This window comes from Pseudonaja textilis, chromosome 13 (genome assembly GCF_049901715.1).
Source record: "Pseudonaja textilis isolate UNSWEBS1 chromosome 13, rPseTex1.2, whole genome shotgun sequence".
In the NCBI taxonomy this organism is placed as follows: Eukaryota; Metazoa; Chordata; class Lepidosauria; order Squamata; family Elapidae; genus Pseudonaja; species Pseudonaja textilis.
The window spans coordinates 3055280-3127368 of record NC_142002.1 but is presented as its reverse complement, the minus strand read 5'-3'; the positions used below and the strand labels follow the sequence as shown (position 1 = coordinate 3127368).

General features: G+C 43.6%; 1 protein-coding gene across 5 annotated transcripts; it reads right to left on the bottom strand.

Moving 5' to 3' along the window:
• Positions 1-18739: 18739 nt before the first annotated feature.
• On the bottom strand, positions 18740-59793 carry FAM169B (Protein). Of its 5 annotated transcripts, none has more exons than XM_026709401.2 (9): positions 59574-59793; positions 48735-48868; positions 43172-43271; positions 36138-36223; positions 35146-35320; positions 31706-31888; positions 27442-27573; positions 24742-24809; positions 18740-23854 (listed from the first exon to the last, which is right to left on the bottom strand). In XM_026709401.2, the coding sequence occupies exons 1-9, from the start codon at positions 59614-59616 to the stop codon at positions 23645-23647; spliced, it is 1131 nt and encodes a 376-aa protein (XP_026565186.2). In that variant the 5' UTR covers positions 59617-59793; the 3' UTR covers positions 18740-23644. The 5 variants fall into 5 exon arrangements, with proteins under 5 accessions (XP_026565186.2, XP_087797999.1, XP_087798000.1 ...); XM_087941873.1 differs by having other exon boundaries at positions 59580-59792; XM_087941875.1 differs by having other exon boundaries at positions 23723-23854; positions 24729-24809.
• Positions 59794-72089: the final 12296 nt, after the last annotated feature.

Here is a 72089-nt window from a genome sequence, read left to right as displayed (position 1 = left end):
AAGGAGTGAGTAGGCGGGGAGGGTTCCCGCGGGCCATGTGGGTGGCACAGCCTTGTGTTTCTGCGCAGCCTGGATTAATTGCTTTGGGAGGGTGCTCTGGGGGTGAGGTTTCTCTGCAGCCCACCAAAAAATTTTCATGGCCCACCAATGGGCCAGAGCCCACTGGTTGGTGACCACTAGTATAGATAATAAGTAGTTTATAAGAAACAGAATGTAACTGTCATTTAATACTTTTTACGAGATATTTAAACACTATCAAAATGTATTAGAGAAAAAGATGATTAGTTTTACTATAGAACGTTTATTCGTATGATTTTTTTACCTTTTACTTTTGTATATTTGTATATTTTAAACTTTTGTGTTCAATAAAGTATTTAAAAAAAAAATCAAAAAAGTATCTTTGGGACAATCATGATCTGGATGACTGAGAATCTCCATAGTTATTTGGCAATGTTTGTTAATTACAGTTCTTTAAAAAAAAAATCGCAATTCTAAATTATCCAAACCAAGATTTTGGTAGCAAAATCTATGATGGTGTTGTGGATCGCCGGCAGCAGGTGTGGACGGCTGAGGTCTCGGAGAGCGAGGACTCAGATGAGGGGCCTGCGTGTGATGCAGGGATGGGGCCAAGACCATCAGGGAGTGGAGTGCTGCCTTCGGAGGTCGTGGAGGCTGGCAGCAGTGATGACGAGTCCCCTGAGGAGTCTATGCCCAGGGTGTGTGAGCGCAGGGCTGCTCGAAAGACAGAGCAGCTGCAGCAGCACGGGTGACTCAGGAGTAAGGCTGCAAGGTAACGGCCCCTCCCTCAAGAAATAAAAGCCAGCTGAGAAACTGCAGTTCTTTGCAGAAAGCAAAGAAGTTTGATACTCGAGCCTGGCGGATGTTAGAATGTCTGAGTTGGTATTTGGAGATTCTGATTTATTGTTTAGGAACTTTATCTGTTGTTCTTGGCAGCCTTGCAAAAACTTGGCCAGGCTCTTCCTTATCGAAGCTAATTAGTTGGAAACAGCTTTTTATCTGTGAAGAAACAGGGTTCGTAAATGAAACAGTAAAAGGATGCGCTGGTACCTTTGTCTTGTGGTTTCTCTCTTGGAACCAGGTTTGGGTCAGAACAAATGGTCAGAAGAATGCAAGACCTCTCTTGTAAAGTACAGGTAGTCCTCAACTTACAACAGTTCATGTTTTGACCGTTCAAAGTTACAACAGCACTGAAAAAGCGATTTTTCATTTTTCACCCTTATGACCATCGCAGCATTGATCAAAATTCAGATCCTTGGCAACTGACTCGTATTTACGACAGTTGCAGAGTCCTGGGGTCACATGATCCCCTTTTGTGACCTTAGGACAAGCAAAGTCAAGGGGGAAGCCGGATTCATTTAACAACCATGTTACTAATTTAAGAACTGCAATGATTCACTTAATAAACGTGGCAAAAAAAAATAATAAAATGGGGCAAAACTCAACAGACGTTTCACTTAGCAACATATATTTTAGGCTCAGTTGTGGTCGTAAATAACTCAAGTGCTACCTGCACTTCAGGTCCCTTAACAAAATGAGGGTCAGCTATTAGATCAATACCACCTAATTTATACTTTTATATTCTGGTTTTGTTTTTCCCAATATGTAAAACTGAACATTTCTTAACTGAAATTTGAAATTACAAATTACAGATTGGAAGATCCAACATCTGTTTGAGGAAGACTGTCCATCATAAGAAATGTATTCATTCATTCATTCATTCAGTGAATCAATATCGAATCATCTCAGCCAATCGAGTCAGGTCGGCATACAATTCTAAAACTATAAAATAGTTAAATCAATTATAAACTGTACAACAATTAAAACATCCGGAGAATAAACCCACCCAGCAGCTAACCAACTAGCAAAACATGCCGAGAAGTAGGACTCTTCGCACATTTAACGTATGCAGCCAAGTTTTCCAATCCTTATAAAACAACAACAACCCAGCCCGATTGGGGCTGTTTGCATCTCTCGAGGGCCCCGGTGCCTTTGCCCCATTGCAAATTAAGTTTCAAAAAGAAGGGGAAAAAGGAAGGCTGGACATCGGAGAAACCCTGCCACGGAGAGCGATATTCCACGCAAAGCGAGTTCCGTGTCAGGAGTAGGTGGTTAAGTTTTAAAGAAATTGAGCTAAGCACACAGGAAAAAGGATCTGCCACCGGGTCAAACTGGGTGCCATGCGTATATATAGATTTTTTTTCATTAAAGGAGTGCCGATTTAGAGGCCCCAGTTATTACTTCCAGTGACTTGAGGCCCTGAGGGGCAGCGAGAGAATGGAAAAGAGCACAGCAAAGGCTGCTCTCGGAGCCGATGCTCAGTGAATCCGAAAGGTCATATCATGTTTTCTGGCAATTGACTCAATGGGTTTGGATACGACAACATAAGGTCGGGCTGTTTCCACTCAGCACATGTTTACTGGGATTTCTGCCTTCCAGTTGTTTTCACATTGACCTTATTACCCTGCTTCACTGATGAAGTTGGCACGGAGTCTACTTTTGGCAAGCCGTCGCGGTCGCGCGTGTGGAGGAAGGGGCTTGGGGCGGGGGCTGCTTAAGACTCATTCATGCAGGGAGCGCCAAGAGGCCGTGCAAACAAGCTGGAACCTGGCTGAGCCTCGTCCCATCTTCAGGAGCCGCGTTTTCCTTCGTCTTGCCCGCTCAAGTTTTTTGGGGCTGGAGCTTTGCTGCTGGACACGGTCCAATTCCCTACTTGGGATGCTCCTGGTCTCCTTCTCGTGGTTAATTGATTTCACAGGCAATTGCTGGATGAACAAACTCTTGGTCAGGAAACAGAACACCGTAAGAATGATGGAACTCTATTAGTGTACGATACGATAAGAGAATCCGGTAAGGTTGTCAGTGAATCCTTTCTCTCCTCTTAAACAGGATCAAGGCCAGGTTATTTAGAGTGGGGATTTCATTCCATTCCATTATTATTAATGTATTGATTGATTTGATGTTTTTTGCTTGCCTTTATAAGATTTGTAAATAGTTCAAGGCAACAAACGTACAGGAGTACAGAGATAGCAACCGAGATGATTAGAGGACTGGAGGCCCAAACATATGAAGAACAGTTGCAGGAACTGGGTAGGTCTAGTCTAGTGAAAAGAAGGACCAAGGGTGACAGGATAGCAGTCTTTCCAATATCTCAGGGGCTGCCCCAAAGAAGAGGGAGTCAAGCTATTTTCCAAAGCACCAGAAGGCAGGACAAGCAGCAGCGGATGGAAACTATTCAAGGAGAGAAGCAACCTGGAACTAAGGAGAAACTTCCTCATAGTGAGAACCAGCGGAACTACTTGCTACCAGAAGTTGTGGGTGCTTCATCACTGGAGGCTTTAAAGAAGAGACGGGAGAGTCACTTGTCAGAAATGGTACATAAGTCTCTTGCTTGAGTAGGGGATTGTACTAGAACACTTCAAAGTCCTTTCCAGTTCTATGATTCTGTTATTCATACCTAACACGACTTCCTCCTCCTATTTTTCTTACGGCAACCCTGTGTGGTGGGCTGGGCTGAGAGACAGGGAATTTTCCACAATCACCCAGCTGACTTTCATGCCTAAGGCGGCATTAGAACTCAGAGTCTCCTGGTGGTTGGCAGAAAAATCACCCTGCTGGTTTTCAGGGATGGGGTAGGATCAGAACTCAGGGCCTACTGATTCTTAAGCCAGTAACTTAATCATTAGGCTAAACCAGGGGTAACCAACCAGTGGGCCGGGGACCACTGGTGGTCCGTGAGAAAATTTTGGTGGCCCGCAGAGAAATGTCCCCCCCCCCCAAAGCACTCCCCTCAAAGCAATTAATCCAGGCTGTGTGGGAACACAAGGCTGCGTCGCCCACATGGCCCACCCACCCTTTGGCCGAGCGCAAACCCTGAGTAGAGCCATGCGAGCTGGAACTGGAAGGTAAGACCAACAGCGGGGAAGGAAATGCACCCCGGGGTGGCTTGATGATGTTGGTGGGAAAGTCGGTCCCATATTCCAGAGCTGCAGTAGTCACAGGACTGGCCCTTTGGTCATCTCAGAGCAGTCCCTGGCAGGCCGGAGCACCGAAGCGGAGGAGCAGCTGCTCCGGGATGACCGAAGGGCCAGTCCTGGGACTCCTGCAGCTCTGGAATATGGGACCGACTTTCCCACCACCGTCAGCAAGCCGCCGTCAGTCAAAATTCATATTAGTGGTCTGCATGATTTAAAATTACGAGTTTGGTGGTCCCTGAGGTGTAAAAGGTTGGTGACCCCTGGGCTAAACCATTGAGTTTATTCAGTTTAAATATGGCCTTTGTTGCACAACTTCCACACTCCCGTTCAAAATAATGTGAAGATAGAATCAAATGGATTTCGTGTCGGGGAAAGGTAACAGGTATCGTGTGAATCTATTTCGAATAGATTTCTGAATCTGTTCCCCTGGTTAATTGTCCCCCTAATTAATGAGGACAAAATTAACCAGCGGAACAGCTATCCTTCAGAAGTTGTGGGCTCTCCATCCCTGGAGATTTTTTTTTTTTTAAGAAGAGACCAGATAGCCGATTTATCTGGAATGTTATAAAAGTCTCCTGCTTGAGCAGAGGGTTGGTCTAGAAGATCTCTGAGGTCCCTCCCCGCTATATTCCGATTGAATTGCTCCATCGTCCTCTCTGTTCTGGGCATGGCGAGGCATCTGAGGCTTTTCACAGCACGATGAAACGACCCGTGCCATCTGGACTTCCTCAGCCAAATCATGTGCCCGCAGCATCTGCGCGCTTCCACATGACCGAAGGCTAGGCTCGTACTTTCCGTTGGCATGACCTGGTGTCAGGGGATGGAGACAATTGGATAATGAATAAGCCGGGCTGAGGCCTTAGCGAGAGAATAACATTTGCTCTGATTACACTGACTCTGGGGTGACCTCTACAGCTGTGCCCCGTTTTGAAGTGCAAGGGAAGGAATTTCCAGTTCAGAAAATCCCGAGTAGCATCACGGAGGCCGGCCAAGATTGGTTCTCTTTCCTCTGGAGAAGTTGATTGGAACAGGCCTCAGGAAATGCTCCACAAGGACCTTCAAGGCACGATGGTCTTTCTAACGGAGGCAGGAGTCAGGTCAGAGCCTTGAGCATGCCGATATCAGAGGCGAAAGGCTGAACCCTCGACTCTCAACAGAGGGATACAATCAAGATCAAGGGAGATACTAATACCACTCTATAAAACCTGAGTAAGACCACACCTAGAGTACTGCATCCAGTTTTGGTCACCATACTGTAAAAAAAGATGTTGAGACTCTAGAGTTTCTGCTTGAGCGGGGGTTGGACTAGAAGATCTCCAAGGTCCCTTCCAACTCCGTTCTTTTGTATCACTTTTGCTTTATTTTATCGCCTATCTTGCTACGTGCTGGCTGTTGACTGAAATGAAGTAAGCTCTTTTTCCCTTGAATTAAAAAAAAGGCAATTTCCCTTACTGATCACTTCAGTTAGAAAGGCAAAAGGACTTGGCACAAATCCAACCCTACACCGCTGCTTGAAAGGCTGCACCGCTGAGCCAAAATGAAATCCTGTGTGCCCGTCAACTGGCAGAATGAAGAGGAGATTTTCAGTGGCAGCCGTCCTACTGCATTCTCCCTCCCTCCTAGACATGGCACTGGAGCGGGAGCCTCATTCGGGCTTTCTGCCAAAACGTCTCAGTTCCACAAAACTTCCGTGACGGGAAGCAGAAGGGGAGAAAAATGAACGTGTTGTTGAAGAACAGCTGGGCCAAACTTACTTAGTTTGGGCCAAACTTACTAGCGTGGGCCAAACTTACTTAGCGTGGGCCAAACTTACTTAGCAAACTTTTAGGGCCAAACTTACCTAGGTATGGGCCAAACTTAATTAGCGTGGGCCAAACTTACTTTAGCTGGCCAAACTTACTTGCAATAAACTTACTTAGCTTGGGCCAAACTTACTTAGCGTGGGCCAAACTTACTTAGTTTGGGCCAAACTTACTTAGTTTGGGCCAAACTTACCTAGCGTGGGCCAAACTTACTTAGCGTGGGCCAAACTTACTTAGCGTGGGCCAAACTTACTTAGCGTGGGCCAAACTTACTTAGCGTGGGCCAAACTTACTTAGCTTGGGCCAAACTTACTGAAGGAATAAACTTACTTAGCTGAAACTTACTTAGCGGGCAAACTTACTTAGCGTGGCCAAACTTACTTAGCTTGCAAACTTACTAGCTATGGGCCAAACTTACTTAGCGTGGCAATAAACTTACTTAGCGTGGCCAAACTTACTTAGCGTGGGCCAAACTTACATTTAGCGGGGGCCAAACTTACTTAGCGAATAAACTTACTTAGCGTGGCCAAACTTACATAGCGTGGCCAAACTTACTTAGCGTGGGCCAAACTTACTTAGCGTGAAACTTACTGCAAACTTACTTAGCGTACAAACTTACTAGGCCAAACTTACTTGGCAAACTTACTTAGCGTGGCCAAACTTACTTATGGCCAAACTTACTTAGCGTAACAAGGCAAACTTAAGCTGCAAACTTACTTAGCTGGGCCAAACTTATAAGCGTAATAAACTTACTAGCGTCAAACTTACTTAAGGTAATAAACTTAGCTGGGCCAAACTTACTTAGCGTGCAAACTTACTTAGCGTGCAAACTTACTTAGCGTAAAACTTACTTAGCGTGGGCCAAACTTACCTAGCGTGGGCCAAACTTACCTAGTTGGGCCAAACTTACTAGAATAAACTTATACTTGAAGCAACATTTAGCGTGGGCCAAACTTACTTAGCTGGCCAAAACTTAGCGAAACTTACTAGCGTGCAAACTTACTGGCCAAACTTACTTAGGTAAACTTACTTAGCGTGGCCAAACTTACTTAGCGTGGCCAAACTTACTTTGGCAAACTTACTTGGGCCAAACTTACTTAGCGTGGCCAAACTTACTTAGCGAATAAACTTACTTACTGGGCCAAACTTACTTAGCTTGGGCCAAACTTACTTAGCGTGGCCAAACTTACTTGCGGCAAACTTACTTTAGGCCAAACTTCTTGACTGGCAAAACTTACTTAGCGTGGGCCAAACTTACTTAGCTGGGCCAAACTTTGCGTGGGCAAACTTACTTAGCGTGGGCCAAACTTACTTAGCGTGGGCCAAACTTACTTAGCGACTTACTTAGGTGGGCCAAACTTACTTAAGCGTGGCCAAAACTTACTTAGCGTGGGCCAAACTTACTTAGCGTGGGCCAAACTTACTAGTGAAACTTTAGCGTGGGCCAAACTTACTTAGGAAACTTTAGCTAATCAAACTTAGCTGTGGGCCAAACTTACTTAGCGTAAACTGACTTAGCGTGGGCCAAACTTACTTAGCGTGGGCCAAACTTACCTAGCTTGGGCCAAACTTACCTAGCGTGGGCCAAACTTACTTAGTGTGGGCCAAACTTACTTAGCGTGGGCCAAACTTACTTAGCGTGGCCAAAACTTGGCCAAACTTACTTAGCGTAAACTTACCTAGCTTGGGCCAAACTTACCTAGCGTGCCAAACTTACTTAGCGTGGCCAAACTTACTTTTAGGCCAAACTTACTTTGGGCCAAACTTACTTAGCGAATGGCAAACTTCTTTAGCGTAGGCCAAACTTACTTAGCGTGGGCTAAACTTACTTAGTTTGGGCCAAACTTACTTAGAATGATAATGGGGAGACTCTTAAATCTCCCAGGGCGTGGTTTTCCAAAAGGCAATTGGACTTTCTTAAGTGTTTTTTTTTCTTTGAAAAGGTTTTGCTTCTCATCCAAGAAGCTTCTTCAGTTCTTAGGATGACTTAGTTTGTTGTGGAAACAAGAATATGAAAATGTGGAAGGAGCAGGACTGAAGTTGAAAGGGTATCGAGTTGTCCTTCCACATTTTCATGCCAAATCATAGGAAGAATTGGTCTGGGGTTCTTCAAGAAGCAACCTTCCAAACATCACTTCACTGCAAGGATTGATTGATTGATTGATTGATTGATTATATGCCATCAAATTGGTTTCAACTTGTAGTGACCATAAAAATTTTCTCCATGAACCAGTCCCTAGGCTGGTCTTTCCAGATTCCCAGCAATATATCCACCATCACTGTAACTTGAGTCCCTTCACCATGCTGGTTATTTGATGGCACTGGTCCTCTCCCGTCCCCTCCCTCCTCTCCTCTTTTCGTCTCCTCCCCTCCCTCCCCTTCCCTCCCTTCTCCCCTCCCTCTCGTCTTTTCATCTCCTCTCCTCCCTCCCCTTCCTTCATCTCTCTTCCTCTCCTCCTCTCTCTCCCTCCCTTCTCCCCTCCCTCTCGTCTTTTCATCTCCTCTTCTCCTTCCCCTTCCTTCATCTCTCTTGCTCTCCTCCCCTCTCTTCCTCCCTTCTCCCCTCCCTCTCGTCTTTTCATCTCCTCTCCTCTCCTCCCCTTCCTTCATCTCTCTTGCTCTCCTCCCTCTCTCCTCCCTTCTCCCCTCCCTCTCGTCTTTTCATCTCCTCTTCTCCTTCCCTTCCTTCATCTCTCTTCCTCTCCTCCCCTCTCTCCTCCCTTCTCCCCTCCCTCTCGTCTTTTCATCTCCTCTTCTCCTCCCCTTCCTTCATCTCTCTTCCTCTCCTCCCCTCTCTCCTCCCCTCATTTTGTCTCCTCTCCTCCCTCTGCTTCCCTTCCCTCCTCTTCCCTCCCTTCTCCCCTCTCCTCTGGCCTGGAATTATAGCTGGTAACATCTCAGGTGCTTCAAGAAATATCGCCATTCAAATAACAAAAATACTAATGAAAGAATCCCCTTGTACACATTTGACAGAAAAGTTGGAGGCATTTTACTAAATTGGGATTTCTCACGGGAAGGGAAAGCGCTTATGGTTCGCAAGCATTCATTTCACTCCGTAAACAGCTTAACGCTGTTCAGTTTTGACATCACTGCTGATTTCCTCTATCGATTTCAAACGCCGTCTCTGCATTAATCCAATTTCATGCTCAGAAAGTGAGCAGAGCACCTGAGAACGTTCCTCTGAACCCTTGCAATATTATTAATTATTGCCTCACGTTGTGTCTTATGGCATGGAACAAGAAGATTTCTAAGCATAAATAGCTTGTCTTGGAGGAAGGGGCTAATTTCTACAGCTAAGTTCCCCACAGATCTCCAAAGGATCTGTTTCCCCCCAGGATCCCTGAATTCAGTGGGAAGACTTCAATGATCTCAACACACAACCTCTTCGGAAGCAAATGGTGGTTTGTTTGCTCCTGAATTGCGATAGGCTGTTTTCCCCTTTCACGCCATTTTAATTGACTTTACACCTTCTCAAGCTCAATTCAAGGGCTATGTTCCTTCCTGCTTCTAATGCTCTACCATCATCCCAGTGCCAAAGAAGCCCTCCATCAAGGAACTGAATGACTACAGACCAGTTGCTCTAACATCTGTAGTTATGAAAATCTTTGAAAGGCTTGTGCTGTCCCGCCTGAAAACCATCACGGATCCGCTGTTAGAACCCATGCAGTTTGCATACCGAGCAAACAGATCAACAGATGATGCTGTTAACATGGCTCTGCACTACATCCTACAACACCTTGAATCTCCAAATACCTACGCAAGGGTCCTCCTTCTAGACTTCAGTTCAGCATTCAATACCATCATTCCAGACACTCTTCTAAGTAAATTAAACCAACTAGAGGTACCTGAAGACACTTGTAAGTGGATCATAAGCTTCCTAACAGACAGGAAGCAGCAGGTGAAGCTAGGCAGAATCACATCCGATACCTGTACAATCAGCACAGGGGGCTGCCCACTTTCTCCTTAAACTTGCCTGCTAAATTGCCATTTTTTCTTTTTCCGGCCATCAGCTGTTCTGCTGTGCCGGGAGATTTAGATTAGCTAGGAAGCAGGAAATGGTTGGATTTCTTGCTTTCTAGCTAGACTTTAGATCTTCAGCTCTGCTTTTAAGTACAGCCGAACCTCCCTTAGGACTGAAGGTTGCTTGCAAAAAAATTCAGTGCAGACTCACGGCAAACAAATTTGAGAGACTGAGCTAGCCGATGGCAGATAAGTAGATCGCTGAAGGATTCTGTGAGCAACTCAGTCTGCCTGCTTTGCCTGATTTTGGGTAAAAGTTGCTCTTTTTTATATAAAAAAATCAATATTTATGTACATATTTATAATATTTACACACAAGCCATGCCCAGCCAGTCACATGACCACCAAGCCACACCTACAAATTAGGCCATGCCCACAGAACCAGTTCGTGGTCCCTGGGATTTAACATTATGAGTTTGGTGGTCCCTGAGGTCCAAAAGGTTGGCGACCCCTGCTTTAAAAGACGGCCATGGTTTCCACAAGAAAGCCAGCTTTCTTCGTGGGACTCGGCGCAATCTTCTGTGAGTCAGTGAATCACTTTTATAGGTACCTGTCAGTTCTCCTGTTGCTTTCGTAATCAGATGTCACCCCAAAGGCACCCGTTGCAATTAAGAGATGAGATATGGAGGTGGGGGGAGGGGGAGGAAAATGCCACAACCCCTCACTCGTCATTGTAGGGCCTCGTTCTGCGATCGCCACTTAAGCCTTCCCGTTCTTCCAGGAACATGACATTTGCTAAAGACAAAACCTCCTTCGCAATTCTCCGCAGTCCCATCTAGAGTGTCACCACGAAAGCTCAACAAAAGGCCATATTTATCCCCGGGGATGCTGCACTATAATAATATGACATTTTGTCACAAATTAATTTCAAGCCGTGGTAATATCCTTGACTTGAAAGAGGAGGTTCATTTGGAAAGGTGATTCGGAGGACTAAAGTAACTTATCACCGTGCTAGTCTGAGCCAACCTACTTGCCATTTGGCCGACGGTTAACAATGGGATGAACCTCTACGGAGATTCTCGTCATCCAGGACATGGTTGTGCCAAAGATGCTTTTTCAAGAGGCACCTGGACTTTCTGTCTTTTTCTTTGAAGACGTTTCGCTTCTCATCCAAGAAGCTTCTTCAGCTCTGTTGTAAGTCAAGGACTACCTGTGCATGTCTATGGAGCTTCTCCATCATCCAGGTGATGGTTGTCCCAACCATGCTTTTTCAAGAGTCACCTGCACTTTTTGATTTTTTTCTTTGAAGATTCTTCCCTTCTCATCCAAGAAGCTTCTCCAGAGCTGAAGAAGCTTCTTGGGTGAGAAGCGAAACGTCTTCAAAGAAAAAAACGGGAAGTCCAGTTGCCTCTTGACAAAGCACCTTTGGGACAATGGAAGGAACACTTTCCCCATAGTTTTCCTGTAGAAAACAATCTTTTACGACAGATTGGTTGAACAGAAACCCAAGATCCTGCTTTGATAGAACGTGGGTGAAATGTTCCTTTGATTCCAAATGTCTCCACAGGTGGAAAATGATGTCCATTCAACGTGGCTGGAACTGAGGCCCTAGAGAGAGAGAGATCAATTCTCCAATCCTGCCTACAGCCTCTTCAAACTGCTGATCGCATGAAGGGCATCTAACACACGCATACGCACTAGCTTCCAGGGTACACAACTTCCCCGAATGTTCTTGGAAGCCCATTTGTGGATTCCCTCTACAGCTGGTGTGATTCCAAAGTCAACCAAGAATTGCGGATTCCGTGATGCTCTCTGAGCTTGGTTGCTTCCTTGCAGACATTTCATTACCCAGCTAAGTAACTTCTTCATGACTTGAAAATGTTAGCTAACCAGATAACGAAGCATCTGCAAGCAAACAGCCAAGCTCAGCGTAGCAAGGAGTCCACAATTCAATCCCCATCTACACAGACTCTCCTTTACTCAACCAGAATTTGGTGCATTGCATATCCGTTGTTTCCCACAGGTTGAAGTACCCCAAATACGTCCAAAAGGAACCCACTATTCAGAAAGAGCTTCTCTGCATTAGTCTCCTTCGTGTAATGATCCCCCACCCCAACAAAACACAACACAACACCAAGTGTGTACATTGAATTTCCTTTTGGCTGAATTCCTTTGGTGGCCTTCACAGGTATCTGTAAAGAATGAACAAGCCTATTTCTAGGGCAACCAAAACACCCTCGCAACAAGAAATTAATTGCCAAGAATGGTTAATATGACAGGAGACTACATAAAACCCTATTATATTTCTTTGTGATTCTATTCAGTAGTGTATACTATTGCAGCATCCAAAGGCCACAGCAATCTCCCGGGGTAAATTGCTACATTAGTTTGACATTTCTGGCTCCAATTAACCTTACATTTGAGCTATTTTCCGAGATATTTTTTTTTCTTCCTTCATCTGAATTTGCGAGGTTAGATGTTCACCCTCCCCGATAGTGTTACAATTGTTGATATACATGCTCATGGATAAGCAACAAAGATCTTTCTCTACTCACCCCAGGTAAATGTGCTAAATCTTGTATAAAATGGAATCGGAGCTATCAGATTAAGCACCCGCAGAGGCGGGGACGGAAACATCAGCCTTGCTTTTCGACCTGCACTTACAACGCCATTGTAACATGGGAGGCAACTCAACCTGGGAAAGACTTGCACGAATTGGGCATGTCTAGTCTAATGAAAAGAAGGAGTAAGGGGTTACGCCATAGCAGTTTTCCAATACTTGGGGGAGCTGCCCCAAAGAAGAGGGGGTCAACCTATTCTCCAAAACACTTGAAGTCAGCAGAAGAAGCAATGGGTGGAAACTAACCAAGGAGAGAAGCTGTCTGGAATTAAGGAGAAACTGCCTAAGAATGAGTACAATTAACCAGTAGAAAAAGCTTCCTTTCAGAAGTTGTGCATGCTCCATCACTGGAGGCGAATAGAATAGAATAGAATAGAATAGAATAGAATAGAATAGAATAGAATAGAATAGAATGGAATGGAATGGAATGGAATGGAATGGAATGGAATGGAATGGAATGGAATAGAATAAGGAATGGATAGAATGGAATAGAGAAAGAAGGAAGGAGAATAGAATAGAATAGAATAGAATAGAATAGGATAGAATGGAATGGAATGGAATGGAATGGAATGGAATGGAATGGAAGAATGGAATAGAATAAGGAATGGGATAGAATGGAATGAGAAAGAAGGAAGGAGAATAGAATAGAATAGAATAGAATAGAATAGAATAGAATAGAATGGAATGGAATGGAATGGAATGGAATGGAATGGAATGGAATGGAATGAATGGAATGGAATAGAATAAGAATGGATAGAATGGAATAGAGAAAGAAGGAAGGAGAATAGAATAGAATAGAATAGAATAGAATAGAATAGAATAGAATAGAATAGAATAGAATAGAATAGAATAGATGGAATGGAATGGAATGGAACGGAACGGAACGGAACGGAACGGAACGGAACGGAATAGAATAAGGAATGGGATAGAATGGAATAGAGAAAGAAGGAAGGAGAATAGAATAGAATAGAATAGAATAGAATAGAATAGAATAGAATAGAATGGAATGGAATGGAATGGAATGGAATGAATGGAATGGGAATGGAATGGAATTCTTATTGGCCAAGCGTGATTGGAAATACAAGGAATTTGTCGGTGCAAATGCTCAGTATACGTAAAAGAAAAGATAGATTCATCAACAGTCAAGAAGAGACTGGACAGCCAGCTGTCTGAAATGGTATAGGTAGGGTCTCTGCTCAGCTTGAGCAGGGGATTGGACTAGAAGACCTCCAAGGCCCCTTCCAGTTGTTATTGTTTAATTTTTTGCAATTGCAGCTAAATCTATTTGACTACGCACATTGCCTCTCAAAGCAGCCATCACAGACTTTGTTCCCTGCCAAACTCCTACGTAATATCCTAATCTATTATCTCCTGCTTAATGTTGTTAACTCTTCTATTTTCCATAAAGGCATTTCGATCTATGTTATTGGATACGAATGGCTGCTGCTGAAAACACTTTGTAGCATCCTAGGCAATTTATGTAGGAATTAGTCTTACAACACAGAACATTGCATGCCCACTAAAGCAGGAATGACAGATGGGGAGAAAAAACTGTCAATTTCAATTTCTCTCTATGTCTTCATTTGGTAAGTATTTTAAGTTGAACGTTGCTGTCATTTCAAATGTGTGCATTATATTTAAACACTGATATACATTCCAATGTCTGCATTTTTGTGCAATTTTTGCCTACGGGCCCTGTTTTTCCAGACAAACCTCCCAAATATAAATGCATTTCTTAAAACATATTTTGAATTGATGTCTGCATTTTTATAAGAGATTTATTATAAATCATGGAGAAAATTATTGGCAAACCTCCTTATTAAATCCACAGAACATTTATTTATTTATTGAAAACATTTATGTAGCTATTGTATTGAACTCTTGGCAGTCACCAATCCAAAATTAAGACGGTATCAATAACAAAACAAAATAATATACTGTATATCTGTATATCTATTAAAACCACTTGAATCTGGGTGCAAGGAATATCTAGATGTTTGACGTTCATACGTCACGTTTACATTATGGTTGCATGATTTTTTTTGACCCAATATGGCGGTGGTGGTCTTCAGCAGGTTCTGACCAGTTCTTTCTTTCTCTCTTTCATTCTTTCCTTTATATCCCTTCTTTCGTTTTCCTCCCCCTCTCTCTTTTCTGTCTTTCTTTTTCTTTTCTCTTTCTTTCTTTTTCTTTTTTCTTTATTTCTCTCTCTTTCTTTTTCTTTCTTCCCAATCTAGCCTAGAGTGCTGGGTGTTGAATAAAACTTCTGGTGCTACTGGTATATAAGTCTATTTCTATTTGCTTTGACAGTTGCATTGTCCTGAGATCATGTGATCACCGTTTGCAGCCTCCCCAGCTGGTTTCCAACAAGCAAAGCAAATAGAAAAGACAGATTCACTTAGTGACTGCCGTAATTCATTTAACAACCGTGGCAAAACCATCATAAAATCTGGAACTCATTTAACAACCGGCAAACTTAGCAATGGAAATTCTGGGGTTATAAACTGAGGATTACCTGTACCCTCAATTCATTGCCTTCTCAGTTCTTTCTCACTGTAGACTTAGAACTCAGAACAATATTGTCATTTTCAATATACACTAATCGGCAAACATTAAAATGAAATTTTGTTGTACACAGCTCTCAAAGGGTTACCACCTCCAATATATACATGAGCATGACAAAATAAAAAAATGAATAAATATGCAAGAGGCCACATACCCACATATATACCCACGCTCTATACCCGTGCTTCACTATAAAACTATGTGGTTGGACTTAAGTTTTTGGGGAGGAAAATAAGAAAAAAAATTCTGCCTCTGCCTACCAGCATCCATTGGTATTCATCTGGCTAGCATCCTGTCAGTGTGTGAGAGAGTTGAGGGCTGTTTGGAAACTGAAACAGTATTTGCTGTGTGAGCAAGGAGACAGCAAGGAGCCCGGGCGTGGCTTAGCTCAACTGTTCTGTACTAAAGCTTCTTGCTGCTGCTGGGAAACTAAAACTGAAACTCCTCTGCTTGTGTTTTGCATTTGGAAGAGATTTTTTTCAGGTGGGGACGGGCAGTAGAACTCCTTAGCATCAGAATGTGTTAATAATAATAGACAAAATACTAAATGCTCTGATGGTCATTTCGAAAAATCCTTTCTTAGTGAGCACCTAGAAGCCAAGAGGAACATACGTGCCAAATTTCCAGTTTGTAGGCTCTACGGTTATGGAGATTTTGTGATGATGCGTGAGTGGTATTTCGCTTTTATATCGAGAGATGACACTATTATTGGGGAAAAGCCAGATTATTGCCATCTCAGGGTCTGAACGTGCTTCTGCCAGTTCTAAATCTATCTCTTTGCCCTTTGCCTGGCATTTTGCAAAGATACAACCAGAGGAAATGCCAAGGAGACACGAGAATATATACGGCAACAGAGAAAGCTGAACGTCCTCACACAGAATAGCTCTCAAGATACATTTCATTCCCCCACAACATCCAGGCATTAATTTTATACAGTGGTGTCTCGATACGTATTGTTAATTGGTCCTGGGAGGTGCAAAGAGTACCAAATAATTCCCCCCCTCCCCCATAATGAATACTGGTAGTCCTCGACGTACGACCACAACTCAGCCCAAAATTTATGTCACTAAGTGAGACTTTTTTTTTGTTAAAGAGAGTTTTGCCCCATTTCACGACTTTTCTGGCCACATTTGTTAAGCGAATCGCTGCCATTGTTAAATTAGTAACTTGGTTGTTAAGTGAGTCTGGCTTCCCCATTGACTTTCCTTGTCAGAAGGTCATAAAAGAGAATGTGATGACCCGGAGTGTAACACAAACGTAACAAAATCCAAAATGTAAATAAATGTCCTTTAATGCCTCCAACTTGGCCCCAGTGTTCAATAATTCTCAGGTGGAGATAAAACATACTCAAAAATAGTCTTCAAAAGAAAGCAATACAGTTCGAACTTAATGAGCAGATAGAGGTGAAATAAAAAACTAAAACAAACTACAATGAAGGAATTTCCACAATGGACCAGGATAAGTAATTACCAACTTCAAGGAGATAACAAGGATAGTCTGTTGGAAAGACGCCAACCAAGATAACTTCAGCCCAAAATAAAACACGCTTTGCGTCAGCCTTCAAGGTTTTCTCCCTTTGCTTTGCATCTTTCGGCTGTCATAAGTAACGGGGGGCGGGGGGGGAGGGGGGATATGGTTATGGGAAGTGAGCTGGAGGTGTTACAAACCAGAACTGTATAAACTGGGGTGGGATACATTCTTGCTTAGGTTTCTATCCTGTGCTATGCGCAGCTGCAAACCTTTATCAAAATATGTCAAGGTCAACGGACAGAGGCCTCATCACCACCTGGAGATGCCCACATGATGATATACTCAACTTTTAATTGGATGAGCCAATTGAACTATTGGGGGTGGGAACGTTGCCATTACTTTGTATATGTGATTTACGTGCCCGTTTTCCTCCGATTCAGAATTCTTTTGTTGCTACCACTTGATTTCCAGTAAAAGATATCTTTTCTCTGATTAATGGAGTCTAAGTATTCCTCCTCCTCCTCCTCCTGCTCCTGCTCCTGCTCCTCCTCTTCTTCTTCTTCCCAGTAAAAGATATATTTTCTCTGATTAATGGAGCCTAAGTATTTCTTTCTTGGATTTTGACTGGAGCACCAGCTGACATTATTCTGAATCTGATAAAATGGGTGAGTAAATCACATATACAAAGTAAAGAAGCTTTTGCAGTTCGCTGGGCTCTGTTAACCTGGAGACATTTCTTAAAGGGGGCAAAACACCCATTTGTGGTGTGGACGGATCATAAAAATTTGGAGGCTTTGAAAATGCCCCGGAAGCTGTCTCCCAAGCGAGTTCGCTGGGCGCAGTACTTCAAGCGCTTTTATTTTTCACTGAATTACATTCCAGGGGGCAAGAAATTCATGGCGGATGCTTTATCTAGATTACCTCAATATAACAGTGCTCGCCAAGAAGTGGTCCAGCCTATTGTCCCAACCAAACAGTTGGCAGCTCCAGTGGTTACCAGAGCCCAGAAAAAGGAGGAGGTTGATTTATCAAATTATTTGACTGCACAATTAAGAGACGCTCTAAAACTTGATGATTGGTTCCTTGCTCACTCAAATAACTGTACGGTTTGAGATGGATTCGCGTGGGTGGGGGCCAAATTATATGTGCCAGCGAAGTTGAGAAACCAAATATTACAGCAAGCTCATGACTCTAAAGCTGCTGGACATGTTGGATTCGTGAAAACCTTACACTTGGTTAAAAGGCAATTTTGGTGGCCTCGCTTGAAAAAGGACATTGAGAGTTATGTAGCTAGTTGTCCTATTTGCGCCTCAGCCAAACGGCCTCTTGGTAAACCAGCAGGCTTACTACAAAATGTGCCTAGACCAACTGCTCCATGGAAGGAAATTTCTACGGATTTTATAGTGGAATTACCTGAAAGTGGGGGGGGGAATACAGTTATTTGGGTAGTAACCGATTTGTTTTCCAAACAGGTACATTTCATACCTTGTCCGAAAATCCCATCTGCGAAAACGTTGGCTAAACTGTTTATTTTACATATCTACAGGTTGTGGGGTTCCTGAACGCATATTTCCTAAATATGAGAACAATTAATCAGCGGAAAGGCTTGCCTGGGTGCTCCATAACTGGAGATTTTCAGAGTTGGAAGGGGCCTTAGAGATCCCCTAGTCCAACCTCCATTTCAGACAGGAAACCCTGTATTCCATTTCAGACAAATGGCTGTCCGGTTTCTTCTTAAAACCTTCCAGTGGTGGAGCACCCACAGCTTCTGGAGGCAAGTTTTTCCACTGATTGTTATCACTGTCAGACAATTTCTCTTCAGATCTAGGTTGGTTCTTTCTTTCGGGTATTTTTGGAGAATAGGTTGACACACACACCCCTCTTCTTTGTGGCAGCGCCTCAAATATTGGAAGGCTGCTATCCTGTTACCCCTAGTCTTTCTTTTCACTGAACTAGACATACCCAATTCCTGCAACCATTCTTCATAAAGTTTAGCCTCAGCTATTTGTCCAGAATGGTATGGGGTCTCTTGCCTGAGGTGAGGTTGGATTATAAGACCACCAAATTCCCTTTCATTGCTATTTGTTCTATGTTCTGTGAACTCCAAGTTGCTTAGTTTTCTGAGATTAGCCAGGGTAAGCGAGAGATCTGGCTGCGATAAACTCTTTTATTCAAGATAGACCACAATTATCTTCCACACCTTGAATTTAATTACTGTTATACACCTTCAGGATTGTTTTCAAGGGCTGAGGCCTCACCAGGTGCCACGTCTATCTTTGATCACCAGGTGATACGCCGAAGCTACAAAAATAAAGAGAGCGCAGAGCGGGCGAACGTTACTTTATTTAATATGCTTAAGACGTGTTTAATATACTTCATGAGGATCAAAGAAGAACAAAAAAACTCTCTCCATAGCAAAGAGGGAAAAAGTTCACGGCCTCTTATTTGGGGCGGGAGGCAGGGAGGAAATTAAATAAATTCATGTAAAGTGCAGTAGCACCATCCTGTGGCCGAGATTAAAACGTTCATCCTTTTCCTGCACTTTTAAAAGCAGGAGCTCATAATAAAACGTTTTCAGAACAAGGAATCTTTTCAAGATAATGAATGGGGTGAGTTTTGGCTGATCTAAGACCACCTGACATTTCCAAAGCTTTTCCTCATAACGCAATTCATGATTTGCCACCTTATCCAAGGACTGAGGTTCCCAAAAATATTTTAGTTTTCATTTTCAAAATAACTTCAGAGCAAGAGGATTCTCTTCCTAATCTCCGCTGAGCAAAACCCTGCCATTTTTCAGTTTCCTCCTACCGTGTTTCTCATATAATAAGGCCGGGTCTTATTTATTTTTTTTGAGCCCCGAAAAAATGGCTAGACCGTCTTTTTTGGGGTGACTTAATTCCCCCCACCCCTTGCATCTTCAAGCAGGCGGGCAGTGACGGCTTGGATGTTGACCTCGGCGTTGGCGGGGCACTTCGTATCGGGGTCAACGCGGGCAGCACCATATCCGGGTGTGCCACAAAAGTACTTCCTAACGGCAAGCCCCTCCTCCATTCCCCCCCCCCCCAATTTCACATGTTTTAATATAGGCCTTAATTTGGGGAGAGGGGCTTAATTTCACTTCATGCCTATAAAACATGCTGGGACTTCCTATTGGGGGAAGCCGTATTGTTGGCGAAAGAGGGTAATACATTTTAGGTTAATTACCCATCTAGCGGTCTATTTTACTTTAACATTACTAGACTGGATGGCAATGATAATGTTTGTATTCATGCTGTTTGGCTAATTAGCAGACCTGATGAACATACGAGCCTTGCCAGCTTCGTTGAAAGGAGCATGAATTACGAAGGTTTCACTAACGTTGAGTTCCAGATACATTTACATTCTTTTTTCCCCTTTTTTCCTTTTTTTGGGGGGGAGGGGGAGATTCACCAAAGCTTACTAATCCACTTTCCTTTGTTCCCCAGATCAGAAGTATTAATTCTTCCTACAAAGTACTGTAGAAAGTTAGCACCCAGCCCTCCTAGAAGAATGAAATGTTTGAGGAAATATTTAAAAGGCAGAATACTATATTTCCCCTAAAAGAGAAATCTTAAGGGAGACAGAAAGCTTCAGCCCTTGGAAGATATTTAGTGCCCGTTGACTAAGCCAGCCTATCTACAAGTCAAAAGACCTTCAGCTCCAGGGTGATGGGATTAAGATATGACCCTCCAGGACACAATAGGATTATCTAGCAGCGGGGCTCACCGCATTGCAAAATCACCCACCAGGCTTCAACCAAACTTATCTCAGACAAACTCCTAGCATGGGAGTCAGACGACAGCTAATAGAATACGTGTTCTTGCACAGGAACAGGAAGCTCAAGGACAAGGCCCAAGAGAAGGTATAAATACCCCTCTCTCTCTCCACCTCCATGTGGTCAGCTGCACTAGGACCATGTGCTTGATGGTTCTGCTCCATTAAACCATCTTTCCCATCAGCCTCCACGTTTCCAGTGCTTTTCTTCCCACTTGGAACTGAACCAGATGGAAATTTCTTCCAACAGTACTCAATGGATTGGCTGATCTTTGCTAACAATCAGGACAGGTCTTAGAAGACTAATCGAGTCCTAGACTCACTTCTGTCCATGGTAATCTAATTCTTCCCGGAACAAATGACCCATCCAGCGATCCTAAACTATAGTCCTTAATGGGTGAGAAAAGGACAGGGTGGGAAATAAGAGAGAAAGCTAAGAACACTGGATTCAACCCTCCAGCAACTAAATGCCAACTGTTTCAAAATGAGGCCAAATATCTATTTGGTTTCATCAACCCAGAGTGCTGTTTTCCTTGAAGATCAAGCCAAGAGGGTCTCATTCAGTCAAACCTAATCAAGTTGATTAGCTGAAGATCTAAGTGGGATTCTAAAAGAGGACCCTTTGTTGTAGGCCTTCAACAATCTAGGGTGGTCTTTGGTCAACTAAAAATTGGAGAATTAAATATGAGGACCTAGTATAGGAAGCCCCAACCCGCTCCTAGAGAATGAAATATTTTGAGGGAATATTAAAAGAGTCAAAATACTATATTTTCCCCAAAGGAAAAATGGAGAAACGTGTTCTTAAAGGCAGAAAGCATCCTCAGTCTTCCTGCCATAGGAAAACAGCTTCAAGCAGAAGCTTAATGAGGTTGGCCTTTTGGAATGGAGATGTTGTATCTGTTCACAAAGTCTGGGCCAATCTATTCTTAAACAAAATGCCTTCAGCCACAGCTCCCACAGAAGTCTGGAGCTGATGGATTAAAAAGTAGAAAGACTTCTAAAATCTACATTCCCCCACCCAAATTCCAAGGACAGGACAGGACCTTTAAGACAGAAGAGGATTTATCCACCATCGTTAGAATAGCAAAAGACACAAGGCTCACTATATTGCACAACCCGCTGGAGCATCTCAAACACAAAATCCCAGAGCCCTATAAAAATCCATCCACTCGCCCAGCCAATTGTTCAGCCACCCAAGAAACACGCTGCTGTCACTAAAGTTTCTGGCATCCAAATAAACAGAGACCTTCTTTCTATGCAGCCTGCCTCCATTTTAATTTCCAGCATCTTCCTTCCATCTTGGAAACAGACCATATTTTCCTTCCAGCAGTGGGAAGCTACTGAAACTTTTACAGCTAGTCCTTGAGTTACAACCATTCATTCAGTGACCATTTAAAGTTATATCAGCAGTGAAAAAAAATGACTTATGATCATTTATCACACTTACAACTGTTGCAGCAACTCTTAATTCAACAAACGCCTCCACTCAGTGGTGGGATTCAAAAAAAATTACTAGCTGTTCTGTGGGTGGGGCTTGGTAGGCCTGGCCATGTGACTGGGTGGTCGTGCAGTGGTGGGATTCTATCAGTTCGCACCTATTCACTAGAACCGGTTGTTAACATTCTAAGCAGTTCGGAGAACCGGTTGTTAGAAGAAAGTACTGGCCTAATCCTGTAAGGAAGGCAGGAAGGAAACATTCTGGTGTTGCTTACAGAAACTGCCTCTCCATTAACCCTTAATACATTCTTGGCAGGACTGGACTTCCTTTCTCAGGAACTTCTCTGGAGTTTTTTCCCCTCCTTTGCTGGTACTTTGCTTGTGTGGAGTGACCACTCAAAGTTACAATGGGCACTGAAAAAAGTGACTTATGACCATTTTTCCCCACTTACAACTGTTGCAGCATCCCCACAGTCATGAGAGGCCAGGCGGGGAGATGCGTGCCTCGATGTGAGTGATGTTGAGTTGGCCACATCCAGCCAATAACATGACCACCAAGCCACGCCCACCCAGTCACATGGCCACCAAGCCACGCCCACCACCTAAGCCACGCCCACAGTCCATGAAACAAGAAACAAATAATGAGTCCACGAAGCAAGGAAGAAGCAGTCCCGCAAACTCCAGATTGTCTTCAACAGCACACCAAACTCTACCAATTCAGCATTTGTTCCCGACAAACACCCCTCTCCACAATGTCTCCTTAATTCTCAGTGCCCATGTGTGCCTTGTGAAGAGGGGTGGGGCACTCTTCTCCCTAGTCATAAAGTCAGTCTGTGCTGTTCCCATCTTCTCTCTACTCTCCGTGCTCAGGGATCCGGAGGGGCGGTCCTTGCTCATCACCTGAGCTCCATCGCTCCTCGTCTCCACTGCCTGCCCTCTCTCAGTCACCCTTCCCCTATTCCTCCCTTCTAACAAGCCACCCCAATCCTGAGGGGCCCTGGGCTGCCTCGGCCTGCTCCTCCCCCATATTCCTCTGAAGCCAAGGAAGCTGCCCCCTCGATCTCCGTCGGCTCCAGCTCCGGCTCAGGCATGACAAAAGGAGACAACCAGCACTTTGAAATTGCACCTGGAAGCAGGCCGCTGGATTTGGAACCAAGGGGAGCTTCTGGATGCTTTTCAAGGGCAGCCCCATGTCGAGCATGTTGCAACAGTCAAGACGGGAGGTGACTAGGACATAAACGATCTTAGGGTTATCATAAGAAAAATGCAATGCATGTGGAATACTTCCAAATACGAACATTGCCTCATCCACGTTTTATAGTGGCTCTGTTAAACAGGTCGTTTTAACGGAACCTGTAGAGCATTGATTCTCAAGAAAATGTAGAGCACTGATTCTCAAGAATCACTCAAGATATGTGGACTTTTGACTCCCAGAATTCCTCACCTAGACTGGCTGGGGAATTCTGGGAGTTAAAGTCAATGTCTCTTCAAATTGCCACAGCGGAGAAACACTGGATAGGTAAAGGTAAAGGTAAAGGTTCCCCTCACACATCTGTGCTACTTGTTTTCCGGCTCTACGGGACGGTGCTCATCTCCATTACAAAGCCGAAGAGCCAGCGCTGTCCGAAGACGTCTCTGTGGTCATGTGGCCAGCAGGACTGAACACTGAAGGTGCATGGAATCTTATCCCCTTCCCACCAAAGTGGTCCCTATTTTTCTACTTGCATTTTTACATGCTTTCAAACTGCTAGGTTGGCAGAAGCTGGGACAAGGAACAGGAGCTCACTCCGTTACGCGGTGCTGGGGATTCAAACCACCGAACTGCCGAACTTTCTGATCGACAAGCTCAGCATCTTAGCCATTGAACCACCACGTCCCTTAAACATTGGGTAGAGTCACCTAAACATGTCAATCGATGAAGAAATATTCACTAGAGATTTCCCGAGTTGCTACTTGATCCTCGGGTTTCATGTGTTTTCTCTTACTTCTGCTGTTTACAAAAATTAGGAGATTGTCCTCAAGTGCTTCGCAACGCTCTCTGCAGCTGGTTCTTCTCTGTGTGTTCTTTTCTTCGGTTTTTTTGGTTCTTCAGCTTTCAACTGAAGTTGAAGGTCATCGCTCTGAGAAGGAAGGTCTGGGGGCCCTCTACGGTCACCATGATCTGCCATGGGTTTGTCTGGCAGCGGTCCGAGATGTGGGATACAGCCAAGACTCTTAAATCAAAACAGACACAGAATAACAGAATAACAAAATAACTATCAGAATTACTAACAGAATAACTAACAGAATTACTAACAGAATAACTGAATAACTAACAGAATAACTAAATAACTAACAGAATAACTATCGGAATAACTAACAAAAATAACAGAGTTTGAAGGGACCTTTGAGAATCTTTACAAATCCAAATACATTTCCATGCCAAAGTGTGTGTGTGTGAATGGAAACAGAGATCGATCCTGTCTTCTTCTTGTAAGAAGATTATTCTAGCTGACCAGACATTTTATGCTTGCATGGAGTTCATAGAAATATTTTTTATTTTACTTATCGATACAGTAGAACCCTCTGGTCACGACCATAATTCATTGGTCATGATCAGAAACGTTAGTGACCAGAGGTTCTACTGTATATCAAATGTATATACCCACACATTAAACAAGTGACTCTAAGTGGCACTTAGCAAAGCTAAAAAAAAAAAAAAAGTTAATAAATTCCAAAAGTAATAATAATTATTATTTAAAAACGTTAAAGACTATTAAAAAAACCCAAGGCTAAGAAGTAGCAATAGCATAAGAAACTGCAATGAAAACGTCACCAAAGATACTTTGCAATTGACAAAGTCTAGCATTTAGTGAAGAGCAGAAAACAAATATATATCATGACATTGGGTAGAGTTTAGAGAACCATGCCTAAAATTCACCTATTATTCACTGGTCTTAATAAAAAGAGAAGATTTAACTGCAATAGATATTTTCACCCAATCTTGACTAATTAAAGCTTATAAAATCTAGCACCCAGGAGGCATCTGTTCATTGTCCTTCCAACGCTGATCCCATAATATGAAGCACAGATTATACAGGCACCAACTTTATCAGCTCACTGTATTTATCCGTCTTTCCTCGACTTCATCATCTTCACCCTTTGGTACGGGAGAACTTTGGCCCGCATCTGAAAGAGATATTCCTTGTCAGTAGCTCTGGGGAGGCGCCTCGTAACTTTGAACAGCTGCCAAAGAACCGTTCAGAATTACCCGGGTTCTCCTACCTGCTCAAAGCTTCAATCTCTGCCAAACTGCAACCAGAAATCTAAATCAAGTCATTGAAGATTTTGCAAAGCTGCACAAATTTCTTCTTAGAGACGTCTGCCACTAGATGACACTAGTGGTGCAACATACAATCCCGCATTTACGTTAAAGTGGGGGGGAAGGGGAAGGTTTTGAGGCAGCATAAAGTATGTTGTTTCCATCCCATAATATGCAATCGGAATGGCTTGGTCACGGAGACGTGGCTGCTCCGATCTCCTCCGAGACACAAAGCAGCTATCTTTTCGGTTTCTCTTGAAAACTTTTATTACGCTCCAGCAAAAGATAAAATACTAAACAAAGCAGAAAGAAGAACAGACTTCAAGTTCCCTGGAAGGGTCTATCAAGATAAACCATTGCCTTGGCCGGCAGCAAGATGTGGTTTTCTGCATGTGTGTCTTTTTAATCCATTCCCTTGTTTATATGGCTGTTATTTGATTTTTTTTTTAATGGGTTTCTTGTTTCAACAGCAAATTATTTTGTGAGAATGCAAAAAGGGAAACGGTAAAAGACTTACAATAAAATAAATACAGTGCGAAATGGGAAGGATTTGAGGGAGTGGTGGGGCCCCTATGTAACTTGGGGATTTCAACTCCCAGAATTCCCAAGCGAGCCATGTTTAGGAATTCTGGGAGTTGAAGTCCAGAGATCATAAAGGCGTCATAGTTGCTCACCTCTAATCTAAGGGAATCCCATAGGAATTCACTCTGGGAAATTGACGGACTCTTATTTCTGATAGATAAAAATAACAGTTTAAAAATTGAATGATTTTGAATCAATGGTTGGAAAAGAAAAACAGAAATTAGAAATTAAGTGTGATGACCCGGGACGTGGCACAAAGGCAACACAGTCAGATAATTAGCGGGAGCCAAAAGCACCCGCCTGAGGATGGCGAGTGGGACCTCGCTGAAACGTCGCCAAGATACTCTTAATCTTACACGGGAAAAGACCCGAACACATCTAGACCTACATACATACATACATGAACATATGAATATAGAGGGGAAGGAGTTAAGAAGGGGATGGTTATAATGATGAGATATATTATGCATAGTAGTTTAAAATAAGAATGTAATGTAATTATTGGTAAGGAAATTGTGCTGACCATAAATCTTATGGCACAAGATATTTGTACCAAAAAGACACACTGTTTAAAGGAAAGATGGAATGTTTGTAAAAATAAAATAATTTTTAAAAAAACAAAAACTGAATTATCTGAATATCTCAGAGAGGTATCAAAGACAACCTGTAAAAAATAATCACAGAGAGGGCTAGTTCGGTGCTGTGATTAAAAGCAGGATTTATATTTGCCAAGACTGACTCTAGAAACAGGGAATATTTTCATCCAGGAACAAAGAGCATTTGTGAAGTCTGCAAAGGCAAGCGATCCTCGCAGTTACGACAGCGACCAAAAAAGGAACTTTGCAACCAATCTTCACATTTAGGAGCTTCACAAGTCTTTAAAGCAAAGGAAAGGTGAAATCCGATCAAAAGCACATGCCCATTTTGCTTAATAACCAAATGGCTGGTCCCAACTGGAGTCATTCAACAGGAACTGCATTTAAGCTAATTCTTACATAGGTGCTTTACAGCCTTGGTGTTCTGACCTCGGCTTCCTTAGAAAGCATAAAATCCAATCTTAGCCCTGGCAAAACCTCTTTTACTTCCACGGCTGTGAATTACGTTCATTCACAGCCTGCAAGGCTTCCCAAACAGTCTTTCAGGGGAATGTTTATAAACACCCACCTTATCGCACTTGGAATGCTGCCAGAGAACAAATTGCCCAACGCAGGGCAAGCCAAACTTGACACAGAGTCAGACAGAACTTGAACTGACCAGACGAACTAATTGCTTCCTGCAAAAGCTCACATCCCGTTCACTCCTCTTTTTGGGGGAGGGGGAAAATCGTCTCCGAGGTGTGGCCTGACTCCTGAGTGGACCCTGCTTTCTCAATTGTTCTTGTCTTCTGGTAGTCCTGCGCATGCGCAGGCTGGGAACTGGTTGGAGAACTCCCCTGCCTCATTGCTGTCTGAGTCTGAAGGCAGCTGATGACTGCCAGCCTGTCCATCTCTACATCCGATGCAGAGCCCTCCTCCGAGCCCTCCTCAGCCTCCAAGACTGGCCCAGGTTCCTCCCCAACCTCCTCGCTTCTGTCCGACTCTGTTGCCAGCTCCGTCAGCCAGCGGCGGGCCACAACACTTGGGAAGTTAGTAAATGCAAGTATTGGTAGCTAAAGTTACTTTTTCATCACTGTCGTTACTGCGAGCAATCACCGAACAAGGCGGTCACTAAGCAAGGACTCCTAAATTCTTTTTCTTCTTGCAAAAAGGACCAGAGAAAACAGATACGCAGCCATAGTAGCGCAAAACACCTCTGCCAATTTCCTAAAATGTGATTTATTGCTCAAATGCTCTCAAGAGGCCCTCTGCGATTTTTACATTCAATTACGGAGAATATAAATGGACAAGTGCATCCGAACATCATGGTTCTTCAACTCACTTTTTGGAAAGCGAGTTTGTTCCAGCTGGATTTTGAGCCAGATGTTAATGCGCTGAGTCCAGTCTCCGGGTGCTTCCACTTCCCACAGCCGAGGCTGCTCTTTCGGGTAAGTTTCCAAGAACTTTTGACAAACTAAATAGGAGAGACAAAGAACACAAGAAGTCATGATGTACAATCATACCTCGGTGTTCGACTGCTTCAAAACTCATCAAATTCGGTATTCGGCACATTTTGAAGTAGAAATCTCATCCCAGCCTTTGCCTTTCTCTTAATAGTTGGCATGCAAGGAAGAACATAGCTGTGTCAAGATTCCAAGTAATACATCCCCTTCAACGAGAACTCCGAGGCAGGCATGTTCCTCAAAGAACATTTTATTAAAGGTAAAGACTCCCCTCGCGCATAATACGTGCTAGTCGTTCCTGGCTCTAGGGGCGCAGTGCTCATCTCCGCTACAAAAACAGAAGAGCCAGCATTGTCTGAAGACGTCTCCATGGTCACGCGGCCAGCATGACTAAAGGCCAAAGGTGCACAGAATGCAATTACCTTCCCACCAAAGGGGTCCCTATTTTTCTACTTGCATTTTTATGATCTCTCGAACTGCTAGGTTGGCAGAAGCGGGGACAAGTCAAGGGAGCTCACTCTGTTACGCGGCACTAGGGGTTTGAACCGCCGAACTGCCGACCTTTCTGATCGACGAGTTCAGCATTGTAGCCACTGCGTCCCTTGTAACATTTTATTGGGACCTATCCAACCGGCAGAGACTTGGGAGGAAAACCGGCTCGAGGTTCCCTCCAGTTTTACGCCCAAGTAAAAGGAAATCTTTTGTCACTTTCCCCCAGAGTCTCCAGTCACATGGTCCAATCAGCATGTAGCCCAATTGCTAGGAGACCTCAGTCTCCCCCCTTTCGAGCACCTGCATCAACATCCTTGATTCCCGGGGAAAAGAATTGTATTTTGGCTACCACACCCCAGCTACCGCTACATCTCCCACCCTAGACCCTTAGCTACAGGCTCTGTCAGCCCTGAAGCAACAACAAAGAGAAACCTCCGTAGAGGAAAGCTACAAAAAGGAAAACGGCCATGGTTAGGCCAGCTCCAGGGTTGACAGCCGCCTTGTGATTCACTATTTCTTCGAGCCAAAATAGCGGGCCACATGGTAAGTCACATGGTTTTCTCGGTACCTATTAGTTTTAGTATTCGTTGCATCTTCCAGAACAAATTACAGATGGGTATCTTGGTACCACGGTGTTCTGACCAAGGCTTCCTGAGACCGTAATTAAGCACACGCTTAGTCCAAACAAATCTTGTTTTATTTCAACACTGGGAATTAACTGCATTCCCAGCCCGTAATGAGTCCCAAACAGTCTCTCGAGATAAGCACTCACCTTTCTCTCCTTTGAATTGCTGCCAACAACTAAAGGGCCAAATGAACTGTAAAAAGCCAGCCGAAGTATAAAGTCCACACAGAGCTTCAAGGATTAATCCAAACAGACCGAACGACTTTGCTTCCTGCAAAGGTTTCTCCACCTTTGCCTGTCCTTTATACCTTATAGGAGGGGCAATCACCTCCAAGCCTTACTCCCAAGTTGCCCCTTTTGTCTCAGCTGCTCTTGCCTTCTAGCAGCTCTGCGCACATGCACACTGGGAGCAGGCTCCCCTTGTTCCTCTGCCTCGCTGCTGCCAGAATCCGGAGGCTCCAGAATCAGCACCCCACTCCCAGATGGTCCTGGCCCCATTTCTGCATCGGATGCAGGACCCTCATCTGAGTCCTCTCCAGACTCCAGGACCAGTCCCTGTTCCTCCCCATTGTCCAATTCCGCTGTTGTCTGCACAGGCTGCCGGCAAACCACAACACCCTTTAGGGTTTCCTGCTTGAGCAGGGGTTGGTCTAGAAGACCTCCAGGGTCCCTTCCAACTCTGTTACCCCGTTATTCTTCTTGCTATGAACTTGCTATGTTCCAACAACCGTTTAGGAGAAAACAGCAGGGACAATTATCATTTTCTGTGGCGGAACTGACCCCTTTTAACATCCCAAACTTGCATGTTTTATTTCACTTCATTTAAATATCTGAGTCGGTGAAGGAGCCTTAAGACTGTGATCTGATGAATGTCCGCCTGGGACTTCTAAGGATTCCTGCATAACATTTACTAACAACATTTGGAAGCAGTGAAAACTCCTGTCTGGAAGGTTTGATTTATGGCTTCCGGTCAACCCTTAGCTTTTCTTCACCCAGCATCTGGGCCTCCCCTTCTCTTAAAAAAAAAAAAAAAAGCCATTTATCAGAGTAGACACTGCACAGCTGTTTCTAAGGAGAAGAGCCTCCAACAGTATGACTAATGTCAGAGATTATTCCAACAAAAATAAGTTAAGAAAGATTGTGTTGGCTTAATTGAAGACAGCGCTGGAAGTTTTCATGTTTTAGGAATCAAGGCCATTTTCATTATGGATCGGCTGCGCTGAAAATGTAGATCTCGACTTACAACGAACAGGTCACTTAGCAACCATTTGAAGTCAGGATGGACCCCCCGAAAGGGGCTTTGCAACTTAATTCTGAAGTTCTGGATGTGACCGCATTTCAGACACTCAGCAACTGGCCCAAAATTGCCAGCTGTTTTGCAACATCCCACATTGATGCTGTCATGGCGTAGTGGTTAGAATGCAGTATTACATGCTAATTCGCTGCTGACTCCCAGGAGTTCGATTCTGACCAGCTCCAGGTTGACTCAGCCTTCCATCCTTCTAAGGTCGGTAAAATGAGGACCCAGATTGTTGGGGGCCAGAGGATGACTCTGTAAACCGCTTAGAGAGGGCTGGAAAGCACTATGAAGTGGTATATAAGTCTAAGTGATATTGGGAGGGAAGGAAGGAAGGAGCTGTGAGCTGTGGTGGCACAGTGGTTAGAATGCACTGCTGCAAGCTAACTCTGCCCACTGCCAGAAGTTCAATCCTGACCGGCTCCAGGTTGACTCAGCCTTCCATCCTTCTGAGGTCGGTAAAATGAGGACCCAGATGGTTGGGGGCAAGAGGCTGACTCTGTAAACCGCTTAAAGAGGGCTGTAAAAACACTGGGAAGCAGTATATAAGCTTTAAGTGCTTAATCTATTCCTATTCTATTGCCATGATGGCACAGTGGTTAGAATGCAGTATTGCAGACTAATTCTGCTGACTACTGGCAGTTCAATCCTAACCAGCTCAAGGTTGACTCCGCCTTCCATCCTTCCGAGGTGGGTAAAAAACCCAGATTGTGGGGGGCAAGAGGCTGACTCTGTAAACCGCTTAAAGAGGGCTATAAAAGCACTCTGAAGCGGTATATAAGTCTAAGTGCTATGGCTACGGCTATTCTATTCTATTATGTTCTGTTCTGCTCCATATTCTATTCTATTCTATTCTATTCTATTCTATTCTATTCTATTCATTTTTGCCCGTAAATTTTGGTGCATCTTCACAGACAGCAAATGGGATTTGGGAACGGCATAAGAGGCCTGTACGCTGCCCACAGTGGCTTACTCTGGCAAAAAGCTCTCTCTGCTCATTTCTTTCCCAGCTCCTCCTCAAAATGCCGAATCTTTATCTTGGGGCTGTTTGCTGTGATCTGTTGTGGTTCGCCGGCAGCCTGTGCAGACAGCAGCAGAATCGGACAATGGGGGGAAGAACAGGGACCAGTCTGGGAGTCTGGGGAGGACTCGGATGAGGGTCTTGCATCCGATGCAGAGATGGGGCCAGCGCCATCTGGGAGTGGGATGCTAACTCCGGAGCTTCTGGAGTCTGGCAGCAGCGAGGCAGAGGAAGAAGGGGAGCCTGTTCCCAGTGCGCGTATGCGCAGAGCTGCTAGAAGGCCAGAGCAGCTCAAACAAAAGGGACGACTCAGGAGTAAGGCTTGGAGGTGAATGCCCCTCCCATAAGGTATAAAGGACAGGCAAAGGTAGAGAAACCTTTGCAGGAAGCAAAGTCGTTTGCTCTGTTTGGATTAAACCTTGAAGCTCTGTGTGGCCTTTGGACTTCGGTTGGATTTTTACAGTTCATTTGGCCCTTTCGTTGTTGGCAGCAATTCAAAGGAGATAAAGGTGAGTGCTTATCTCAAGAGACTATTTGGGACTCATTACGGGCTGGGAATGCACATAATTCCCAAATAAAACAAGAGTTGTTTGGACTAAGCGTGTGCTTAATTACGGTCTCAGGAAGCCTTGGTCAGAACACGATCCTTGCCTGTATGGATTCCTAATCTTTAAAATCTTGTACTTTTATTGAATCTTCAAACTTTACCTTTTTCCATTTCAGCTGATAGAGGACAGCTGAGTCCCAAGGCATCCTCCGAGGGGAAAGACTGACAGAAATCCTGAAGCATCTGCATCCCAAGACCACATCTTCTAAACTTCTTTCGTACAAACATGGTGTCCAAAACAGGGAGCATGTAACACTGGCTGGTGTGTCCGTCACACAAACTTCCTGCATGCAGAGGACAAAATAAAGAAACAAACCAGAAAGGGAACTCGTGAAGAATTTCTTACTGAATGAATCTCCTTCTCATAGCTGAAATCCATGGCCTGCTTTGAGGACATTTCTCATTGGTTCTTCAAGAGATGCTTTGGGTCATCTCTTGCCTGGTTAAAAGTTCTGGAGAACTTAGAAGGACTTCCTCTCCGTGGAGAGCAACAACCAAGAGAGAGATTCCAGATGTGAAATATGGAGGCATAAATTAGACCTATTATGCTGTGGACGAGACTGTATCTTGCTTCTATTTATTTAGTCACCCGTCCAGTTAGTCATGACTTCTGCAGATCACAGAAAGCTAGATCTCTGAGTGAATATGTGATTCTGTGAGCAACTCAATCTGCCTGCCTGCTTTGCCTGCTTTGGGGTAAAAGTTCCTCTTTTTTAATAAAAAATTCAATATTTACATACATCGTATGTTGTGAGTTAATTTTGTGAGTTTGCTTGCAAGCAAATTTTATGTGACAGACTCAGGCAGCAGATTGCAGAATGGAAGATCTCTGAGTGAATCTATGATTCTGGGAGCAATTCAATCTGCCTGCCTGCTTTGCCTAATTTTGGGTAAAAATTCCTCTTTTTTTAATAAAAAATTCCATATTTACATAAATATTTACAATATTTACATACAAGCCACGCCCGGCCAGTCACACCAAGCCATGCCCCAGTCAGCAAACCATGCCCCCCACCAGTCATATGACCACCAAGCCACACCCACAAATTAGGCCCGCAGAACCAGTTGTCAAGAAATTTGAATCCCACCCCTTCCCCATATTGATTTTTGGCCTATTTCCAGAAGTGCTTTGTCCTTGCCGTCTTCCTAGGGCTGAGAGAGAGCGACCGTCCTAAAGCAGGACAAGAAGTCATGTTTCCTAACTCCTCGTTCCAGCACTTCAACTACTAACCCAAAGTAATTCTTGATTTATCACTTTAGGTCAGTGTTTCCCAACCTCAATACAGGTAGTCCTCGACCTACGACCACAGCTGAGCCTAAAACTTCTTTTGTTAAGTGAGACATTTGTTAAAGAGAGCTCTGTCCCATTTTGGAACCGTTCCTGCCACTGTTGTTAAGTGAATCGCTGCAGTTGTTCAAGTTAGTAACTTGGTTGTTAACTGAATCTGGTTTCCTCGTTGACTTTGAGCATCAGAAGGTCGCAAAAGGGGACCACGTGACCTTGGGGACGCAGCAACGGTCATAAATATGAACCAGTTGCTAAGCACCTGGATTTTGGATCAGGTCACCATGGGGATGCTGCAAAGGTAGCTGTGAAAAACTCGTTTACTTTTTTTCAGTGCGGTTGCAACTTTGAACAGTCCCTAAATGGACTGTTGTAAACCAAGGACTACCTGTTACTTTAAGATATATGGCCCAGAATTCCCCATGCTGCAGGCTGGCTGAGGGATTCTGGGAGTTGTTTTATAAATGGCTAGAAACATAAAATTAACTAAAAGGGATTAGATGTAATTCTAAAGCAATAAGAGAAACAAGCATAATATACTGAATATCACTTATATTATCCGTATGGGAATGCGATGAGTATTATACGGTTATACCGTTAAGAAGAATATTATTAGGAATTGTTAGGCGCATGAAATGTGCACCTAATCGACACACGATTGAAATGGGATGGGTTTACTGTATGTTAAAAATAAAAATAAAATAATTGGGAGCAGGGAGAGGGTTCTTGCTTTAGAGAAGTCCTGAGATCCAGTAAAAGCAAGTGCTCATTCCCTTCCCTGATCTCATCCGCAGATTTTTGGGCTTACTCGCGGCCTCATTCACTGCCCAGCCATGAAAACTATGTGTTTGCAATTACGTTTACAAGGCAGGCCCGGTTCTTCCACGGTGCAAGAATTTTGCAGCATAAGGCACCCCTTTGGGTGGGTCTCATTGCTGCCCCGTTACTCATACGGCTGGAACGTATGGACAGTGCTAAGAAAAGAACAAGGTCTCCCGCGAGTCAAGAAACCCAACGCAAGTTGGACTGCCTGGCAGGCCAAGAGAAATGTCACACTCCGGCCGTGAGATACCCTTCCCCATTTGGGGAAGGTTGGCAGAGTCCGTGCATCAGGGCCACCATGGCCTTAAAAGGGGATTGTACGTTTTCGGTAGCACCATTCCACATTGACTCTGTCATGGTCAACCCAACCAGCCTTTTAGCATCTCAACCATTCACTTAAGAGAAGAACAGAGTTGGAAGGGGCCTTGAAGGTCTTGTAGTCCAGCCCGCTGCTCAAGCAGGAAACCTTATACCATTATGGACAAGTGGATGCCCAATCTCTTTTTGAAAACACGCACACACACACACACACACTGTTCATGTGAATTGGGATATGCCCCTCAGTCCCAAAAGGATCAAGAGCCACAACACAGAAGTTGAGGAACCTGAGCTGCTGTACTAGTTAAGCATTGGGGAATTATTTAATTTTTGTTTGTTTGCATTTACACCAAGACAAATTCCTTGTGTGTCCAATCACACTTGGCCAATCAAGTATTCTATTCTATTTTCATATCACATCTTTATTATTTTTATAAACAACACAAGGCAGCCACCATGTCTAACACTCCTTCCTCCTCCTATTTTCCAGACAACCACCAACCTGGACTGGGGGAAAGGACTGGACTGAGGGAAAGCCACTGGCCCAAGGTCACCCAGACAGTTTTCATCTTCTTAATTTTTTTAATAGTTTTTAATTTTTTATTTATTTAATTCTGCCAGGGTGGGATCATCCATAATATTTGGACTAGATGACCTACGTGGTGCCTTCCAACTCTTGTCAACCTGTTAGCCTGGTTCTTTTTTGACTCTTATAAACACACTTAGAGTTGGGAAGCGGTGGCTCAGTGCCTAAGACGTTGAGCTTGTCGATTAGAAAGGTCAGCAGTTCGTGGTTCGAATCCCTAGCACTGTATCACGGAGTGAGCTCCCGTTCCTTGTCCCAGCTTCTGACAACCTAGCAGTTCGAAAGCATGTAAAAATGCAAGTAGAAAAATAGGGGCGACTTTGGCGGGAAGGGAACAGCGTTCCATGTGCCTTCAGCATTTAGTCATGCCGGCCACATGACCACGGAGACGTCTTCGGACAGCGATGGCTCTTTGGCTTAGAAACAGAGATGAGCACTGCCCCCTAGAGCTGGAAACAACTAGTACGTATGTGCGAGGGGAACCTTTACCTTTACCTAAGAGTTGGGAAGGGCCCTCAATAAAGACATACCTCTTCTTTTGACCGTATAAAAGGCGGCTGCTTCTCCACTCTTCCAGAATATTCTGGCATCTTCCTTCTTAGGATGAGGAACGAAGACTGTATCATCAGTCAAGCTCCGCTCCGACATGCCAAAAATGATGCAGTTAAGGACAAAGAGAACGATTCTCTCTTGAAAAGTTTGAACCTTGAAGGACAAGTGAGATGAGGAGATATAAGACAACGCAAACAATGCAGATAGTTCCTGACTTACATTTCATTTAGTGACATTTGAAATGACAACGGTATTGAAAAGGGGGACTTATGTCCATTTTTCACACAACCGTGGCAGTGTCTCCCTATGATCAAAATTTGGACAATTGGCTACTGACTCATATTTGTGATGGCAGCAGTGTCCCTAGGACACGTGGTCCCTTTTTTGCAACCTTCTCTAACAAGCCAAGTCAACCGGGAAGTCAGGCTTCATTTTAGAACCGTGTTACTAACTTTAACATCTGCAGGGATTCATATAACAACCGTGGCAAGAAAGGCCGTAAAATGGGGCAAAATTCCCGGTCTCACTTAGCAACAGAAAAATTATGTTCCCTAGTTTTTTCCCATGCATGTAACAATGCATCCCTGGCCATATGCCTTTGAAAGTACCTCTCCTGTACCACAAAAATGGATGCCAGCCCATTTGTAAATCATGTCCTTCCAAGGTTAATAACCTTTTATTCCTCAACAATATCCATGCTTTCATCCATGTTGATTGTTGTTATATTGATAAGAAGAGTATTATTATTAATTGTTACCTAATCAACACACGATTGAAATGGAATGGATTTATTGTTTTCAAAAAATAAAAAAAAATATAAAAAAGAAAAAGAAAAATTGAGCTTAGTTGTGGTCGTAAATTGAAGACACCCTGCAAGAATAACTGGTATGGCTCAAAAATATTTGAAGTGAGATTAAACAGTTTTAAAGTTGCCAAGTTTGGAGATCCCTGGCTTAAATGATGTTTTCACCTGTTTCAGGCCCTCCCGGAGAGGATCAGATGTCTTGATTACATCTTCAGGAAGCCGCCAGGAGTTGTTCAAATAAATTGCTAACACTGTTAAAAAGAAGGGGAATAAAGCAAGCAAGAATGAATGAAGCAAGGAACTTCTGTTTAAATAAGAATCTCCCAAGAGTGCCTTGAGCTCTCATAAATTTACAGGAAGCTTGTCTGTATTTCTTGCCGTGCATAATTTTCACATTCCTGTCGGCAGTAAAACATTTTTCTTCCACAAGTTTTCAGCAGCGGTGGAATTTAAGAAGTCTTGGGAGAAGGGGAGAGAAAAGTATTAACATATGTACTCCTACTGCAGTCTACACCAAAGAATCTCAAAGTTGGGCTTTTCCGCATCTAGTTCCACAACAATTCCACATAACTAGTGTGTGGCAGCAGCCCAAAAAGCCAATGCAATCCTAAATTGCATTAACAGAGGGATACACTCAAGATCAAGGGAGGTACTAATACCACTCTATAAAGCCTTAGTAAAACCACACCTAGAGTACTGCATCCAGTTTTGGTCACCACACTATAAAAAAGATGTTGAGGTTCTAGAAAGAGTGCAGAGAAGAGCAACCAGGATGATTAGGGGACTGGATGAATGGTTGCAGGAACTGGGCATGGCTGGTCTAGTGAAGAGAAGGACCAGGAGAGAGAGGATAGCAGTCTTCCAATATTTGAAGGGCTGCCCTAGAGAGGAGGAAGGGATGAAGCTATTTTCCAAGGTCCCCTTAAATACATTGGAATCATAGAAAATAGAATAAAAGGGTGGGAAGGGATCTTGGAGGTCTTCTAGTCCAACCCTTTGCTCAGACAGACCTTATACCATTCCAGACAAATTAATCCCTTCTTGGAATCCTCCAGTGATGGAATACCCACAATTTCTAAAGGCAAACCATTCAATTAATTGTTCTCACTGTCAGGAAATTTCTCCTAAGTTCTAGGTTGGATCTCTCTTGGATAATTTCCACCTGCTAGTTCTTGTCCTGCCTTCAGAGGCTTTGGAAATAGGTTGGAATCTCCGCTGTCATAGCCCCTCCAATATTGAAAGATGCTGTCATGTCACCCCCAGTCCTTCTCTTCATTAGACTAGACCAGCTTTAAGACTTGTGGACTTCAACTCCCAGAATTCCTCCTCCAGTCATGTTAGCTCGGGAATTCTGGGAGTTGAAGTCCACAAGTCTTAAACTGGCCAAGTTTGAAGACCCTGACATACCTAGTTCCCTCCATCCATTTATCGTATGGTTTTGCCTCTAGACCCCTGATCATCTTGGTTGGCTCTTCTCTGCTTTGTAAAAGTTGGTTACAAAACTTGCCATCTTTGTCCTGAGAATATGTTAGGGAGATTCTCAGTCATCTAGTCATGGTTGTCCCAATGGTGTTTTTTCTTCAAGAGACAACTGGACTTTCTGGTTTTTCTTTGAAGATGTGTCCCTTCTAATCCAAGAAGCTTCTCCAGCTAAGACGAAGTTTCTTGGATGAGAAGCAAAACGTCTTCAAAGAAAAACCAGAAAGTCCAGTTGTCCCTTGTCTTGACAATATCTTGAGAATGGATCGTCTTATATGAAGGGATAGGGCAGTAGGGGCTAACCTTTTTGGGCTCCTGTGCCAAAAATTGTGAGTGCGCTTGCACACTCACGTGCCAGCACCCAGAAGGCAATGCACGCTCCCCCCATGCCCCCTACGCATGCACACGCAATCCCCGCCCCCTTACCTGCACTGTGCCTCACAGCTGATTTTTGGCTAGTTTGCAGCCTTTTTCGGCCTCTCAGAGGCTTGAGGAAGGCTTCTGCAGGCTTTGCAGGCTGAAAACTAGGCCCGTTTCGTCACTTCTGGTATTTTCAGAAAAACAGGAAGTGACAAAACAGGGCTAGTTTTCAGCCTGAAATGCCTGCAGAAGCCTTCCTCAAGCCTTTGGGAGGCCAAAATAGGCCTCAAACTGGCTGAAAATCCACTGTGAGGCATGCGCAGTGAGGTAAGTTTGCCTGAAGCTCACGTGCCGGCACAAATGGCTGTGTGTGCCACCTGTGGCATGTGTGCCATAGGTTTGCCATCACGGGGATAGGGCCTGGGCCCAACCCAAAATAAAAAGAGCTGCCTCTTTTTTGACTGAATTAAACTAAAATTGACTGAAGAGTAATTATTAATGTCTTTATTTTTTTTATATTCAGTAACTTTTTTGGCTCTTCTTAAAAAAAAAAAAAAATTGTTTTAAAAATCACAATTGACCAGCCAATTTTTTTTTTTTAAATGCTCTGGAAGACACAGCAGAGTTTTGGAAAGGGGCACACAGTCTGTGTTCCCAGGCCTCAGATTGTTTTTCCAATTTAGGGTAATAAATTACCGACGTTATATCAATTCAAAAGAGAAGAGGGAAATGCAAACACAATACATCAAAGAAGCTGCCAACGAAAGGGATTCAGCTGTTACAGGATATTTATTTATTATGGGGCAGAATAATACAATAGTACACACGTGGGGAAAGGAGTATACCACATCTAATAAAAGTCCCTTATTTTGCCTTTAAAAAAAAAAAAAACTTTTATGTTTCCAGAGATAATTCTAATCTACCTAGATCGGTCAGTTTCTCTTGAATAGCTCCCAAATGGGGAAGCCAAATTCACTTAATAACCGTGTTATTAACTTACCAGCTACAGTGATTCACTTAACAACTGTGGCAAGGTCGTGAAATGGGGCAAAATTCACTTCGCGGCTGTCTCACTTAGCAACAGAAATGTTGGTCTCAATTGTGGTTGTAAGTTGAGGACTACGTGTAGATTTCCTGGAGGTTTTCAAAAATAGATTGGACAACCATGTGCCCAGGATAGAATAAGGTCTCCTGCCTTGGGTAGGGGGTTGGACTAGAAGACCTCTAACACCCCTTCCAATCCTATGTTCTATGATTCTCATGTATTTATTAATCTATTAGTTAATACATTAGAATACATTGTTTATTAGAACATGCATTAGAATAAATACATTCTTTCTAATGTATTTAATAAGGACTCCTGTGCCTCGGGCAGGGGGGTTGGACTAGAAGACCTCCAAGGTCCCTTCCAGCCCTTTGATTCTATGATTCAAATGAGCTCCTAAGGCAAGGGTCTTCAAACTTGACATCTTTAAAACCTGTAGACGTCAACTATTAGAATTCCTGAGCTAACATGACTGGAGGAGGAATTCTGGGAGTTGAAGTCCACAAGTCTTAAAGCTGTCAAGTTTGGAGACTCCTGGAATAGATAAGGAGAGATAGAATAGATAAAAAGAGAGAAAGATAGAACAGATAGATAAAGAGAGGAATAGATATAGAATAGATAGATAGATGATAGCTAGAGATATAGCTATAGAATAGATACAGAATAGATAGATGAAAGTTAGATAGAGATAGATGATAGATAGATAGATAGATAGATAGATAGATAGATAGATAGATAGATAGATAGATAGATAGATAGATGATAGATAGAATAGATCAAGGGTATTCAAACTTGGCAAGTTTAAGACTTATGGACTTCAACTCCCAGAATTCCTCAGCTAAACAGGACCGGAGGAGGAATTCTGGGAGTTGAAGTCCACAGTCTTAAAGCTGTCAAGTTTGAAGACCCCTGCCTTAAGGCATGAGTAGGAAGGCAAGATCTTCCAAGTCTGTGCAAGAAGCTACATTCACTATGATGGGATGGATCCCCGCCATTGGACCTGCATATTCTTCCTTCACTTCCTAGTATCCTGAATGCAGAACACTGATGCTCGAAATCTATGGAGGTTCTCAGTCACCCAAGGTCATGCTTTGAACCAATGGTGATTTCCTAGCTTGCAAAAAAGGCAACTAGACTTTCTTGAATTGGATATGTCCCGTCTAGTGAAGAGAAGGACCAGGGGACAGCCGATAGCAGTATTCCAATATTTGAGGGGCTGTCACAAAGAAGAGGGGGTCAAGCTATTTCTCAAAGCACTTGAAAACAGGACAAGAAACAATGGATGGAAACTAACCAAGGAGAGAAGCAACCTGGAATTAAGGAGGAACTTCCTAAGAGCGAGAACGATTAATCAGTGGAACAGAAGTTGCCTTCAGCCATTTTGGGTTCTACATCACTGGAGGCTTTTAAGAAGAGACTAGGCAGCTGTCTGAAATGGTATAGAGTTTCTTGTTTGAGCATGGGTTGGACTAGAAGACCTCCAAGGTCCCTTCCAATTCTGATATTCTACTCTTATTCCTGTTTAATTCTGCTCTATTCTTGAAGACGGTTCACTCCTCATCCAAGAAGCTTCTTCGGTTCTGGCTGGTGAGGAATAGAAAGGATTTATGCAACATCCTGCCAGTTACGTGACGTTTCACGGTGGCTTTGCCAAAACGTGGGTTTGGGGTTTTTCAGCCAAACGACACCCATGAGCCAGCCATTGGTTTGCTTAGCAACTGCAGCATTATACTCAATGGCCACATATTTTTCTCAACAACCACGGTGATTCACAGAACGACCACCATAATAGAACGTTTGATTTATGTCTGTACAAAAAGATGTAACCCGGGGATAAGCCGCTTTCTAAAAAGAAGTTTTACGTTTTCATGTTACGTGTTTTGTTTGTTTATTGAGAATTAAGAATGTTGGATGAGAACATATGAAATTGTAAATAAGACAGACGAAAGTGTAAGTTTAATGAATAAAATTGAATAGAAGTAAAGGGAAAAACAGTGAGAACTTGGAAAAGGAGTAATAAGATATGAAGTTGAATACACAAGATGGATATTAAATTGTGTTTGTATGGAAATGTGATAATTTGGAACTAGGCTGTACTTAAACAAGGTGTTTTATTTGTTTTGTTAAAACTTCATAAGCAATTTTTAGAAAAGATGTTTTATGTTCTTACGTTTTTTGTTTTGTTTGTTTGTGTATTGTCTTTGAAAATTAATAAAATTTGTTTAAAAAAAGAAAAGAAGAGACAAAGTGTTGCGTTAAATTGTACCAAGTCAAGCTTGATCAAGTTGATTGGAAAAGCTACAATGATCAGGCACAACCCTCAGTTTTCCTTTTTAAACTGCCAGATTCCCTTTTTAAACCACCATTCATTTAACAACTAATCTGTGGAGTAGCTTGCGTCCTGAAGTTGTGTATGCTCCATCACTGGAGGTTTTCAAAAAGAGACTTGACAACTGTTGGTCTTGACAACCTCCTGCCATGGACATGGGGTTGGACTAGAAGATCTCTTAGGTCCCAGTTCCAGCCCTATGATTCCATGTCCTGTGTTGGTACCGGCACTAGCTTAGCAACACCAGCCTTCCCATCACCTCAACCTGTTTGCTCACCGATCTTAAGAGCTGAATCTATCTAGTCTTTATTCTCCATTGAATAAAGAAAACCAGCATAGAAAAAATACTTTTTATTACCATTTATATGGGCTGCAAAATTCTACACCTTTCATAATTCAGGAGGAAGTTATTATAATACACAGTGTTCCAGAAAACAACTATAAAAACTTTGTGTAACCACTATATTAAAAACTTGGGTTTTTTCCTTATTTATTTCAGATTGATCTCAAGATACAGGTTGTTCCTTTCTTCCCTGTCCTAAGCCATTACCATATTACCAATCACAATCAGGCTAAAGGAAAATTGCTAATCCTAAAATTTTGATCCAGGGAGATAATAAAATCAATGAAGAAAGGCTCTCTCTGTTCCCGAAATTAAAACTGGCAAATCATGACTGGGAACAGTTAGAGACTCCGGGATGAAGAGTACATTATAAATTGGATTACACATTAAAATTCAAAAGTACACGCAAACCTATAAGATAAAATACTGACTGTAATGTTTTCTTGGCTTTCCTTCCACTACTTACAAATTCTCAGGCAGAAAAAAAAAGTCCTTTCTCTCGGACGGTATTATCTAGCCTATAAGAAAAAAATATCTAGTTTCTATAGTCTGATGAAGACAACCGTGTCTCAAAACAAGTTGCCTTGTTCGCAATGACGGCAAGGAAGATACGAAACTACATCTTCACAAATAGTATTAATATTAGCAATAGTACTTAGACTTATATACTGGTTTATAGTGCTTTTTAGCGCTCACTAAGCAGTTTTACAGCCTACTGTTCCCCAACAATCTGGATTTTCATTTTACCCACCTCGGAAGGATGGAAGGCTGAGTCAACCTTGAGCCTGGAGGGATCTGAACTGTCCATTACAGGCAGCCAGCAGAAGGAGCCTGCAGTACCGCACTCTAACCACCGTGCCACTGCGGCTCATATTAATATTAGAGGGGATTATTGTGTCAATCGGAACAGGGCTGGAAGGGAACTCGGAGGTCTTCTAGTCCAACCCTCTTTTTAAGCAGGAGACTCTATACCATTTCAGATAAACGGCTGTCCAGTCTTTACTTAAAATCCTCCTGTAATGGAGCACCCATAACGTTTGAAGGCAAGCCTGTTCCACTGGTTAGTTGTCCTCACTGTTAGAAAGTGTCTCCTTAATTCCAGGTTGCTTCTCTCCTTGATTAGTTTCCACCCATTGCTTTCCTTGTCCTGCTTTCAGGTGCCTTGGAGAATAGCTTGACTCCCTCTATTTTGGGGCAGCCCCTCAAATACTGGAACACTGCTATCATGCCACACCTAGTCCTTCTTCTCTCTAGACTAGCCGTACCCCAGTTCCTACAACCGTTCTCCATTAAGTTTTCACCTCAGAATTCTGAATTTAGAATTCTGATGCCACAACATTTCATTGCAAGATCTATTCTGCTATTTGGGTGCAGAAAATCCTGGAGTGCTGAAAATGTCATTTTGATGAGAAGAGCAGACAGGTTTCAGGGAAGTCACTCCTCAAAAAAGTGTTTTGTGTTTCAAAGCCAAGTTCTATTCAAGTTCTCTCACCCGCCCAGAGTAGCTTGCATAGAATTCCAAAATGATTTTTTCCATATGCCCACATCCCAGGTGCCAAATCCTGTTCCGTGCATCCAATCATTCAGAGCTGTGCTGAAATAAAAGAGAGAAGGGAGGGAGGGAAAACAGTCTATTTACTAACCTCTGTTCTTATCTTGGGGATCAGCGAGTACCAAGAGGCAACGTTCGCTGTCATCTCTGTACAGAGGAAGGAAGTTCATTGATGAAGCCTCCACTTTAATCTGTAATCAAAGAGAATATTTACATTTCTGTTCTCAACGTGTACCAGTTACAAAAACAAAAACAAGAATCGAAACACAGGAAACTTTTAATGCAATTCTAGTTTGAGGAAAAGAAGGACTAGGGGTGACATGATTGTTCTGTATGGACATTAACATTCTTGAAATCCTGCAGTCCTGATTGGACAAGCGCGCAGCAACCGGATTGGTCGAGCGCGCGGCACTGATTGGCCGTTCGGAATCGACCGCGATTGGCCGAGCCGATTGTGGGCGATTCGAATGGCTGTCATTGGCCGCGGCGCCCGGCGCCAGTTCCATATAAGCCGCCACATACCCAGCCGGCGGCAGATTTTAAAACCTAAATAAAAAGAGTTAAAACCAGTCACTGCCTCGCGTCTTTTGTGATTGTATCAGCCGATACGACAATGATAGCATGTTGAGACTCTAGAAAGAGTGTAGAGAAGAGCAACAAAGATGATTAGGGGACTGGAGGCTAAAACATATGAAGAATGATTGCAATTGGGTAGGTATGTCTAGTCTAGTGAAAAGGACCAAGGGTGACATGGTAGCAGTTTTCCAATATTTGAGGGGCTGCCACAAAGACAGGGGGGTCAAGCTATTCTCCAAAGCACCAGAAGGCCAGGCAAGAAGCAACGGATGGAAATTAATCAAGGAGAGAAGCAACCTGGAATTAGAACCTAGAACTAAGGAGAAATTTCCGGACAGTTAAAACAATTAATCGGTGGAACAGTTTGCCTTCAAAAGTTGCGAATGCTCCAACATTCAAAGTTTTTAAGAGATTGGACAACCATTTGGTATAGGGTTTCCTGCCTGAGCAATGAGTTGGACTAGAAGACCTCAAAGGCGCCTTCCAACTCTGTTATTCTATTCTGAATAGCAATGCTATTTAAATCGGGTCTTTTCTATCAATCACATTTTAAAGCGGACATTAATACTGGCTTTTTCTTTTTTTTCTTTCTTTTGCTCCTATACAATATTTTGGGCCACTCAATTTGGAATTCAATTTTGCAACCGGCATCAATTTTTCAAGGCGTATTGCTATTATGTCAGCTCAGGATTTTAGAAAAGGATGGTTTTGTTGGTTTGGGACTCTCTAGAGCTGCTAAAGGAATGGGCAGAATGTCCATTTTCTAAACAAATTACTTTCCAATATTTGTGTTTTATGGGAAGCAATGTCTCGGGAGGAAGGGAAAGAGGGAGGGAGGGAAGAAGGAAGGAAAGGAAAGGAAAGGAAAGGAAAGGAATGGAAGGGAAGAGAGGGAAGGGAAGGGAAGGGAAGGGAAGGGAAGGAAAGGAAAGGAAAGGAAGGGAAGGGAAGGGGAAGGGGAAGGAAGGAGGGAAGGAAGGAAGGAAGGAAGGAAGGAAGGAAGGAAGGAAGGAAGGAAGGAAGGAAGGAAAGATGGATTAGGAGAACCAAAGTCCATAAGCCACTTCTTTCATTTGGCACGGGTGAGGGTGTTGGGGTCAGCTTCTATCTATCAGCATCTCTCTATTTCTCCATTTCTCTCTATCCATCTCTCTATCTATCTATCATCAATGCATCTATCTATCTATCATAATCTCTCTCTTTCTTTCCATCCATCCATCCATATCTATCGGATACAGCCAAGTCATCTGAGGATAGCTGCCTATAAAAGTTACTCTGGATAACCAAGTTAATTAAAAAAAAAATTGGATTAAGCAACGGTGCTTTTATTCAACCTGAACAATGAACCTGAGCAACGATACATCTTGAAAATGTTTATTTGTGGGTTTCACTTCTTGTAAACAATGGATGGAAATGATGAAACATGAGTCCTCGGCTGAAATCATGTTGCAATGAAACAAACAAACCTCACAACCGTTAACAGGGCTTTTCAGTGCAACATTTCTCAAACCATCCAGGCACCCAGTTTTCTCTCTGCCTTTGAGATTCCAGCCTTTATATTTTCATTCTAAGTTAATTCAAATTCATACAGACATCAAGTACCTAGACCAAGGGTCTTCAAACTTGGCAAGTTTAAGACTTGTGGACTTCAACTCCCAGAATTCCTGAGCTAACATGACTAGAGGAGGAATTCTGGGAGTTGAAGTCCACAGGTCATCAAGGAGCCCTGGTGGCTCAGGAATTCTGGGGGTTGAAGTCCACAACTCTTAAAGCTGTCAAGTTTGAAGACCACCGACCTAAACCAAGATGGAGGCGGGAAATCCTTCATGCCAATGATTGATTTTTGACACTTCTGTTTCCTGGTCGGGGTAGCTCCTGTAAGTGTGCCTAATCCCGATCAGTCCAAAGCCAGGTGCAGCCTGTGAAACTGGAAAGATGTGGAGAATTTCTCTGTTTATCTCCAAATTCCACCCTGGGATTACAGATTGACTCACAGCCATTCATTTAGTGACCATTCAACGTTACAACGGCACTGCAAAAAGTGACTTATGACTGGTCCTCACACATATGACCGTCACTGCATCTCCATGGTTTTGGGAATGTCCTGGCATGTAGTTAGGATTGTTGCAGTGTACAAAAATCACAAGATTGTCATTTATGGACTTCCCAGTCGGCAAGTCGATGGGGGAAGCCAGATTTGCTTAACAATTACACGATCCACCTAACCAGTGTAGAGTTGTGTTTAATTTAACAGATTAGCAGAGTTGGAAGGGATCTCGTAGGTCATCTAGTCCAACCCCACCCCACCCCGCCCAAGCAGGAAACCCTACACCATTTCTGACCGATGGCAGTCCAGCCTCTTCTTAAAAGCCTCCAGTGATGAAGCTCCCACAACTTCCAAAGGCAACTTCTGTTCCATGGGTTGATTGTTCTTACTGTCAGAAAGTTTCTGCTTATTTCCAGATTGAATTTCTTCTCGATCAGTTTCCATCCATTATTCCTTCTCTGGCCTTAGAAAACAGCTTGACCCCCTCCTCCTCTCTGTGGCAGCCCCTCAAATATTGGAAGACTTCTATCCTGTCTCCCCTGGTCCTTCTCTCCCCTAAACTAGCCAGGCCCAGCTCCTATAATCATTCATCGTATGTTTTAGCCTCCAGTCCCCTCATCACCCTGGTTGTTCTTCTCTGCCTTCTTTCTAGAGTCTCAACATCTTTTTTATAATGTGGTGAACAAAACTGGATGCAATACTCTAGGTGTGGTCCTACTAAGGCTTTATAGAGTGGTATTAGTACCTCCCTTGATCTTGATTGTATCCCTCTGTTAATGCAACTTAGGATTGCATTGGCTTTTTTTTTTCTACACAACTGTGGCAAAGGAGGTCATAACAAAAGCGTGTGTGGCTTGCTGAACAACCACTTTTGTTTGATGACGGAAATGATGGTTTCCAAGCATGGTTGTATGTCAAGGACTACCTCCATTGTTGTCAAGTTTGCAGTGACACTCAAGCACACGAACCTCTTGGCTCTCCCCAGCTCTGCACGGCTGTTCAACAGGTAGAGCTACCCGCGTCCCCGTCTTCTCCTTTCATTTCCAAACCTCGTTTCCTGTTATTGACTTAGCCCGGGGAAGCAACTGTGCTTCTCGGGCACCAGGGGGCAATCAAAGTGCATTTTATGCACAGCTGACTCTTCTCTCGCTTATGCAAAAAAAACCCCACGTCTCTAACAGGGTTTTTGCATAGCTAGGGAAGGGGTTTGAGTGCAAACTCAAATTGCTCAAAGCCTGATTTCTGCTTGCTGTTCTGTTGCTCCTGTTGCATCCAGTTTTGGTCACCACACTAGAAAAAAGATGTGGAGACTCTGGAAAGAGCGCAGAGAAGAACAACCAGGATGATTAGGGGACTGGAAGTTAAAACATACAACGAATGATTGCAGGAACTGGGCATGGCTAGTCTAGGGAAGAGAAGGACCAGTGGAGAAATGATAGCAGCCTTCCAATATTTGAAAGGGCTGCCACAGAGAGGAGGAAGGGGTCAAGCTATTTTCCAAAGCCTCTGAAGGCCAGACAAGGAATCATGGATGGAAACTGAAGAAGGAGAGATTCACCCTGGAAATAAGGAGCAATTTTTTGACCGTGAGAGCAATCAACCCATGGAACAGAAGTTGCCTTCAGAGGTTGTGGGAATTTCATCACTGGAGGCTTTCAAGAAGAGTCTGGACTGCCATCTGTCAGAAATGGTGTAGAGTCTCCTGCTTGGGCGGGGGGGCTGGACTAGATGACCTACAAAGTCCCTTCCAATTCTGTTAATCTGTCTGTACCTGGTCAAAGCCCCTGATTTCTACTTGCTCTTCTTCTGTTGCTCCTGTTCAGCCGCATCTGGGCTCTTTGAAGCTGTTGCTTGCTTGGCACTTCAGGGAAACGGGCAAAGCAGAAATGCACCCCCCGCCCCCCGAAAAAAAGAGACCAAAAGGATGAAGAAGAGAGAGGGACATAGACACAATATTTCTCTTTCTCTCCCTCTCCAGCTGGGGACAGCTTGCATGGCAAGAACCAACTGCCAGCGTTTCTTAATCTCTTCTCCATCAAGCCTATGGGTTCACATTTTCCATGACAATATAATACGTCCTAAAATACTCAATTTGCTGGAATCAAAATACACACGCACGCACACACACACCCCTCTGGTATACCGAAAGGAAATCAACTGTATCCAAGCAGTCAAAGAACATGCAGTAAGGACTTTTTATTTACAATTCAAATTCTTCTCCCAGATCAGTCAGCCCAAACCAAAGAAGGACTTCAGTCCTATCGATGGGCCTGTGTGCATTCAAGTTTTTTCACAAACAGAGATGCTCAGAGAATAATAATAGAGTTGGTAAGGGGCCTTGGAGGTCTTCTAGTCCAACCCCCTGCTCATGCAGGAGACTCTATACCAGTGATCGCCAGCCAGTGGGGCTGGGGGACCACTGGTGGCCCGTGAGAAAATTTTGGTGGTCCGCAGAGAAATGTCACCCCCAAAGCAGTTAATCCAGGCTGTGCAGGACCATAAAAAAAGAGCAACTTTTACCCAAAATCAGGCAGAGCAGGCAGATTGAGTTGCTCACAGAATCATTCAGTGATCTACCTATCTGCCATTGGCTAGCTCAGTCTCGCAAATTTGCTTGCCGGGGGTCTGCACTGAATTTGCTTGCAAGCAAACCTTCAGTCCTAAGGGAGGTTGGGCTGTACTTAAAAGCAGAGCTGAAGATCTAAAGACTAGCTAGAATGCAAGAAATCCAACCATTTCCTGCTTCCTAGCTAATCTAAATCTCCCAGCACAGCAGAACAATGTCTCTTTCAACCCTATTCTTCCATGTTCTACATTCTATTCTATTCTATTATTCCATGTTCTCTATTCTGATCCACTCAACATGGCTCAAGGTAAGGTGTAGGATGGAGAGTGGGAAAACCCCAAAAGTCAACAGTTGATCTACGGACAGTTTCAGCTCATTCTATCTCACAGAGTTTCTGTGGTGGCGGAACACAGCAAGAGGAAACCATACGGATCCTTTGATCAAAACAGAATGAAGTATACGTACGTTCTTTTGGCCTGGAACAGAGAGTTCTCCAGCAGCAGATAAGGCTTCCTCCATAAGTTTTGCCTGGTTGTTGCAAAGCCCTGTTTCAAGACTGCTCAGGTTTTCATTTTTAATGTCTACCAGAAAAAGACAATCTGGGAGAAGGAAGAATATTAAGGTTAAGCTTTGCTGGCTCGAGAAATCTGGGAGTTGAAGTCCACAAGTCTTGGCACAAGTTGCCAAGTTGCCTACAACATGAGCAAAAAAAAAATTTGCCATGATGGTCAAAACCCCACATTTCTTTTCCACCATGGTTTGGTACCTAGTACACTGTTCAAACATAGTGAATCTTATAGCTGAATGCATTGTGAGAATCCAAAAAAGGAGGTAATTCAATAATTGAGTTATATATGCTACATGCCTACAAAACAGTACAAAAGTTCAAATCATAGAATCATAAGTCTTGGAGGTCGGAAAGGGGTTTGCCATCACTTCCTTCCTAGCACTGAGAGAAAGGGACTGGATTCACCCCTGAGGCAGGACTCGAAATTTCCAGATTCTAGGCTGGTGCTTGAACCACTGTACCAAACTGTCTCTCAGATCTCTCCTGAAGCGTCCACATAAACAAAGCGCGTAGTGCCTGAAGTGACTACACAGATCTAAAAGTCATTGCCTTCCAATGCATCCTACATTTTGCAAAATTTCTCGTGGATTTTCAAAGTCGCCAATTTTCCAGCCAAGGCAAAAAAATCCTGTTCGCCTTCACCTGGTTGACTCAACCACTGGAAATGCAAGATTGTCAACTTGGAAGGCAATGCCCCAATGGGGGAAGGGAAGCGCACTAAAACAGAAAGTCTATTAAATTCAAATGGGATTTTGCATGCTCTAATGTTATTATAATATGCATTCCAGCAATGGGATTTTAGGCCTGCTTATTTTGCATAGCTCATGCGTTCCCATGCACGTGTAAAAGCGCCAACAACATTTAACACATGCACATTTTATCTATTCTATCCAAGCATAGAATGGCAAATGGGGTTTTGCAGACGTGTGAAAGGATATTGTTTTTATTTCAGATTTGCATTCAAAATCCACAAGATGAGCTCCATTAAATTGGAGGTTTATTATACCTCCTTTATTTAACCTGTCAGTTTTCTCTCAATTTTCTACACAGGTACCAATCAGATCTGAACGCAGAACGTAACAGAGTTGGAAGGGACCTTGGAGGTCATCTAGTCCAACCCCCTGCTCAAGCAGGAGATCCTATACTACTCCAGGCAACGGGCTGTCCAGTCTCTTCTTAAAAGCCTCCAAAGATGGAACACCAGTGGTGGGATTCAGCCAGTTTGCGCCACTTTGGAAGAACCGGTTGTTAACTTTCTGAGCAGTTTGTTGAACTAGTTGTTGGAAGAAATCATTAGGGCAGAGAACCAGTTGTTAAATTGTTTGAATCCCACCACTGTGGAGCACCCACAATTTCCGAAAGCAAGCCGGCGTCCTCACTGTTAGAAATGTTCTCCCTAGTTCTAAGTTGCTTCTCTCCTTGATTAGTTTCCATCCACTGTTTCTTCTCTTGCCTTTTGGTGCTTTGGGAAATAGCCAGATCCCTTCGTGTTCGTAGGAGCCCCTCAAATATTGGAACGCTGCTATCACGTCTCCCCTAACCCACTTTTTCATTAGAGTAGCCATCCTTCATGTGACCAAATAAGGTAAAGGGTACCCACTCCACAAAGGAGGTATCCTGATTACTAAACATGCTGACATATTTCTGAGTGGAAGAATGGCCTCTGGGATTAACAGCAAAATTATTTTTAACATCTTCATGTACCGATGGAAGTTGACAAAGCACCTGGCTTATTTGCTTCCATCCCCAGCAAGAGACAAGGCATTGCACGCAGTCTTCTTTCCCAGTAATGCTTGGATCATAAGGAAGAGTTTTTCTCATTCTCATAAAAACACTTACAAGAACTCAAAATTCCTGTTAAAACTTCCAGAGACGTCCAACAAGCAAGCCTTCCTTAGTAACTATAATACAACGAAATGATACGCTATAATTGATTATTATGGAAGGAACCATAATACGAATCAGGGCTTGTAAAAGTTGAGATTTGCTCGAAAGGGATGATGTGAATTTGCAAATAAAATCTAACGGTGATTTAATAATAATATAATATGGATAGATGATCTACATGATATGAATTTTAATCTAAACTTAAGAAGGAAAGACTATTGGTATTGAGCACAAGAGATATGGAGCAACCGACACATTGTACAATTGAAAGGTTTTATTTGTTGCTTCGTGGTTTGTATTTGTTTATGTCTGTTATTAAAAATAAAGAACTTTTTTTAAAAAAAACAGGCCTTCCGTTGAGCTAAGGCAGTGAGCTATCTACCTCGAAAGACAGGAAGCATCACAAGGCAAAATCTTAGCTGGAACTATTTTATTTTTTTAAATTCCTACCAGCCAAATATCTTTAATGTGTACCACTGCACACCAAAATCCAAGAACTGCCGGCTGCCTGCAACTTGGCAGTTCCAATTTCACCAGGCTTAAAGTTGACTCAGCCTTCCATCCTTCTGAGGTCGGTAAAATGAGGACTCAGATTATTGGGGACAAGAGGCTGACTCTGTAAACTGCTTAGAGAGGGCTGTAAAAACACTGGGAAGCAGTATATAAGTTTTAAGTGCTTAATCTATTCCTATTCTATTGCCATGGTGGCACAGTGGTTAAAAAGCAGTATTGCAGACTAATTCTGCTGACTACTGGCAGTTCAATCCTAACCAGCTTCAAGGTTGACTCAGACTTCCATCCTTCCGAGGTGGGTAAAATGAGGACCCAGATTGTGGGGGGAAAGAGGCTGACTCTGTAAACCACTTAGAGAGGGCTGTAAAACATTATGAAGCAGTATAAAAGTGCTATCCTTCCTTCCTTCCTTCCCTTCCCTTCCCTTCCCTCCTTCTATAACTCTGCCCACTGCCAGCAGTTTGATCCTGACTGTCTCAAGATTGACTCAGCCTTCCATCCTTCCGAGCTGGGTAAAATGAGGACCCAGATTGTTGGGGGCCAGAGGATGACTCTGTAAACCGCTTAGAGAGGGCTGGAAAGCACTGTGAAGTGGTATATAAGTCTAAGTGATATTGGGAGGGAAGGAAGGAAAGAAGGGAGAGAGGGAGGGAGGGAGGGAAGGAAGGAGCTGTGGTGGCATAGTGGTTAGAATGCACTGCTGCAAGCTAACTCTGCCCACTGCCAGGAGTTTGATCCTGACCGGCTCAAGGTTGACTCAGCCCTCCATTCTTCTGAGGTGGGTAAAATGAGGAGCCAGACTGTCGGGGGCTATTATGCTGATTCTGTAAACCGCTCAGAGAAAGCTAAAAAGCACTGTGACGCAGTATATACGTCTAAGGGTTATTGCAATTGCAGCGTTCCCATGGTCACACGGTCAAAATTCAGAGAGCTGGCAACCGGCATCTGTTTACGACGGTTGCAGGGTCTCACGTGATCCCCGTTTTTGCAACCTTCTGTCAAGCAAAGTCAATGGCGAAGCCAGATTCACTTAACAGTGTGACTAATTAAACAACCGCAGGGATTCACTTCACAGCGGTGACAAGAAAGGTCGCAAAATGGGGCAAAGCTCACTTAACAACTGTCTCGCTTAGCGGCAGAAATGTTGGGCCCAATTGTGATCGTAAGGCAAGGACCACTTGTGGTTGAGGCAGAACAATACAATACGATGAACGGTTGCAGGAACTGGGCATGGCTAGTCTGGTGAAGAGAAGGACCAGGGGAGACATGTTCCAATATTTGAGGGGCTGCCCCAGAGGGGATGAGGGGGGGGGTCAAGCTATTTTCTAAAGCCCCCGAAGGTCAGACAAGGAACAATGGATGGAAACTGAACAAGGAGAGATTAAGCCTGGAAATAAGGAGAAATTTTTCTGACAGGGAGAACAATCAACCCATGGAACAGAAGTTTCCTTCAGAAGTTGTAGGAGCTTCATCACTTGAGACTTTCAAGAAGAGACTGGACTGCCATCGGTCAGAAATGATGCAGGGTCTTCTGCTTGGGCAGTGGGTTGGACTAAATGACCTACCAGGTCCCCTCCAACTCTGTTAATCTGTCTAAACACTTAATATGTCAGCCAGACAGGAGGTTACCAAAAGATGAGGGGAATTCCAGCCATTACAAAATAAAAGTCCCTTTGTTGAAAAACTGCCAGCCTTACTTTTTCTAGTTTCTCGTTTCCACAAAGCCTCCCCTTCTCTGCCCCATATACATACATACATACATACATACATACATACATACATACACACACAGGGGCTGGAGATAGTAAAACCTTCCTGAACGTACATGGCTGAATTGCATTTTTTTTTTACAGTGATTCTCCGAAGCCGTATATAAAGAGGATATTCTGGTTGGAAAGTTGCAATAACCCCACCCTGGAGAGAATGGCTTTAAAATACAATCTGCAGGGGTGATTAACAAAAAAGGGATGGGTAGGAGAGGAAGTAGAGTGATAAAACATGCAATGAGAGGAGTGGTCTTCTGCTTTTCTCCCCCGCTTCCCATCTTCCCCAGAGTAGAGAGACCGGAGAACCATCCGGAGAGTAAATTTAGAAGACCCCTTGTGTTTGCCGGATTCCAGAAATTCCCGGCATTTCTGCCCAGAGCTTAAAAAGACACGGCCATCTTAAATAACCCAAGCCTCGTAAACAAGGTCAGGACAGTCACATGCGCCTGTTTCTCCAGCCACAGTGTCAACACTGAGGTTGGCCAGCAGATAGCAGCAGCCTCGGCCCTCTTTCTTTCTTTCTTTTTACTACACGCCGCGCTGCCGTTCCCTTCATTGAGGCTGGCAGGGAAGGAAGGAAGGATTCTGTTTAATGAAAAGGAAACAACATCCCTTTTTTTGCAGCAAGGAGAAATCCTCCCCCGGCAGAGGGGTCTCCAAAAATCCTTCTCTTTCTCTCTCTCTCTCCTAACACACGAAGCGGATGGGAAGCCTCAATAAAAAGGCTTTCTCATTTTAATCTAAAACAAGAGGTCTCCAAACTCGGCAACTTTAAGACTCGTGGACTTCAACTACCTGCAATGAGCTTCCAGTCAATCTCTAGAACGTTCTAGAAATATGCAGACACGCAAACATACAAATATGTCGCCTTGCTAATCTTGACCTTTCCAACCATTTTCGTGGAATCAGTGGAAAAACCAAAGGGAAAAGATAAATAATCACTTTCCCCAACTCAACCCCCAATGGCTGTGGACGATGTCATCCTCAGGGTTTGGGATGCAGCTGTCGAATGATCAAACCTAATATCCTTGACACACAGACCAACCAACTACATTTTAGCTTGCCCCTTTGTTCAAACCCAGCCAGCGTGGTTGTATTACCCCAGAAGTGATTAATTTGATTAAAATCAAGGCAGTATAAAAAGCGACCCCACCAAGCAGCTACTGCAGCGTGTCCTTCATTGTCCCGAAACGAAATGTTGACTGGACAAAAACCACAGACTTAGATTTCATCATCACCAAGGCAGCACGGGCTGAAGGCAAAGACAGAAATATTCTACAGCCCAAAGAATTTATTCCCCCCCACAAAAACAAGCAAATTAAAGCCAAGCGGCTTGGAAGTGAAGCCCCACAAGTTAAAAATAAGGTGGCTCTAAATTATCATATAGGCATTTTTATAGATCTCCCCTGTAAGGTAGATTTCTTTTAAAGAACTGACGGTGGGTTATTATAAAATCCGAATTACATGGCATGTTATATCTCATAAGCGGGAAACAGTTCAACAGCCAGGAGCCGCTTCTAGGATAGGGAAGTGCGCTAAAAGAGGATGAGGGATTGCACTGGTAGGTGAGAAAGACCTTGGGAGACTGGACAAAAAGGCCGGCCAAAATAATGGTCAGAGAAAAGACAGCAGAGCTATCAGTGTTTGCAGCGTGACTACAATTGTGAGACAACACAGAGCAAAACACAGCATACAGAGGCTTTGTCTTTTAACAGTGGTTTATATACAAGGCAGTTTTATATATATACATAGACGTAGTAGGCAAATACTTGGCAAGCAATCAATCTTCTTTACTCTGCACAGAAAACTACAGTGGAGATAGAACACAAGGAGAAAGAGACACCTTCTCATGGCCTCCTCTATATAGACAGCTTCTTAAAAAGGCAATAACCCTGTGGACCCATCCTCAGTCTTAAAGGGGCAATATCCCTACTGACTCATCCTCATTGCATCAGCATTTACAGCAGCTGGTCAGCTATTAAATATTCATTACCTTAACAAGAGCCCACAGCTGCACAATGGGAGAAACGGCTCAGAAGAGACACTCCCTAGTTTCTCAGGCTGTAAAAGGGCGGGTGTATGTGTGCTGTGGTTCGCCAGTAGCAGGTGCGGACGGCTGAAGTCTCAGAGAACGAGGACTCAGATGAGGGGCCTGCGTGTGATGCAGGGATGGGGCCAGGACCATCAGGGAGTGGAGTGCTGCCTTCAGAGATTGTGGAGGCTGGCAGCAATGAGGAAGAGGCCCCCGAGGAGCCTGTGGCCAGTGTGCGTGTTGGCAGGGCTGCTCGAAGGACAGAGCAGCTGCAGCAGCACGGGCGACTCGGGAGTAAGGCTGCAAGGTAACGGCCCCTCCCTCAAGAGATAAAAGCCAGCTGATAAACTGCAGTTCTTTGTAGAAGGCAAAGAAGTTTTACATTCAAGCCTGGTGGATGTTAGGAATATCTGAGTTGGTGTTTGGAAATTCTTTGTGTTGGAATCACTGCTTAGTAACTTTATCTGGTGTTCTTGGCAGCCTTGCAAAAACTTGGCAAGGCTCTTTCTTATTGGAGCTAATTGATTTGAAGCGGCCTTTTACCCATGAAGGAATGGGATTCGTAAATGGAACATTAAAAGGCTGTGCTGTTACCTTTGTCTCGTGTTTGCTTCCTTGGAACCAGGTTTGGGTCAGAACAGGGGGAAGGATTGTACTTTCAAAATCGCAAGAGTTTGTCAATGTAATTTTACAAGCAAGTCAGGATTCACTTAATAACCATGTCACTAATTAACAATTGCAGTGACTCACTTAACAACGGTGGCAAAAAAAAGATTGTAAATTGGGGACACATTCACTGAACACATGTCTCAGTTATCAACAGAAATGTTGGCCTCAATTATGGTCGTAAGTCAAGGACTACCTGCATTTTTAGAAATTGAACACTACAGTTGGGATTCGTTTTATAAAATAAAACCAGTCGAGGAAAAGAATGCTGTTATCACCGAGAGTTTTTTTTTTTTTTAATATATATAAAGTAATAAAAACATATTGCAAATCTGATCAGACTGAAAAGGTGAAAGTAAGACTCAAAAGTACATTTCAATATACTATTAATGCTCAGATGTAGCGTGGAAAAATGTCATGGAAATTTTGGGGGGCGGGGGAATCCTCCTGGTATTTTTATTTTTCACCATTAAGGCTAAGAGTATAAAATACATACAGTCAATCAGTACAAGAAGCAACGGCTGGATTCATGATTTTACTACCCATAATTTAGTTCTTTTTACAGCTTGCTAAACCAGGAACCAACCTCTGTGCTACGAAAACATAAATTTACGGTTCACTATATACCTTGCGTACCAGCCAATTGTGATTCCTGCTGTGAACCAATAAACCACAGTTTAATACCGTAGGTGAACTTAGCCATTCAACAGGAAATGGGTAGTATGTTTTAAGTTTCGGTTCAGAAGCCCAGGGTTCAAATCACATGAAAAGATTTCTTGAATTCTTTGGGCAAAAAATTAAAGAGTATAAAAAAAAAAAATCAGAGGAGAAATAAAAAAAGAAAACTCTGCCATCCACCCAGTCAGTGGGTTTTTTTTTTTTTTTCAACCTTTAAAGACTTGTGGACTTCAACTAACTCCCAGGATGCTGACTGGAGGAATTCTAGGAGTTGAAGTCCGTGCCTCTTAAAGTTGCCAAGGTCAAAACACACAGTTGCAGAATTAGAAATAGAATTAAAAATACAAGTAGACCTTGACTTATAACTGTTCGTTTAGTTAACTGTTTGAAGCTACAACGGCACGGCAGGAAGTGATTTATGACCATTTCTCACACTTACGACTGTGGTGGTAGTCACGGATCAAAATTAAGACAACTGACTCGTACTTATAATGGTTGCAGTGTCCCAAGCTCATGGGATCCACCTTTTGCGACCTTCTGACAAGCGAAATCAATGTGGAAGCCAGATTTACTTTCCAACAGCGTTACTAACAACTGTGACTTACTTAACAATTGCGGCGGGGAAGGCATAAAACGGGTCAAAACCGACTTATAACAAACAGAAATTTTGGGCTCCATATTGGTCATTAAGTCGAGGACTAGCAGTATGTAACTTCGGTGCCGCTCAGTTAATTATAAGGTTGCTTTAATACCCTGTTTTTCTGACAAGAATAAATACATTCACTGTTAACGAAGGAAGGAAAAGGCTTTGATCTGTGCAAGACTGACAGATCTTCAAAATGCGATAAAGTAGCAAATGGCAAAGAGGGGAAAGGAATGATTACCAAGTTTGCTTTCAGAGTAAAAATGGTTTCAAGTTTGCATAAACAATGCCCTAACTTTAGACTTCAGATGGACTGAAAACAGGGAAAACAACTATCAGCCCCAACACACAGAAAACTTTAGATTGCTAAATAATATCCATTACAACATAATAAGCATTACTTAAAAGGACAACAAGGCTTTAATTGTTACCAAATGCGTATTTATTCAGCAATGGGACAAGCCATCTCTACCCAAAAAAGCACCAGGATCCAAAGAATTCAACATTTTTTAGGGTTTTAACTTCTACAACCTCCCTACCACCGTCATCACCAAAAAAAATATGAAGTTATTTTCAGAAAATTCTATGAAATTTCTTCATGGGGTGGAGAGGAGAATGTCATAGCTACTTGCCATATGTTGCTGGCAATATTCTCAAATTGACCCTTCAACTAGCTTCGTAAATTACAAAAGCAACCTTTTCACAGGGGCCCATCAATAAACAGAGATTTGCGGCAAGATTTGCTTATGTCCATAAACTAGGTTTGTTTTAAGCCTTGCTGAATGAGCGTCTGTTGGTGGACTTCCAAGCAACAGACTAAGCCATCAACCCAAGATGGCAAACCATCGTGGACATGGTTATAAATCAGACTGGGACTTGGTTTAGCCAATTTAAATGCAGCAAACCACGGGTGGCCTGGGTTCAAATCCAACCTACCTCACAAATTAAAAAATCTGGAATTGAAGTCACCAGCAACTCATTATCTCCTAACCCTATTATACCCAAGTGCAGAGGTTAGTCCAACCTTGGCAACTTTAAAAACGTGATAAAATCGGCCTAGCTGGCTGACAAATTCTTGGGAGCTGAAGTCCACAAGCCTTAAAAGTTGCCAAGGTTGGTCACCCTTAGCTTATGGTAAAAATATTGATTTTTATGACGTTCTTAAAATCTTCGTATATCCTTCTCGTAAAAAAAAAGCTCAACAGCAATGTATAACAATATATATTTGAAGACAGAAAAAGAGGGGTGCGTGCACAAGTCCAAACCACCGTTCTGCTGGCTGAGTGTGATGGCCTCTTCACACCTCATAATGCAACCTAGTTTAGATAACTTTGCTTTAACCGGGGTTTGCTCATTGCAGCTTTGGCCAAACAAGACGGGCAGAGGTGTTCAGAAACACACATCCAAAATATTAGAGTAACCAAGTTGGAAGGGACTTTGGAGGCCTTCTAGACCAACCCATTACTCAAGCAGGAGGCCCTACACCATGTCAGACAGACCAGGCTCTTCTTAACAACCTGCAATGATGGAGCAACCACAACTTCTGAAGGTATGCCGTTCCACTGGTGAATTGTCCTCAACTGTGAGGAAATTTCTCCTTAGTTCTAGGTTGCTTCTCTCCTTGGTTAGTTTCCAACCATTGCTTCTTGTCCTGCCTTCTGGTGCTTTGGAAAATAGGTTGACCTCCTCTTCTTTGGGGCAGCCCCCACGCCCCCACCCCAAAAATACTGGAATCCTGCTACCATGTCACCCTTGGTCCTTTTCACTAGACTAGACATACATACCCAATTGCAACCGTTCTTCATAATGTTTTAGCCTCCAGTCTCCTAATCATCTTTGTTGCTCTTCTCTGCACTCTAGTTTCTAGATTCTCAACATCTTTTTTAATAATATGGCGACCAAAACTGGATGCAGCATTCTAAATATTAGATAAGTGTAAGATAGAACAATTAAATCAGTGGAATCACTTGCCTCCAGAAGCTGTAAATGCTCCAACACTTGAAGTTTTTAAGAAGAGATTGGATAACTATTTGTCTGAAGTGGTGTAGGGTTTCCTGCCTAAGCAAGGGGTTGGACTAGAAGACCTCCAAAGTCCCTTCCAACTCTTTGTTATTCTATTGTCTATATTTATGACAGTTACAGGGTCCTCGAGTCCTGTGTGGTCTTTCCAAGGCATTACAACGCGGTACTAACACTCCCCGCTTTGCGCTCGAAATCCGGCTTTCTCCCCGCGCACGCAGAAGCTTTTTTCCCCAGCCTTTCGGCCCTATTCCTCCCCAAGGCAGAGCTGAGACCCCCGGTTGCCCCTGGGCTTCTCCTCCTCGGCAGCGTTTGCGCCCCAACCTCTCAAGCGCGCGTTTTGCAAGGCGCAAAGCGATTGCTATTTTTGCGAGGGTGCAAAAACGGCTGCTTTGCTTCGATTTCCCAGCCCGGGGGTCGCCTCGCACGACTTCCAACCCCTTTGTCCCCCTAAACCCCGCAGGGAATTGCATTGCACAAGGGACAGCTTGCACTCTGCGCATGGCCAGAGGCCTCCGTTCCGGTTCCTTACCGGCACCGCCTCTCCCCGTGCGCAACCGAGAAGTCCCCGCCATCGCCCCTCCTTCCTGCCTTGCCCGCCTGCCCTCCCTCCCTCCGGGGCTTGCTCGGGAACCGCCCTCGGCTCGTCCCCGCTCAACGGAGGGACGAAGAGGCTGAGCCGGCCACCCTTGACGCGCGGCCGGCCCCGGGGCTGCCGGTGTGCAACGGAGGGCGTCGTGCGCCAGGCGGAACCAATCGCCGTTTGCGCACCGTCTCTGGCTGAACTCCAGCGCTTGATGGATGCGGAAGCGGAGCGGCTGGATTCGCTCAGCCCGCTTGCTAAACTGGGAAGACGGGGCTTCGCAAACCAACAGTCGCAGTTGCGTGACTTTTTCAATCCCTTGGACCCGGGGTCTCCAAACTTGGCAACTTTTAAGACTTGCGGACTTCCAACTCAATTCAATTCTGGGAGTTGGAAGTCCACAAGTCTTCCAAGTGGCCAAGTTTGGAGACCTCTGCTGAGCGGACAGTTGTTTGGCTTGGAAACCGGTGGATCGCAAGCCAAGCCGGCCTGAAGGCATCCAGGGCTCCCAGCCATAAGTCAAAACGTCAAAATTCACTGTTTCGTGAATTCATATTGATTAGCCATCAATGGCAGCTCATATAAACCAAAAGTGGGTTTTTGCAGAGCACGCAGTGCCAAAACTAAACACCCAGAGGTGGCATTCAGCTGGTTCTGACCGGTTCTGAAGAACCAATAGCACAAACTTTGAGTAGTTCGGAGAACCGGCCAATCCCATCTCTGACTGGCCCCGCCAACCCCATCTCATCTCTGCCTCCCATTGAGGCAGATTGGCTGGATCTTCTTTGGTTGCCCTGCACAGGAGAACGGAGCTGGAAAGCAGGTTAGTGGGGTGGGGAGAGAATGGGGATTTTGTAGCATCCTTCCCCTGCCACGCCCATCAAGCCACGCCCACAGAACTGGTAGTAAAAAAATTTGAATCCCAACATTGGTGTCCTTACCAGATTAAGTAACATCTTTAGTGGAGTTTAGGGGATCAGAAGTGGTAGTTAGCAGGTTCTGACCGGTTCTGGAGAACCGGTAGCGGAAATTTTGAGTCATTTGGAGAACCGGCCAATCCTGCCTCTGACTGGTCCCACCAACCCCATCTCTTCTCTGCCTCCCATTGAGTGGTCTTCTTTGGTTGCCCTGCACAGGAGAACGGAGCTGGAAAGCAGGTTAGCGGGGTGGGGAGGAAAGGGGGATTTTGCAATTACCTTCCCCTTTCACTCCCCCCCCCCAGCCACGCCCATAGAACCGATAGTAAACAAAAATGGAATCCCGCCACTATAAACAGCCAACCACTGTCTTCTGTGTAACATCAATTTTGGGGAAAAGATGGGAGTGGCTGGTTTCATTGGGGAAGACTAGGAATACAGGTAAGTCCTCGACTTACGACCACAATTGAGCCCAAAATTGATGTTGCCAAGTGAAACCTTTGTTAGGCGAATTTTGCCCCCCTTCTACAACCTCGTTTGCCACAGTTGTTACATTGATCATTGCAGTTGTTACGTTAGCGATGTTATTAAGTGAACCTGGCTTCCCCAGGGACTTTGTTTGTCAGAAGGTCTCAAAAAGGGATCACGTGACCCCAGGACACTGCAACCGTCATAAATATGAACCAGTTGCCAAGCATCTGAATTTTGATCCCGTGACCCAGGCGAGGCTGCAGTGGTCGTGAGTACGAAAAACAGTCCTAAGTCCCTTTTTTTTCAGGGCCCCTCTAACTTTGGTCACTAAATGAACTGTTGTAAGTCGAGGACTGCCTGTACAATAACGATCTGAGCATTTGTAGGCCTGCACCGAGTGAGCAGCCACTGAAGAATTTAACATGGGCTCTGTGTGTGTGTGTGTGTGTGTGTGTGTGTTTGCCCATGCACACACAGGTAGTCCTGTGGTGGCCTGTCTGCCGCCAGCCTCTCCAGCAGCCAAATCAGAGGAGGAGGAGGTGGTGTGGGAGTCAGGGTCAGGATCAGGACCACCTGGGAGCTCTGAGGGGGAGAGAGGGAATAGAGGAGAGGGGGGGAGGGAGAGGGAAAAGGAAGAAGGAGGAGAAAGAGGAGAGGGAAAGAGAAGGAGAAGGAGGAGAAAGAGAAGGAGGGAGAGAGAGAGAGAGAGGGATTGAGATGGAGCCCTATCAGCCCTCAGATGGAGAGTCAACAGCCCCCAGGTCTGGAGGTAGCTGATGAGGAAGAGGAGGAACAGCTGGGTCCAGTGCCTGACGCGCGGATGAGCAGAAGGCAGAGGAGGGGAGAGCAGTGGAAATCTATGGGCCGGTCCTTGGGATGGAAGAGCCATGTCTGGAGGTGGCTGATGAGGAAGAGGAGGAACAGCTGGCTCCAGTGCCTGACACACAGAAGGCAGAGGAGAGGAGAGGAGAGGAGAGGAGAGCAGTGGAAATCTATGGGCCGGTCCTTGGGGCGGAAGAGCTATCGCTGCTAGAGAAGGCCCACCCTAGCTCTGGGGATAAAAGGCGGGAGGCGGAGATGAATAGATGTGGAAGACAACTATTCATCTTCTGGCCGGACAGATTTATTAGCCTGCGAGATAAACCTTTTGCCGGGACTGCCGGCATTCCTACTAAAGGAATCTTTGGAGTTCACGTCTGTGGGTTTGGGGGGTTTGGGGAGCTTACAGCCACAACCGACCCAGGGATTTCAGTTGCGTAAGCAAGGCATGAAGTGAGTTGCCCCTGATTTCATGGCTTTTCTGCCACATTTTTCAGCAAATTGCGGCTGAGGATCATGCAGTTGTTAAGCGAATTTGGCTTCTCCTTCGATTTTCCTTGTTGGAAGCCAGGTGGGAAGGTCGCCAGGGGGCACTTGCCCATTGCAAAGGCCCCACGTTTTGAGGATGTCACTCCTGAGAATGTTGTCGTGGTTGCAAGTGCAGAAATGAGTCCAAAAATGAGTCATACGTCACTTTGATCAATGCTGTTGTAACCTCAGGTGGTCGGTCACTAAACAAATGGTTGTAAGATAAGGACTAGCTAGAGAGACTTCTTCGTTGTTGCTTCATTACTCATAAAAGTGATGTCCGTTTCTGTGGACTTTATGAACAGGATGATTTGTCGGTGGCAGTTATAACTTTATATATATGTCAACAATGGTATCGGAGAACAGAATATCAAACCCCATAAAAAGCTGGGCACATTTTTACATAGTTATAAAACTCTAAAATTAAGGCAGTATTTTTCCTGTGGCAAGCAACAACAGCAATAAGCAATTTAATATCTTCCCTGAAGATATTAAGATGCAGGTCCAGGAGCATCAAGCAAATAATCATTCTCCGAGCAGAATAACGGAAGAAGAGAGGAAGAGAGTTGGAAGGGTCCTTGGAGGTCATTTAGTCCAACCCGCTGCTCAACCAGGAGACCCTATGCCATTTCAGACAAGTGGCTGTTGCAGTCTCTCCTTAAAAGCCTCCAGTGAAGGAGCAGCCACAACTTCTGGAGACAAGGTGTCCCACCGATTCATTGTTCTCAGGAAATTCCTCCTTATTTCTAGATTGATTCTCTCTTTAATTAGTTTCCATCTCTTCCTTCTTGCCTTCTGGTGCTTTGAAAAATATTCTTTACAGCAGACCCTCAAATATTGGAAGACTGCTATCATGTCTCCCCTGTTCCTTTTTTTTTTTTTTACACTAGACTTGGACAATTACCCAGTTCCTACAACCGCTCTTCGTATGTTTTAGCTTCGATCCCCTTAAGATCTACCTCACGTCAGCAGTCAGGATTACAGGATTGCAATTGAAGTTGCTATAGAAGAGTGGTTGCCAACCGGTGGGCCGGGGACCACTAGTGGCCTGCGATCAAAATTTTGGTGGTCCGCAGAGAAATGTCACACACCCCCGCCCCGCCCCCAAAGCAATTAATCCAGGCTGTGCGGGAACACAAGGCTGCGCCTCAGGGGGTCCCTGAGGTCCAAAAGGTTGGTGACCCCTTGCTATAGAAGGTCCATTCCAGGGTTGGATTTGTGGGCTGCAGGCTCAGGTTCCTCACAGGCAAATTAGAATTGAAAATCTTTTGTCAGATTTATATTACGCTTTTCCTCAAAAACAAGTGCTGCAAAATAGGGTCAGTCTGAGAGAGTGGAAATGCCCCCGACTCACGTAGAGTTGGGTGGGTTAAAGGAACGCCAGTGCCCTTTTCCCAGTTTTTAACTACTAAGGAGACCACAGCCCAAAACAGAGAAATCTGCAGGTGATCCTCAAGTTACAACAGCAACGGAGCCCAAAACTTTTGTTGCTAAGCAAGGCAGCTGTTAAGTGTAAGTTTTGACCCATTTTACAAACTTTCTTGTCACAGTTCAAGTGAATCACTGTAGTTGTTAAGTTAGTAACATGGTTGTTAAGTGAATCTGGCTTTCCCATTGACTTTGGATGTAAGAAGGTTGCAAAGGGGGCTAATAAGACCTTGGAGCACCCCAACTGTCATAAATATGAAGGATTTAGTCTTAGTACTAGGAATAGAATAGAGTGGGGTGGAGTGGAATGGAATGGAATGGAATGGAATGGAATAGAATAGAATAGAATAGAATAGAATAGAATAGAATAGAATAGAATAGAATAGAATAGAATAGAATAGAATTAGAAATAGCACTTAAGACTTATATACCACTCCACAGTGCCCCTCCAGAATCGGTCAGAACCTGCTGAAAACCACCTCTGGCAGGGAGGCAGGGAATGCTGTGGGTTCCATCCCCGAGGGAGATACACCTGGTGAGACCCAGAAGAAGGGCCTTCTCCGTGGTGGCTCCTCCTCTCTGGAACATCACCCCCCTCCCCAGAGATTAGAATGGTCCCCACTCTAGCACTCTTCTGGAAGGCGCTGAAGATCTGGTTCTGCCAGCGGACCTAGACCGAGGTGGTATTCAGCCAGTTCTGACCGGTTCTGGAAAACCGATAGCGGAAATTTTGAGTAGTTCGGTGAACCGGCTAATACCACCTCTGACTGGCCCCACCCCATCTATTCTCCGCCTCCCAAGTCCCAGCTGATTGGCTGGGTCTTCCTTTGTTGCCCTGCACAGGAGAACGGAGCTGGAAAGCAGGTTAGTGGGGTGGGGAGGGAAGGGGGATTTTGAAGTATCCTTCCCGCTGGAGTGGGATGGAAATGGAGATTTTGCAGTGTATCCCTTCCCCTGCCACGCCCACCAAGCCACACCCACCAAGCCACGCCCACAGAACCAGTAGTAAAAAATTCTGAATCCCGCCACTGGGCCTGGGGAACCCAGGGAGAGACGAGCCCATTAAATGGCTCATGTGATCTGCTGCCAGTGGGCCAGGGGGTAGGAGGTGCGTGTTGATTTTGTTATATTGTGCTTTATTAATTTATCTGATCCTTTTTGTTAGTTTTTATTGTTTTAAATGTGGTTTTATATTCTGTAAGACGCCTTGAGTCACCCTGGGCAAATAGGCGTCAATATAAATTCAGTAAATAAATAAAAAGCCATCTGCATTTGATAAAAGCTAAAACAACCTTACTCTGTGTTTATCCCTGCGCAGGACCTTATTTTTGCCTCTTAACTTCCTACTCCTTTCATTTCTCACTGAGATCAAGTAACTGATCATTACTGTAATGATGTAGTAGGTGAAGGGGGAAAAAAACAGCCCTTTACTTATAAACTTGTTTACCTCGTCCCAGGCTCCGCCGATCTGCCCCTTGAAGTTGCCAACCAGCGCCCCCCACGTTATCTCAGCTGGCAAATATGCATTATAAAAACCGTGCCAGCTCACAGAGAAGCACATTTAGTGGGGAGTTGTAAAACAGCAATTAAAGAGAAGAGGTACAGCTTGTAATCTTCCAGTCGCAGCAGGTAAAATGTGCATTAATCACGTCATCCCAGAAAATCAATTGTCTTTTTGTCTCCGGATACTTCGATGTCGGGAAAGTTACTTCTGTTTCACTGGCTCTCTTTCCTATCCGGCTCAGGTTTTGTATCAGGAGCTCCGCGGGGGAGAACGAAGGGATCCTTTTTGGAGACACCATGGGCTACGCACATCCCTTTATTTCGAACAGTGGGAGGGGCAAGAATGCTTAGAATAGAATAGAACACTGCATTGGCCAAGTGTGATTGGACATACAAGGAATTTGTCTTGGTGTAAATATTCTCAGTGTACATAAAAGAAAAGATACATTTGTTAAGAATCAAGAATCATAACGTACAACACTTGATGATAGTCATAGGGTACAATCAACAATCAAATCATACTAGGAAACAGTCAATACAAAAGCAACCATTTGCTGTTGCTTCCAATTAGATAGGTAGGTAGGTAGACAGGCAGGCAGGCAGATAGATACATAGGTAGGTAGGTGGATGGATGGATGGATGGGTGGATGGATAGATAGAAGATGGATGGATAGATGGATGGATATGTGTGTGTGTATATATAGAAAGAGAGACAGACAGACAGAGAGGATAGATTAGATAGATCGATTGATTAGTGGATAGAGATATATATATATATCTCCCTCCCTCCCTCCCTCCCTCCATCCATATATATATATATATATGGCATATATATATGGTATTCAGCTTCGTTTGGGTATTTTCCCACGTCATTATAGTTGTGCTTTTACAATGACGTGGGAAAATACCTGAACGAAGCTGAATGCCATACATGTAAGTACCTGCGAAAACTTAAGAAAACAAATTATAAATATATATATATATATATATATTACACAAACACAAACATATATATAGAGAGAGATAAGATAGCACCCTCCGTGTGATAGCACCCTCTCTCTCGCTTATCGTGTTTTTTAAATCTCATGCTTGTGAAACTGAAAAGTTGAAATTTGACATGACATTGCTGTCCTCTTGGACCCTGAGCTGGGAGGCAGGATTGCTGGGTAGGTGGTTTTTTTTTTTTTAATGACAACCAGTCCTTCAACCTTGGGGCCATAGACTTATAGGGCAAAAAAACCCCGATGTCAACAGACACTTTTCAGAAGCACGAAGCACAGATATAAAAGAGAGCCTTGTTTTAAAATCCCATGGCGATAGAATCTGATTTTTCTCAGCAGGCTGGCAATCCTGCAGTGAGGTTATTTTCCATGCGGAAATAGTCTGCTGGCTAGACGTTTTCAGCACAAGGTTTGGGTGAAAGAGCAGACGAGTCCAAACAGGTAGTCCTCGGCTTACGACCACCCAACAGTTCTGTTTTCAAGTGAGACATTTGTTAAGTGAGTTTTGCCCCATTTTATGACCTTTCTCGCCACATGTTGCTAAGTGAATCACTGCAGTTGATAAGTCAGTAACCACAGTTGTTAAGTGAATCTGGCTTCCCCATTGACTTTGTTTATCAGAAGGTCCCCAAAAGGGAAATCAGAATGGATAATCAGAGTTGGGAGGGACCTTGTAGGTCATCTAGTCCAACCCGCCTCCCAAGCGGGAGACCCTACACCATTTCTGACAAATGGCAGTCCTGCCTCTTCTTGAAAGGCTCAGGTGATATGACGTGATCTTGGGGCACAGCGACGGTCACAAGTATGAACCCATTGCCAAGCTTCTGAATTTTGATCCTGTGGTCGTGGGGATGCCGCAAAGGTCATAACTGTGAAGAACGGTCATAAGTCACTTTGTTCAGTGCCATTGTAACTTCGAACGGTCACCATATTGAGGAGTCTTGGCTCAGAGAAGACCGTTTTATTTATTTATTTTCACAAAGCTTTACCTACAACAACCACGGTGTTCCTATCCAATCCAGTTTAGCTCATATTCCCAAATAAATCTTTCCGCTCTTCACAGCAATGGTCCATTACAGCTGCTGTTATTATATTCTCTAACCATCTGTTCCAAATGTCCTTTCTCCCCTATTGGTCAGGGTAAAAACACTTTACCAAGCAGGGACTGGTTTCAGATTGAAGTGAGATCATTTTAATTATGCACATCTCTGGAATCCTGGCTATTTAACCCCTTCGGCCATTTCTGGCTTCTCAAAACATGGAGCAGGTTTTCTTTTCAGCTCCTGATTGAAAATCCAGCTTCGAAATGATTAGAAATAAGATAAATCTCTGCGGTGCAATTCCCCCCCTCCCGAACGACTCAAATAGGACTCCATATTTCCTTTTCAGAATTTATTATTGGCATCTAGCTGTACAGAAAACATATCTGACAGCGCCCCTGGACTGTTGATTCTTTGAAACCAGCCCAGGTATCCATTTACAAGTGCATAAGAAAATAGGCAATTGCTTTAAGGCTTTTCTATTTACCGTCACATATTGAAACAAAAGCATTGCCTTTATGTGAAATATTTAAGTTTGTGTGAAATATTTAAGTTTGCTCTCTTTGTACAGAAAGAAAGGAATGAATTATTGACAGTAGGGTGACATGCAAGTTTAATAAATTAATAATAATAGTAACGCTAGTAGAACATAAAATAATAGAGGTGGAAGGATCCTTGGAGGTCTTCTAAGCCAGTGGTCTCCAACCTTTTTTGTACCATGGACCGGTACAATCCACGGACTGATCCACAGACCGGTACCAGCATCAGCACGCACGACCAAGGCAAGGCAAGCCGAGCGACCGGCCAGCCAGCCGTCCCCCGCTTCTCCCCGCCACCTTCAACTCCTCCTTTGTACCTTCTCGCGGTCGATGGGCTTTTCGGGCTCTTTCTTAATCTCCTCCTGAGTAACGCGAGACTCCACCGCCATCGGGACGGCTCTTCGTTCGAAGCCACCACCACCCTCTTCGACGAAACTAAGGCGCGAGGATTCCTTCAGCATCCAAACGCCGCTTTCCATCCAACTGATGACCGACAAGCTCACCCGGAAGCACTTTCTCAAGCGCTGTCAAAACAAAAGCGGCGCCCAAGCAAAATAGGCGGCCCGGTACAAAATGATCCACGGACCGGTACCGGTCCGGGGCCCGATGGTTGGGGACCACTGTTCTAATCCAACCCCCTGCTCATGCAGGTGAAAATATTTACAGATCCTTCACATTCTGCACATAAATTGTTTCAACTCCTAACCTTAAAACAACGCTACAGGGCACTGCACACCAGAACAACTAGACACAAGGACCGTTTCCCCAGCCCCCGAATGCCATCATTCTGCTAAATACTAATTCCCACAACACTGTCATACTTAATAAGACGGTATTACTATTCTTCTTCTCATTCTTCCTATTACCTATCTCTTCCCACGTATGACTGTTGATTGTATTTTTATGATTTATATCGTTTTGTTTGTTTCCTAGTATGATTTGATTGCTTATTAGTAACCTATGACTATCACTAAGGGTTGTATCTTATGATTCTTGATGAATGTACTTTATTTTTCTTTTATGTACACTGAGAGCATTTGCACCAAAGACAAATTCCTTGTGTGTCCAATCACACTTGGCCAATAAAAAATGCTATAAAGCATTTGTTGTTGACTACATTCCTCGTTTTCTCGTTTTCTCTTTTCTTTCTTCAGCAAGCATAGTTAACAGCCAGGAAAACTACCTTTCTTGCAATTCTTAACGGTTTCTTCCAAGTTTAATCCTATGTAGGATAGTACAGAGAATTGGAGCAATCCAAAGTTTCCATAAACTGGGCGGGGGGGCGGGGGGGAGAAAAGAAAATTACAAGAAGATTGGACTGTTTTTTACAGGTCACCAAAATATAAGTTGAGACTCTGGAAAGAATGCAGAGAAGAGCCACAAGAATAATTAGGCTGGAGGCTAAAATATACAAGGAACGGTTGCAGGAATTGGGTATGTCTGGTTTTATGAAAAGAAGGGCTAGGGGAGACATGATAGCAGCCTTCCAGTATTTGAGGGGCTGCCACGAAGAAGAAGCAGTCAAGTTATTCTCCAAAGCACCTGAAAACAAGAGAAGAAGCAACGGATGGAAACTAATCTAGGAGAGAAACAACCTGGAAATAAGGAGAAACTTCCTGACTGTGAGAACAATTAATCAGTGGAACAGCTTGCCACCAGAAGTTGTGGGTGATCTATCACTGGAAGCTTTTAAGAAGAGACTGGACAGTCACTTGTCTGAAATGGTACACGGTCTAGAATAGAATAGAATAGAATAGAATAGAATAGAATAGAATAGAATAGAATGGAATGGAATGGAATGGAATGGAATGGAATGGAATGGAATGGAATGGAATGGAAGATTGGAAGGAAGATAATAGAATATTGGAAGGAATAGAATTAGAATAGAACAGAATAAGAATAGAATAGAATAAGAATAGAATAGAATGGAATAGAATAGAATATTGGAAGGAATAGAATAGAATATTGGAATAGAATAAGAATAGAACAGAATAAGAATAGAATAGAATAAGAATAGAATGGAATGGAATAGAATATTGGAAGGAATAGAATGGAATGGAATGGAATAGAATATTGGAAGGAATGGAATGGAATGGAATGGAATGGAATGGAATGGAATAGAATAGAATAGAATAGAATAGAATAGAATAGAATAGAATAGAATAGAATAGAATAGAATATCTTATTAGCCAAGTGTGATTGAACACACAAGGAATTTGTCTTCGGTGCATAAGAAAAAATAAAATAGATTTGTCAAGAATCGTACGATACAACCCTTAGTGATAGTCATAGGTTACTAATAAGCCATCAACTCATACTAAGAAACAAAACAATATAAATTGTAAAGATACAAGCAACACAGTTATAGTCATAAGTCGGAAGACATAGGTAATATCATAGGAAGGATGTGAAGAATAATAGTGACACAGTCTTAGTAAGTAGTTTGATGAAAGATGAAAAGTTCCCTCCGGTATCCAGCTGCCGTTGGGTATTTTATAGTGAGTTCCAGGGTATCTGATATTCATTATCTTAATACAGGTAGTCCTTGACTTATGACCACAGTTGAGCCAAAATTTATGTTGCTAAGTGAGAAATGTGTTAAGTGAGAGTTTTGCTCCATTTTACCACTGTTCTTGCCACAGCTGTGAAGTGAATCACTGTAGTTGCTAAATTACACCGTTGTTGCCGCCACACCGTTGTTAAGTGAATCTGGCTTCCCCAATGACTTTGCTTGGTCCGAAAAGGGGATCATGTGACCCCAGGACATTGCAAGCATCATAAATACAAGTCGGTTTCTAAGCCTCTGAATGTGGATCATGGGACCAATGACCGTAAGTGTGAAAATGGTAATAAGTCACTTTTTTCAGTGATGTTGTAACTTTGAACGGTCGCTAAATGAATTGTTGTAAGACCTTGCTCGAAGCAGGAGACTCTATAGCCGTGATGGTGAACCTATGGCACGCGTGCCACAGGTGACATGCAGAGCCATTTGTGTGGGCACACGAGCCCCAACCAAACTTACCCGCACTGCGCACGCCTCCCAGCTGATTTTTGGCCCATTTGAGGCGGTTTTCACCCTCCCGGAGGCTCTGCAGTCTCGGGAGGCAAAAAAGTGGGCCTTCCGGAAATAGCGGAAGTGCCTAAATGGGCCCATTTTTCAGCCTCCCGAGGCTGCAGAGGCTTCTCTCGCGCTTCCGGGAGGGCAAAAACCACCTCAAACGGGCTGAAAATCAGCTGGGAGGCATGTGTATGCATGCATGGGGGGGGAGGGCGCATTGCAGTTATAGGTGCCAGCATGTGCACGCTTTGGGCACATCACAACAAAAAGGTTTGCTATCACTGCTCTATAGTTTCTTCTTAAAAGCCTCCTGGGATGGAGCACCCACAACTTCTAAATAGTTCCTATTTAATAACATAAAACAGCCAATAAAATCTGAGGGCAAAGGAAAATTGCAACGAAAGGTACTATGGAATATTTCTGAAGTGGACATATGGCAAGTAGTTGTCTAGCTGTCTATATCTTTCGTTTCTATCTATCATATCTCTAGCTATTTATATCTATCTACGGTATCTATCTATCTACTTATCTAATCTATCTAATCTATCTATCTGTCTGTCTGTCTGTCTGTCTGTCTGTCTGTCTATCCATCCATCCATCCATCCATCCACCTACCTATCTTAGTTATCTAGCCACCTAGCTGTCTATATCTATATTTATATATCTTTATCTCATCTCTCTCTCTCTCTCCCTCTATCTATCTATATCTATCTATCTCTATCTATCTATCTATCTATCTATCTATCTATCCTGCCTACCTACCTATTTATCTAGCTAGCTAGCTATATTTGTATTTATCTATCTATCTTTATATCTGTTTATATCCATCTATTTCTATCTAGTTTTATATCTAGCTTTATTTCTATTTATATCTATCTATCTATCTATCTATCTATCTATCTATCTATCTATCTATCTATCTACCTGCCTACCTACCTACCTACCTATCTTTGCATTAAGATTCTAGTACAGTGTAAATCTCAATCTTTTCTTCGACATATTCTCCAATGGTCCATCTGTGTATTACACCCAAATAATCCATTCTTTTGGTTGATAAAAAATAAATACATTTCAACCTCATCCTGGGTGTCTCATTAAATATTGCAGCTTTTACTTTAACGCAGCTTTGAAAATTGGCAGAAGGGGCAGAACCACAGAATT

What these genes read in the sequence shown, in the direction of transcription:
- FAM169B (XM_026709401.2), bottom strand. Translation starts at nt 59,616, where the DNA reads ATGGCGGGGACTTCTCGGTTGCGCACGGGGAGAGGCGGTGCCG. An exon ending in ACAAACTCGCTTTCCAAAAA is followed by an intron (nt 24,810 to 27,441) that starts GTGAGTTGAAGA and finishes TATCTCTTTCAG; the next exon opens with ATGCGGGCCAAAGTTCTCCC. An exon ending in AGGAAAGACGGATAAATACA is followed by an intron (nt 23,855 to 24,741) that starts GTGAGCTGATAA and finishes TTTTGATTTAAG; the next exon opens with AGTCTTGGCTGTATCCCACA.